Source organism: Oryza brachyantha, chromosome 7 (genome assembly GCF_000231095.2).
Source record: "Oryza brachyantha chromosome 7, ObraRS2, whole genome shotgun sequence".
In the NCBI taxonomy this organism is placed as follows: Eukaryota; Viridiplantae; Streptophyta; class Magnoliopsida; order Poales; family Poaceae; genus Oryza; species Oryza brachyantha.
This window is the reverse complement of record NC_023169.2, coordinates 4825826-4897914: the sequence shown is the minus strand read 5'-3', so window position 1 is coordinate 4897914 and position 72089 is coordinate 4825826. Positions and strand designations below refer to the sequence as shown.

General features: G+C 43.3%; 4 protein-coding genes and 1 pseudogene across 4 annotated transcripts; 3 read left to right on the top strand and 2 right to left on the bottom strand.

The window, feature by feature from the left end:
• Positions 1–32726: 32726 nt before the first annotated feature.
• Positions 32727–33698, top strand: LOC102715039 (non-specific lipid-transfer protein C6-like). Its single transcript, XM_006658371.3, has 3 exons — positions 32727–33078; positions 33155–33223; positions 33616–33698. The coding sequence occupies exons 1-3, from the start codon at positions 32727–32729 to the stop codon at positions 33696–33698; spliced, it is 504 nt and encodes a 167-aa protein (XP_006658434.2).
• A 3734-nt stretch (positions 33699–37432) lies between these two features.
• LOC121054913 lies at positions 37433–38010 on the bottom strand (annotated as a pseudogene).
• A 1831-nt stretch (positions 38011–39841) lies between these two features.
• LOC102699321 (pentatricopeptide repeat-containing protein At4g18520, chloroplastic) lies at positions 39842–41565 on the top strand. The gene has a single exon (XM_040526154.1). The coding sequence runs from the start codon at positions 39921–39923 to the stop codon at positions 41229–41231; it is 1311 nt and encodes a 436-aa protein (XP_040382088.1). The 5' UTR covers positions 39842–39920; the 3' UTR covers positions 41232–41565.
• A 258-nt stretch (positions 41566–41823) lies between these two features.
• Positions 41824–48030, bottom strand: LOC102714755 (transmembrane protein 184A-like). Its single transcript, XM_006658370.3, has 6 exons — positions 47736–48030; positions 46648–46721; positions 43338–43487; positions 42918–43203; positions 42496–42729; positions 41824–42360 (listed from the first exon to the last, which is right to left on the bottom strand). Exons 1-6 carry the CDS (start codon positions 47892–47894, stop codon positions 42052–42054), a joined length of 1212 nt encoding a protein of 403 aa, XP_006658433.2. The 5' UTR covers positions 47895–48030; the 3' UTR covers positions 41824–42051.
• Positions 48031–52084: 4054 nt separating this feature from the next.
• Positions 52085–53551, top strand: LOC102722873 (benzyl alcohol O-benzoyltransferase-like). Its single transcript, XM_006657521.2, has 2 exons — positions 52085–52519; positions 52631–53551. The coding sequence occupies exons 1-2, from the start codon at positions 52097–52099 to the stop codon at positions 53549–53551; spliced, it is 1344 nt and encodes a 447-aa protein (XP_006657584.2). The 5' UTR covers positions 52085–52096.
• Positions 53552–72089: the final 18538 nt, after the last annotated feature.

Here is a 72089-nt window from a genome sequence, read left to right as displayed (position 1 = left end):
CTCACATGCACATATAATAATGATGAATAATTGTGTTAAAACTCTGGTACAAATTCGACTTTTATTTGCGAGATACAAATCATAAATTTCAATCGATAACACTAATTTCTGGTTCAAATTTTCTTATTTTTATATTAAAAAGATGACGTTGAAGTTTGACAAGATTTTTTTTACTGTCCATCATTATCCTATCTTATATGTAATATTTTTTCGTGATATTTTGTATTATTTTTTACCTGTAACTTACAAGAGTTTTCACCTATTAGATTTGGACCATATATTTTCTGACATTGGCATATGTTTGTGGCTCTGTATGTATATCCCGTGGATAAGATAGGATGGGGGACGACCTGTTAGGGCACGTTGCCACGTCACTGATGCGTGAGCTGAGCGTCTATCCTGATCGATCGTCCTAGTACAATTGTTTGGAATTGAGATAATGTGGCATGCTTATTTACTATAATAATATATATGGGTTTTATATCTGTTACTTAATATAATACTTATATTTATATTTATTAGTATCTATATAAACATAAACATAGATAGCGGTATAACAGACAAATTAATCTAAGGCCTTGTTCAGTTTGTAATTCTTTTCAAAAACATCGTATCGGATATACATACACATATTTGAAGTATTAAAATAGTCTAATTATAAAATAAATTATAGATTCTGTTAAGAAACTGCGTGACGAAATCTTTTGAGCCTAATTAATCTGTCATTAACACATGTAGGTTACTATAGCACTTATGGCTAGTCACGTCCTAGTTAAGCTCAAAAGATTTATCTTACGATTTTCCCCATAACTATATAATTAGTTTTAATATTCATGTATATTTAATGTTTCATTTAGGTGTTTAAAAATTAGATCTAATGTTTTTGAAAAATTTTTTTGGAACTACACATGGCTTAATTAGCTCTATTACAACTCACACATGTGAACGTCAGACGTAACCAATCCTGTAGAGCTGGTGCCTTGTTGGTGTGGATGTACGTACCTAGTACGATTAGGATAGGGATCGAGTCAGAACATCTATCCGGATATAAAAGTCGGACAAAAGTTGTAAGTACACGTAGGTCTTCGAATTCATCGGTAAGATACCGAATACACCGAGAAAGATTTATACGTCGCTCCTTTTCTAACACATGATTATGAGAATGTAGAAATATATTACATATATATATATATATCCTATTGATTTTGTCCTAAAATTAAAAACAAAGCAAAGTTTCAAACTGTTGTTTGGTTCACGCAGATAAGATTACAGAAATTTGGAGTCATCGAAATAGGAATTTAATAGAAATGGATATTATCCTTTTGGTTTAAAGACTAAGAATCTTTGTCTATAGGATTAAACTCCTACAAATTTTAATGATGATGAATAACTCTCCTCCAAATATCATATTTACAAACAAAAAATAGTTTGTGAATAGAACTTTTATATACATATTCTTAACGATCTAAAAGACAAGGCTAGCTAGAAAATAAATTTCGATAAACCCTCTAAATTAATTTTAAATTTAAGAATAAAAATTTAAATTTTTGCTTATAAGCATAATCACAATTGAAAAGATGGGTGCATAATCACTTTTTGGTCGTAACTTACACAAGTTTTCACTAATTAGATTCAGACCATATTTTCAGATATTGGCACACGTATGTGTCTCTATGTACTATACCGTGGATAAGTTGACGTGGGGGACGACGTGTTAGGGCACGTTGCCACGTCACTAATTCGTGGGCTGGGAGTCTATCCTGATCGATCGTACTAGTACAATTATTTGGCATTGAGATCATGTGCATGCCGTGCTTATTTACATCTCCAATATGCTACTCCTATTTTATGTCATAATATATTTTGATCCTATACAGATTTATTTATAAATTAATGCACATGTTTTATACTATATGTGTTTATATTTATAAGCATATGTATAAATCTAGAAGCACAGTAAACTTTTCTGTAATGTGAAACGGACACCCTCGTCTCTTTCTTCTGTTTATACTTATAAGCCAAAATTTAATTTTAATCTTGAATTAAGGTTGATTTTGGGTTTTTTTCATTGTATTTATATTTCAGCCTTAGCTTTTAGCTCGCTAAGAACATGTATATAAATTTTTATTTATAAATTATTTTTAGCTTGCAAATATGGCAATCACCCTGGGAGGTAATACACAAATTAACTCATATATGTCAACAGTTGTTGTAATACCTAGTCACGAAGGATAGAGATAATCTATGTAGGGTTGAAAACGGTAAAAAAATCCTTATGCATAGATCCATGTTTCATTTCATCAGGATTATCTAGATCTATTTAGTATCTATCTCGATATTGTTAGACATAATCTTGAATTGTATCGTTTGGTCCGATCTTCTATGATTATTCTTAGTAATCTAGGCTAGATATTTTATAGATCTTGGTCATTTGTCAGTCGTTTATAGCCGATGATCTTTGCCGATCTACATGCTTAATTACATATTTACATCAATAGAGTAGCCGATTGCCTTACTGCATTGTTTTTAAGCCAACCTGCTTGATTTATTTAGATTGGTAGTTGTTTATGTTGCATCAGCTTATGAGGATTACATGATAATTGATTTTGGCCGATCGTAACAAATATTTCATTGCTTATTTAACTACTCGAGTATATTTCTATCGTATTTCTAGTCGATCCAAGCTTTCAATGGCCGATTGCTTAGTCTATCGGCTAAGTGCTGCTACATCAACATTATCAGTTACCTATCAGCTTGATGATCAATCGGCTTGTTTTATTCTTCATCTTGTCAGGTGTAGGATCAAACTGACTGGCACACCTGCGTAATCTAAGAATTTAGGTCCTGCACTGAAGCATTCTGAGAAATGACTCTGTGAGGACGTCCCAAAGCCTAGGTGGTGCAACGCTCCGAGGCATGTCAGCGCAAAATATCTAGATGGATGGGGTCTCAAATAAAACCCAAATAGTTACGGTAACCATCCGACCTCATTGCAGACCACGACATATCTTGAAGAGGGCAATACAAAGGCTCTAAGCCATCGGATATGAAATAGAAGATACAACCGTTGGAATAGCCACACCAGTCATCTACGTCATATGCCCGTCAACTACTCGATGGTGGCAACCAAAAGCGTACCCCAGAGACTCGATCTCAACAATGGCATATTCCCCGGTTATCTCAACCATTTCAAACCCATCCTCATGTGGGACTAGTCGCCCAGGAATGCAACATAGTCTCACATAAATCATCTCAAGCATGATATCCAAATAATAAGTAGTTCTAAGCATTAAGCATAAATAGTCTTAATAAGGTTCTAAGTAGTACTTGGCGATAAGCGATATATATTGGTTCATGCGGTAAGCGTGCTACCTGTTACGCCCAGAAATTTACACCAAATTTCTGAACAATAGCATGTATTGAATCTCGGTCCAGGAATCAGCCCGAGTACACACTACGACAAATTAATACACAGTTCCACGACTTAAAAACAAATAAAAACAATAATCTATCGAAATACAGCGGGAAAAAGAAAAACAAGACTAAACCATCTAATCTTCAGCTTCAGCTGGCGATGATGGCTCCACACCACAGGCATTCTCGACGGTGGACTGAACTTCACTTCAACCTTGGGAACAACCTTCTTCTGACTTCTAACTCAAGCTCTGGCACTTGCTCTGGTGGGGGAAAAATTAAGCAAGGCTGAGTACAAACCACCGTACTCAACAAGTAACACCCAAGGGAGGAGAATAATGAATGCAATAGGGTATCAAAGATAGGCTAAGGTTGACTTGCATAAAGCGGCAGTAATTTAGCACAACAGTAAATAAAATAGACTGAAATAAAAGTAAAGTAAACATTTAAAATAATCATCCGCTGTTCAACGTTACACCACGTTGAACAGGCCCAAACCACTGTCCAGCGTTACACCACACTGCAACAGGGTCACTCTGTCCAACGTTAAACCACGTTGCGACAGACCCAAACCACTACCAACGTTACACCACGTTGCGCAGGGTCAAACCAGTTCCAAGATTAAACAAATTATAAAAGGTTTAACTAATCCCAGTGAATCTGTCAGTTCGTCCATTAACCGCAGGCACGGCTATTCGAATAGTTTTACTCTGTAGAGGTGTACAACTTTACCCACAAGACATGGCTTCCAAGCATGTTACCATGCCCCAACGTATCACCACGATACCTCAGTATGGAAAACATGATAAGACCTTTCACCTAACCCTCCCTAGACAATCGCACCGCACTTCAGGTTTCACACCCTCCTTTACACCAAGTCAGGCAGTCCCCTCTTGTGCCTTGGTGAATCCGGAAGCAGCAGAGGCTTTCGTTACACCACGATTGCCCATCCATACTCCATCACGCTCACCCTTGCCTTGGTACGTCGAATAGAGACAAGCTAGATTACGAGTCTCACCGTTGCCCATTCTAGCTTGTGGTTAGTACGTGTAAGACTTCTAGGGTTTCCTGAGAACCGGTCCTTAACTGCCATGGGCACGACTCTCAAAACCATGCTCCCACAGCCTACCATAAGCAATATTTTAGTTATATTAATCCACATTGGGAAATTAAATCATGATCATAACCATTAAAGATCTATCAAGTCTAACAGTTAATTAAATAAGTGATAACAGGTGAGCTAGTTGGACTAAGCATGGCTAAGCATTACCTAAGCCTACTTCTAGTCAAATTAACCCTGGGATGAAAATAATAATGAGTGGGAATCAACAGATATATTGGTAATTGCCCAATAGATAAATAAAATAAATAGATTTACATAAAACGATGCATGTTTGAATGTAAAGCAGGGATTTTATAATCATGGGATCAATATATTCAAAGGAGGGTGCCACTTGCCTTGCTTAGACCTACGAGGAACTTCTGCGACGACTTCGAGAACCAACGGTGCTGCGATGGGGTCAAAACCTACGACAAACAAGACAAAACAAACAAAAACAGACTATAAAACTACTGAAACGGAGAAAAAAAACTATTTTTAATGGATTCTTGACATTTTTCCGGATTTAATGAAATTTGAGTGGACCTAAATGGAGACTAGATGAATTAGCTATGAATTTTAGAAGATTATCTGTGTTTTTGAACTAAACAGAAAACCTTAACGATTTATTGCGCAATAATTGGAGAAGATGATGCCAGCACAGAGGAGAGAGGATGTCGGCTGACAGCTGGGACCCACATGGCGGTGTGAGAGAGAGGGAGACGGGAGGCTGACACGTTGGCCCGGCGCGTGAGAGAGAAAGGGAGTGAGCTGGCGGGCGGGTCCACGAGGCAGTGAGGAGAGGGAGTATGACGGGTGGGGCCCGCGGAGAGAGAGGGAGCTGGCGCCTGATAGATGGGCCCCATTGGCTGGTGGCACAAGATAGAGGAGAGGGAGGGGAGATCGGCTCAGCCGAAACAGAGAGAGGGGGCGGCGACAGCGCGGGCGACGACCAGGGAACAACGGCGACGGCTGCGCGGCGGCAGCGGATGGCAGCGACGGCCGACGGCGACCGGCGAGGGGCGGCGCCAAGAAGCGACGCGGCTAGGCGGCGGCCGAGGAAGAGAGGAGGCGCTGCGGCGATGGTGGCGGCGACACAGCGACGTGCGACGGTGCTGCTGGCCATGTGGCTGCGCGGCGATGACCCAAGAGGGGGCGGCGGCGACGGCGCAAGAGCAGCGGCCTGGGTGAGGCGGTGCGCGGGGAAGAAGGCCGGCTCGGCTGGGCCGGCTTGGAGGGGCGGAGGATGGGCCGGCTCGGCTGGGCCGGCTCGGGAAGGAAGAGGGGAAAAAGAAAAAGGAAAAAGGAAAAGGAGTGAGGAGGAAAATTGGACTTCGGCCCAATTTGAGGAGGAAGGGAAAAATAAAGGAAAAGGAGGGAAAAAGGAAAGCCCCACTTTTGCCGAATTTTAGATTAATTTGTTTGGCAAAATTTTATACTCTGTAATTTAAGATTAAATCCTGTTAATCGATTTGGAACCACGATTTAATTAAATTAATTTTCTTTAGAGGGATTTTTCCTAAGTTAATTAAGCCAATTATTATTTAGGGATTTCTTCTACGAATTTAGGCTTGGGATAAACTCAGGGCGTGACACTACCCAAAAGTCCATAGGCAAACCGGCTAGGATAAATCCCTAGTTAGAACCATTCTAGAAATCTGCAACATCACAAGCTGCATCAAATTACTCATCCAAACAGTCATTACCCGCAGCAGGGTATAAGCCAAAAAAAGTGAAAGAAAGCAAAAAATCAGTACATTAATCAAATTAATGTACTGGCAAGTCGGTGACAACCCTAGCATGCTACATGTTGGCCATATTTAAGGATAAGCTGTGTATAGATTATTTTGCGTAAATGCCAATTTTAGTTCACATCATATTTCGCAACGGAATTTTATAACAATAGTATAGAGTAAGTAAAACTGGTATTGCAAATGAATAAATAACACACATCTACCCCTCAAGGTAGATCATCACCACTTACCATCATCTCGTCACCATTCACCAAACTTACCCAAGTTCACCAACAAAACATACCAACCATTTTCCAAGCTCACAAGAGTTTATCAAAATCACAAACTATACTCATGACACTTCATCATGCCGCTCATGACGGTGAGCACGGCTAATCGATTAGTTTTAGACTCTACATAGTTTGTACAACTTTTAAGCCCACATGATATGGATCGCTCTAGTTTGTCCGATACCCGTCGGTATCACCACATTCTACACATTGAGTGTGATCTAGAGGTCATAACGAAACTGTTACATTGTTTATTGTCAGGCCTTGCACCAGCACGATGTGTGTTTACCCACGCTACTAGCAAAGTAGCGCCACTAGGTAGCGAGCCCACGCTTTAACCTAACGCCGTAAGGAACCCTACCCGGAATCCCTCACGAGGCACAACACCGTTGTATTGGACAGACTGCCCGCTCAAATCATCACATACCACAAGTCATTAATCAATTTCAACATATCACAAAGCATAGTAAGTTCCGATAAGTTACCAAAACCCGGTAACCCATACTCTTCGGCCTACCAAGATGCAATGTTAAACTCTAAACAACTTAATAGGTTAAGGCCAGCTCATACTTAGCACATGTGGTTTGTACTGTTTTCATTAGTTGGTGACATAGAGTGAGGTCCTTAATCGACCCGGGCGAACGCTCCCTCTGTCGTTGTACAACTACCACCATATGTACACTACTCACCGCCCAAGTCTAAAAACAAGTTATCTTCATTTTCTGTTCACAATACTCACACATTTAAAATTCTGTCCAGCAGCATCAAAATAACCTCTTTCACATATAACATTTACCAAAATGAGTAATTTGCAAGACGATAACCGAATATAAGCATAGCATAATCCCAAAGAACACAATAATTGTATTCAAAAGCACCCTATGGTGACAACCAGCAAGTATTCAATATTTCAAGGTGGATTATGCATCAATTAGGTCATATCTACCATTGCCACATTTATAGAATTTCTTTTTTTACAAAATTAATACTAGCTAACGTATGCATGTTTGCAATAGAATCATTTAGCCCAATAAAACATAGGATCAAAGTGGGCAAAGGAGGGGTTGACTTGCCTTCGTCTGCAAACAACTAAACCTGATCGTCAACAAACTCACCCTCTTCTTCTTCGACGTATTCTTCCTCTATGCAAAATACGCGTATACGATAAATACAAAAATGTATAAAAACCAAAAATGCATGAAAATGAATGAGACTTATGTAGTGAGTGTGTGCTGGTCTCAGGTGGTCTCTAGTGAAGGAATTTTTGTTTTGTCACTTTGTTTTACAGAGATATGTATTTAATAATTAAAAAGGTTTAAAAAGGCTAAGTATTATTAAGAAACATTTTCGCACAGAAGTGAACAAAATGCCTTTTACAAAGTTACAGAGCATGATTTTAGAAAGTCAAAAAAAGTGGTTTCACAATTTTTAGAGGTATATTCAATTTGTTATGAATTTAACAAGTTCTAGGCAACATTTACGGATAAACAAAAATAAAGGAAAAATTTGTACAGAAAGTACCCAGTTTTATATTTTTGTAAAATATTTCACAGTTTCACGGATCTAACAAAACTGGTTTTACAATTTTTGGAGTTAAAATGAATTTTCTACAAAATTTTGAAGTTCTAGTCATTCTCAGCTTTTAAAATAAAAACAGAAATCGGTTTTCAAAATTAATTCCAGTCAGGCCCACATGTCTGTGAAAGGATTTTTTTTAGTGAAAGGCGTTTTTGCAGAGAGAGCCTCGGAAGATAGGGAAATCAACCCGCACTAATATATGCCTAGGCAGTTTTCGGATAGAACCCTAGCTTTAGTCGAATTCTCCCAAGTATGTCTCTGGTCGGGCTCAAACAAGGGGCAGCCATCGGTGAGTTGGATTTTCAGCTCACCGGCGACGATCGGTGCCCCAAATCGATTCGAGCACAAAAGAGAAAATGTAGAGGGGGTCCTTGCGCATTCGTGAGGGTTGGTGGTGAGGGAAATGGTGGTTCGTAGCCCGTGGAACATGAGCAACAACAGTGGTATGTCTTGGTATGCCCATGCATGTGCTTGCAATGGCTTGGTTAGTGCATGCAAGGACTCGGTTAGTGCAAAAGAGTTAGTGCAAGAGCTATCTCAAGGTATTAGGGTGCTCACCAAGCGGAGAAACGGAGGAAACGAGGTCCACGGGAGCGGCGAAGATGGTGGCCGGCGGCGAGGTCGGTGACGCCCACCACATGTTCGATAGATTGCTTCTAGGGCAAAAGAAGCACGGATGAGCTCGGCGTGATACGTAGATCACATTTCATAGGATGGAAGAGAGAGGGACTCACTGGGGATGAAGAACGACGACGCCTAAGTTGCCCGTGCCGAGAAAGACGGCCGAGCTCCGGGCATTCTGGGCATGGGATGCGTTTGCGCGGAATTGGAACGCGATGTGGGGAGGATGCCCTTGCTACTAGCACGCTGGCTTGAGAAATAAGCAAGAGTGGAGTGGGGGGTGAGAGAGAGAGGGGTGGCTGGTGCTATGATGGGGTTTCTTGGGCTCCCATTGGGCATGGAGGGCGGTGGAGGCTGTGAGGAGAGAGTAGGAGGCTACCATGTGGGTCCTAGGGGGTGTGGAGCCCACTTGCAAGTGAAAGAAATTCGAAAACTGGCTTGGAGGCTAAGTCAAGTAGAGTTGGTTGTAAAAGATCTTTGGAGAGGATTTAAGGGAGATTCTGTGCAGCAAGAAACCTGGTCAAGTGATCCTCTTGGTCGGGGATGATGTGGAGAGTAAAAGTGCTGAAGTGGTTTCGGTTAGAAGTCTCTGGTTTAGGCAATGAACATGGGTTGACAGCATGGTTAGCAGCCGTTGACAGTGCAGTTAGCAGCTAATTCGATTTTTGGAGGGAGACACTACTAGAAAAATAATTTATCGGCATGAAAAAAATCGTAGCATCAATGCTAAAATTACCACAATCTTAAAATCGTTGCTAGCCGCCGTGGCAAGAAATAGCCACTCCATCCTTTACCAACTCATCTACGTATCAATCATGTTTAAAAATGCATATTATTCTATTTGAGCTTTCCTATCTGAGATTTGAATAATGAATTTGAGTATTTAAAAGATATCAAATGAAAAATTTAAGTTGTAGAGCTCTAAATTTCATACAAAATGTATCCTAATCTGTGTCCATATGAAAAGAATAATTTAAATTATGAGATTATAATTTTTTTGTTGCAACGAATTTGTTAATCGTGGCAATAGAAAATAGTGAAAACTACCATGTACTATACGAATTGCCACATAAATTAAAATTGTGGCGATAGAACATGTTTTTTGCAATAGTAATGTTTTTTGTGGTGATAGCTCATTTCTTATCACAACAAAATACCGAATAAAACAACGATTGTAAATCGTTGCAATAAAATTAGTTATTTGCCATAGAAAAATTATTATTGCGATAGTATAATATGTTGCCACGAATTATTTTTCGTTGTAATAAATTGGTGGCAATAAGTTATTTTTCTAGTAGTGAGAGAAGAAATAGTTAGAGAGCGATCCAGGGTGTGCCACTCCTCGTGGTGTTAGAAGGAAGTTAGTAGAAGACTTTGGCTAAAAAAAACTTCAAAAAGAGGTTTTGAAATAAATTTTACGGAGAGCAAGTTTGAATCTAATAAGCAGTTTTTCACGATTTTGGAGAGATTAAAATAGATCAAAGAGATAGCAAACCTTAATGAAAAATTTTGAAAATTTGAGGGTTGATTTCTGACATATCAAGGTATTTTTCAAAATTTTGGTAGAATTTTTGGATGCATACAATTACCAAATTAATTGTTTTTGTGACTCTAGGTTATTATTGCATGTGATGATGAGATGATTAAGATCCAAAAACAATTAAAATCACTCCCAACCACATGATGCATTTAGATTAAATTTAGTTCTCGGGTTTACAGGCTTAGGTATGTTACAAACCTACACCCCTTCAATAAAATCTCAACCCCGAGATTTGATAGGATGTAGGAGAAGAAACTAGGAAAATCGGCTCTAAGGCGGTCTTCCCTTTCCCATGTTGCTTTTTCGGGAGTGTGGTTGCTCCACTAGATTCTGAGCATCTTGATTGAGTGGCTTCGCGTGTGTCGCTCGGCTTTCTCAAGAATGAGGATTGGATACTCTTGGTAGGAGAGGTCAGGTTGGAGATTGATGTCTTCTAATGGAGTGAGCTCCATAGGAACTCGAAGGCACTTCTTGTTGCGAAACATGGAACACATCGTGTACATCTGAGAGTTGAGATGGCAGCTGCAACTTATAGGCAACTTGACCCCTCTTGGCAAGAACTTGATATGGACCAATGTATCGAGGTGCCAATTTTCCATGCACTTGAAAACGGCGAGTGCCCCGCAACGGCGAGACCTTTAGATAGACATAGTCACCAACCTCAAAGCTCAATTCGTGACGGGGACGGTCGGAATAGCTCTTTTGGCGTGACTGTACCTCCTTTAGCCAGTTTCTGATGAGAGCGACGTTTTGCTCAGCTTCCTTGATAACGACAGGACCAAAGAGTTGTCTTTCTCCCACTTCTGACCAGAAGAGTGGGGTTCTACACTTTCTTCCATACAAAGCCTCAAAGGGTGACATTTGGAGACTAGTTTGGTAATTGTTGTATGAGAATTCGGCAAACGACAGACACTTCTCCCAATTGGTGTTGTAATTGAGGACACAAGATTTGAGCATATCTTCCAAGATCTGATTGGTGCGCTCAGTCTGACCTCCAGTCTGTGGGTGAAATGCTGTGCTAAAGAACAACCGAGTACCAAGAAGCTCATGAAGATTCTCCCAAAACCGGGAAGTGAACTGGGGACCACGGTCTGATACAATGGCCTTTGGTACCCATGCAAGCGAACGATGTGAGTCAAATAGAGCTCTGCCAGCTTTGCACCATTGTAGGAGACATTCACCGGAATGAAATGGGCAACCTTGGTCAAGCGGTCAACGATCACCAATATGGAATCATGCCCATTAGAACTCTTAGGAAGACCTGTTATGAAATCCATTCCATCGAACTTCCACTCAAGAATTTGCAAGGGTTGAAGCTGAAAGTGCATCTAGCCCCTAAACGAAGTTTTGGATGATTAATGACAATACTAGACAAGCATGTGTGCACTAATGAGTTGTGATTGCAGAGAAGTTTAAGGGATCAATTCGATTGAAGAAATACGCGACTAACTTGATGCTTATGTGACCCGGAGCAATGGTTCTACGAAGACGAAGGGGATCGAAGAAGATTTTATTCTTTTGTTTTTGAGTCGTAGGAACTCCGTACTATTAAGAAGGGTCACCAGAAGCTAAGCATGCATCCAAGAGTGATTAAGGTTGAGTCTAAGTCGAGCAGAGGCTCGCTGCTTTTTTTCGCAAGCAGCAGGGACCGGACGATCCGGACTCCTGGCCGGACAGTCCGGTGGCAGGACGGTCCGGACCTTGGTCCGGCCCCTACTCGGAGTGAGTAAGTTAAGTGTCGGCCGGACAGTCTGGCCCCCTAACCGGACAGTCCGGTTAGGTTACTTTTCTAACGGCTATGTGACGTCTGCGAGCCTATAAAGGGGCACTTGAGATCTAGCCGTTGGTGAGGCTTCCCATTTGAGTTCTCTGGTTGCTAGGGCAAGTTTAGCACCTCTCAAGCCTCCCCACTAACCTAAAACACTTTCGAGAGAGATTAATCGATGGATCATGTCTTAGGGAGAGAGTTTAGGTTAGTGAGTGATAGAGTGTTCATTCTCAAACGTTGATGGATGCATGTGGAGTCAAGGTGGCCTATTACTCTTGGAGATTGATCTCCTAGACGGATAGGCGTCGCCCGCGAGCCTCCGATTCGTGTGGATCACCCGGGAGCAAGTTGTGAAGGTTGGTACCTAACCTCCGCAAGGGAATAGGTAAGATTGATAGTGGATTCTTGTGCTTTCTCATAGAAGGCTGCAGGGTAGAGCGAATTACAATCTAGGGCTGGGCAAGCCGCTTGATCTTGACCTTGGTGGTCGATCGAAGGGGTTGCTTGTCCCTAGGTGTGAATTCGGAGACCCGTGTTGGCCTTGTGGAAGGAAGCCAAGAGAGGGAAATGATCGAGAGAGATCCCGCTCGTAGGAGCGCCTTAACGGAAAGTAGGATCAAAAGATCCGAACTTCGGGATAAATCTCTCGTGCCATCGTTCTTGTGATTTACGTGTTCTGTTTGTTCCTGCGATCTTTCTACGTTTATTTTCCACATACGATCACATCACGTTCCCAGCAATATCACCGGAAAAGCAGACTGCCAAGTCTGCATTTTTCACTGACCGGACGGTCCGGTGTTCTAACCAGGACGGTTTGGCCAGAGCTCTCGGCCCAACTCGAGAGTCTCGACCGGACGGTCCGGCCCTAATCACCCTCCCTTTAGGCTGTCTCTCTAGGACTTCAATTGGTGTCAGAGTCTATTCTTCTAAAAAGGCTTAAAACCTTGAAGTGATCCATGATGGGAGACAAGACTAGCGACGTTTCCAACAACCACCACGAAGATGGAGCTACTATTGAGTTAGACTACTCTAAACTCAACACTTCTTCTTCTAACATTTCTATCTCTTCCGGCCGTGCACCTTACTTTGATGGTACTCACTATGGGGCATGGAAACACAAATTAAGACTTCATCTAATCTCTTTGCATCCAAGTGTTTGGAAAGTTGTGTGCACAGGTGTGAAGGATATGCCGGAAGATGAAGAAGATCTCACTCCGGCACAAGAGCTCCTCATCTACCGCAATGCTCAAGCGACAAGCGTGATTCTCAACTCCTTGAGCCCGGAGGAATTCAACAAGGTTGAACAACTTGATGAAGCCAAGGAGATTTGAGACACACTCCGCATTGCTCATGAAGGATCAAGAGGAGTTCGAGAATCCAAGATTGAACTTCCTGAAGGGAAGCTTGGGAGGTTCGTGATGGAGGATGACGAAAAACCTCAAGAGATGTATGACCGGATGATGGTCATTGTGAACAAGATCCATGGCCGTGGAAGTGAAGACATGACGGATCATGTGGTGGTGAAGCACTTACTCCGGACCATCTCACCAAGGAACCCTACCTTGGTGACCTTGATCCGTGAGTGAAGCGGTTTCAAGAGAATGACTCCAAGTGACGTGCTCTCAAGGATCATCTCGCATGAACTCTTGGAGGAAGAAGCCAAGGAAGTCAAGAAATATGCCACAAATGTCGCCCAAATCAAGAACAAGAAGGTTGCATTCAAGGCAAAGAAGAGTAGCTCCAAGCCTCAAGAAGAGAGCTCAAGTGACTCGGAGAGTGAGGATGAAGAACTCACTCTCTTGGTCCACAAATTCAAGAAATTCCTTCGCAAGAAGAACTATGGGAGAAAGGATGAGGATCGATACAAGAGGCAATCCAAGAAAGCATGCTATGAGTGCAAGGAGTTTGGGCACTTTATAGCGGATTGCCCCAAGGAGGGCATGGGCAAGACCAAGTACTTCAAGAGAAGGCCCGGGAGAGCTCACATTGGTGAAGAGTGGTTCTCAAGCGACAATAAGAGCGATAAGGAGCAGGAGCCCAAGTCAAGTGACTCCAAAAGAAAAGGCGTCGCCACCGTGGCTATATCTTCGTCAAGCACGAAGCGGCTCTTCCCCAACTTGAGCGACGACGACAATGACCATACTCTGTTGTGCCTCATGGCAAAAGGGCACAAGGTATATCTTGCTCCTAAGCATCATGATGATTCTAGTGATGACGATGATGTAGACCATGATGATGATGATGCTATGCTTAGAAATTTTAGCAAGCCCGCTCTCATTCATATTGCTAAAATCATGAAAGTGCTAGAGAAAAAGGAAGGCTCTCTTGAGAGACAAGATGATCTCCTTATTCAAGAGAGGATGAAAAATGACTCTCTTGAAAAGATCCTTGCCGAAAAAGCTGAAAAGTTGGTTGATTTGTCTAAGGAGCTCACGCTAGCAAATCAAACCATAACCAATCTTAAGGATGTCAATGAAATTCTTGAGGAGACTATTGTGTCCATGAATATGAGGCACAATGGTTTTGAGAATGAAATTGACAATATTAAGCACAACCTCTCCAACTTTAAGGACAACACAATAGTCAATACCATTCTTGATTGTGAGAAATGCAAAATGTTGTTGAGACTAACAATGTATCTCTTAAGGAGTTGAAGAAAAAGAATGAGTGGTTGGAGACAGTTTGGATGCATTCGAACTTACCAATCAAAGGATGCTCTCTTCAAGACAATCACCTCTTATAACAACAAGGATAAGAGGGGTCTTGGCTACTCCCTCGACTCAAATGCAAGCCCAAAAAGAGTAATGATCCATGGTAAACCATGTGTTGCATTTGTGAAGGAAGGGGAGTCAATTGCTGAAGAGGACGCAAAAATCAGCCTTGAGGACAGACAGTCCGAACAGGGTTGGACAGTCCTGCCTGAGCCCTCTGTTAAGCAGAGAAGGCAGGCCGGACGGTCCGGTCCGCCCCCTCTATTCAACCGAGAGGGAAGACCAGATAATCCAGTTTGGGTCGGTCAGTCCGGTCAGACTTCTCGGACTGGCAGAAAGGTCCAGCCGGACGGTCCGGTCCTAAGGACCAGACGGTCCGACCTGAGCTGTCTGCCTGGCAAAGAGTACCAGCCAGACAGTCTGGTCCTAAGGGCCAGACAGTTCGACCCCAGCAGGGCAGAAAGGCTGACTCTAAGCTCTCCTCAATTCATGAGGATCCTGCTCGAATCAGGCTCATCTATGGCTCTCATGTGATCATGAAGAACAACCGTGGACGTGTGGTTGGTGTCTTCATTGGATCAAATCAAGAGAAGCGAAGGCCAAGCATATGGATCCCAAAGGAGTTGATCACTATTGTTAAGGGACCCAAACTTAAACATGTTTGGGTACCTAAATTGCATGCTTGACCTGTTTCTTGTAGGCATACTCCTCCGGTGGCTCAAGTTGGGTGATCGACAGCGTATGCACTAATCATATGACCGGAGAAAGGAGTATGTTTACCTCACTCGACGAGAATGGAGGAAATTGTGACGACGTTATCTTTGGAGATGACAACAAAGGAAAGGTAATGGGCCTAGGTAAAATTGCTATCTCCAAAGACAACTCTCTCTCAAATGTCCTTCTCGTTGAGTCCCTTAGTTACAATCTACTCTCGGTTTCTTAATTGTGTAAGCTTGGATTTAATTGCCTCTTCACCGATATAGATGTTACCGTCTTTAGGAGAGATGACAAATCGGAGGTGTTTAAGGGAAGATTAAAGGGGGATCTCTATCTTGTCGACTTTGACAATGATAGAGTTAACTCTGAATCTTGCTTGATCACCAAATCAACTCTTGGATGGCTTTGGCATCAACGCCTTGGTCACTCCGGGATGAGAAATTTGTCAAATCTTCTAAAGGGGAGCACATTCTTGGCTTATCTAATGTCATTTTTGAGAAAGACCGAGTTTGTAGCGCTTTTTATGCGGGGAAGCAAGTTGGAACCTTCCACCCCACAAAGAACATCATGACGACTACAAGACCGTTGGAGTTATTGCATATGGACCTCTTCAGACCAATAGCTTATCTAAGCTTGGGAGGTAACAAACACGGTCTAGTAATTGTTGATGACTTTTCTCGCTTCACTTGGGTTTTCTTTCTCTATGACAAGAGCGAAACTCAAGAAATCTTCAAGAAATTTGTCAAGAGAGCACAAAATGAGTTTGAAGTGAAGATAAAAAGAGTTCAGAGTGATAATGGAGAAGAATTCAAGAATACCCAACTTGAAGGGTTTCTTGATGAAGAGGGGATCAAGCACGAGTTCTCCGCTCCATATAATCCCCCTCAAAATGGGATAGTGGAGAGGAAGAACCGGACACTTATTGAGATGGCTCGGACAATGCTTGATGAGTACAAGACTCCGGACGTCTTTTGGGCCGAAGCCGTCAACACCGCGTGCCACTCCCTCAACCGTCTATACCTTCACAAGCTCCTCAAGGAAACTGCATACGAACTTCTAATCGGTAAAAAGCCAAACGTATCCTACTTTCATGTATTTGGTTGCATGTCCTTCATTCTTAGCAAAAGGCCTAGATCATCCATATTTGCATCCAAAGTAGATGAAGGGTTCTTATTAGGATACGAAGCAAACGCACGTGTCTACCGAGTCTTCAACAAAACCACCGATATTGTTTAGGTCTCAAGGGATGTGACGTTTGATGAAACTAATAGCTCTCAAGTAGAGCAAGTTGAAGTGAATGATGCAGGAATTGAAATTTCACGGGAGGATATAGACAACAAGGTGTGAGGACGTCCCAAAGCCTAGGTGGTGCGATGCTCCGAGACATGTCAGCGCGAAATATCTGGATGGATGGGGTCTCAAATTAAACCCAAATAATTACGGTAACCATCCAACCTCATCGCAGACCCCGACATGTCTTGAAGAGGGCACTGCAAAGGCTTTAAGCCATCGGATATGAAAAAGAAGACATAACCATTGGAATAGCCACGCCAGTCATCTACGTCATACGCCCGTCAACCACTCGATGGTGGCAACCAAAAGCGTACCCCAGAGACTCGATCTCAACAAAGGCATATTCCCCGGTTATCTCAACCATTTCAAACCCATCCTCATGTGGGACTAGTTGCCCAGGAATGCAACATAGTCTCACATAACTCATCTCAAGCACGATATCCGAATCATAAGTGGTTCTAAGCATAACGCATAAATAGTCTTAATAAGTTCTAAGTAGTACTTGGCGACAAGCCATACATATTCGTTCATGCGGTAAGCGTGCTACCCAAAAGCCCGTAGGCAAACCGGCTAGGGTAAATCCCTAGTTAGAACCATCCTGGAAATCACAAGCTGCATCAAACTCCTCATCCAAACAGTCAATACCTGCAGCAGGGTCTGACTTGCCTTCGTCCGCAAACACCTGAACCTGGTCTTCAACAAACTCACCCTCTTCTTCTTCGACGTATTCTTCCTCTATTCAAAATACGCGTATACGATAAATACAAAAATGCATAAAAACCAAAAATGCATGAAAATGCATGACACTTATGCCGTGAGTGTGTGCTGGTCTCAGGTGGCCTCTAGTGAAGAAATTTTTATTTTATCACTTTGTTTTACAGAGATATGCATTTAATAATTAAAAAGGTTTAAAAAGGGCTAAGTTTTATTAAGCAACATTTTTGTACAGAAGTGAAGAAAATTACTTTTACAAAGTTACAGAGCATGATTTTAGAAAATTAACAGAAGTGGTTTCACAATTTTTAGAGCTATTTTCAATTTGTTATGGATTTAACAAGCTCTAGGAGACATTTAGGGAAAAACAAAAATAAAGGAAAAGTTTGTACAAAAAGTACCAAGTTTTATATTATTCTAAAATAGTTCACAGTTCCACGGATCTAACAAAACTGGTTTCACAATTTTCGAAGTTAAAATGAATTTTCTACAAAATTTTGAAGTTCTGCTCATTCTCAGCAAAAAAAACAGAAATCATTTTTCAAAATTTAATTTCAGCCGGGCCCACATGTCAGTGAATGGCGTTTTCTGAAGTGAGGGGTATTTTGCAGAAAGGCCCTCGTAAGATAGGAAATCAACCCGCACTCCCTTGCTACAGTAATATGTGTCTAGGCAGTTTTCGGATAGGACCCTAGCTTTAGTCGAATTCTCCGAAGGAGGTCCCTCGTCGGCTCAAACAAGGGGCAGCCATGGGTGAGTTGGATTTTCAGCTCGTCGGCGACGATCGGTGGCCCGAATCAATTCGAGCGCAAAAGAGAAAATGTAGAGGGGGTCCTTGTGCATCCGCGAGTGGTGGTGGTGAGGGAAATGGTGGTCCGTAACCCATGGAACACGAGCAACAGCGACGACATGTCTAGGTATGGCCATGCATGTGCTTGTAGTGGCTTGGTTAGTGCATGCAAGGGCTCGGTTAGTGCAAAATAGTTAGTGCCAGAGATGTCTCAAGGTACTAGGGTGCTCACCAAGCGAAGAAACGGATGAAATGATGTCCACGGGAGCGGTGAAGACGTTGGCCGGCGGCGAGGTCGGTGACGCCCACCACGTGTTCGATAGATTGCTTCTTGGGCAAAACAGGCACGAATGAGCTCGGCGTGATACATAGATCACGTTCCATAGGAAGAAAGTGAGAGGGACTCACCGGGGATGGAGAACGACGACGCCTAAGTTGCCGGTGCCGAGAAAGACGGCCGAGCTCCGGGCAATCTGGGCATGATATTCGTTTGCTCGGGCTTGGAACGCGATGTGGGGATGATGCCCTTGCTACTGGTGCGCTGGCTTGTGAAATAAGCAAGAGTGAAGTGGGGGGGAGTGAGAGAGAGGGGTGGCTAGTGAAATCATGGGGTTTCTTGGGCTCCCATTGGGCATGGAGGGCGGTGGAGGCTGTGAGGAGAGATTGGGAGGCTGCCATGTGGGTCCTAGGAGTGTGGAGCCCACTTGCAAGTGAAAGAGATTTGAAATCTGGTTTGGAGGCTAAGTCATGGAAGGTTGTCTGCCATGGATCTTTGGAGGGGATTGAAGGGAGATTTTGTGCAGCAACAAGCGTGTACTAGTGGTCCTCTTGGTCGGGGGTGATGTGGAGAGTGAAAGGGCTGAAGTGGTTTTGGTTAGAAGTCTTTGGTTTAGGCTTAATAAAGGGATGAACATGGGTTGACAGCATGATTAGCAGCCGTTGACAGTGCAGTTAGTAGCTGATTCGATTTTTGGAGGGAGAGAAGAAAGGGTTAAAGAGTGATCTATGGTGTGCCACTCCTCGTAGTGTTAGAGGAAAGTTAGTAGAAGACTTTGGATGAAACCAAACTTTTAAAAGAGGTTTTTAAATAAATTTTTCGAAGAGAGCAAGTTTGAATCTACTAACAGTTTTTCAGGTTTTTGGAGAGATTAAAATAAATCAAAGAGTTATCAAACCTTAATTAAAAATTATGAAAATTTGTGGGTTGGTTTCTGACATATCAAGGTATTTTTCAGAATTTTTGAAGAATTTTTGGATGCACATAAATACCAAATTAATTATTTTTGTGACTCTAGGTCTATTATTGCATGTGATGATGAGATGATTAAGATCCAAAAACAATTAAAATCACTCCCAACCACATGATGCATTTAAGTTAAATTTAGTTCTCGGGTTTACGGGCTTGGGTATGTTACAACAAGGCGTGAACCACGGCTGCTAATTCCAAGTCATGGGTCGGATAATTGAGTTCATGAGGGCGCAACTGACGTAAAGCGTAGGCCACAACCTTTCCTTCTTGCATCAATACATACCTGAGGCCATTGTGAGATGCGTCACAATAGACATCAAAATTCTTGTGGATATCAGGCATTATAAGCACTGGGGCCATTGTGAGCCTTTTCTTTAACTCTTGGAAACTTGCATCGCATGCCTCTGACCATACAAACTTTTTCTCCTTCTTGAGAAGTTGGGTCAGTGGTCTAGCAATCTTAGAGAAATTCTCAATAAACCGATGGTACTCCATGAAAACTTTGTTCATCAAGTTCATAAAAGTGGCCGGAGCATTGGTTAGGCCGAAAGAAACCACGGTGTATTCAAACAAACCATAGCGGGTTCTAAAAGCTGTTTTTGGAATATCCTCCGGTCTGATCTTGAGTTGAAAATATCCAGACCTCAAATCAGTCTTGGAGAACACTTGTGCACTAGTCATTTGATCAAACAGGTCATCAATGCGGGGAAGTGGAAACTTGTTCTTGATTGTCACCTCATTTAGTGGACGGTAGTCAACACACAGTCGAACCGTACCATCACTTTTTGGAGCGAAAAGAACAGGACAACCCCAAGGAGAGATGCCGTGTCGAATGAAACCCTTCTCCAGTTGCTCATCAATTTGCTTCTTGAGCTCAACCAATTCATCACTGGTCATACGGTAGGGTTGCTTAGCGACAGGTGCCGCACCAGGAACAAGATCAATAACGAACTCAATGTCACGATTGGGTGGCATTCCTGGTAGCTCATCAGGGAAGACATAAGGATATTCACACACCATAGGTATTGATTCAAGCTCAGGTTTGATGAGAGAGTTGATACATGGTTGTTTTGAGGTGGTGGCTTTATTGGAAGTGAAGGTGGCTGTTTTCCCATCGGTGTTGACAAAAGAGATGGTTATGGAAGCATAGTTGATATTCCCCTTATGTTTGGAAAGCCAATCCATGCCTAGGATGACGTCTAATCCTAAGGAAATCATTTGGATTAGGTCGGCTGTGAACTCTATCTCATCAATGAGAATAGTCACATCCTTGCATATTGTTCTGGTTTTGAAGGTTGATGTCATGCCCGGAGTTTTATCCCAAGCCTAAAAATGTAAAAGAAATTCGTAAACAACAATTGGCTTAATTAACTCAGGAAAAATCCCTCTAAAGGAATTAATTTAATTAAATCGAGGCTCGCAAATCGACTAACTGGATTTAAATTCAAATTGCAGAAGTACAAAATTTGGCCAAACAAATTAATTTAAAACTCGGCAAAAATGGGGTTTTCCTTTTTCCCTCCTTTTTCCTTTCTTTTTCCTTTCCTTGTCAAATTGGGCCGAAGTCCAATTTTCCTCCCTCCCTTTTCTTTTTTCCTTTTTTCTTTTTCTCTCTCCTCCTCGGGCCCACGTGTCAGTCTCTCCCTTCCCCTCTCTCTCACCGACAGGTGGTCCCCACCTGTCAACCGTCACCTCTCTCCTCGCTGACATCAGCAGCCCCATTAATTGCGCAATAATTGATTTAGGACTTTCCTGTTTAGCTAAAAAACCCAAAAAACTTCTAAAATTCATAAGTAATTCATCTAGTCTCCGTTTAGGTCCATTCAAATTTCATTAAATCCAGAAAAATGCCAAGAATCCATTAAAAATAGTTTCTTTCTCTGTTTCAGTAGTTTTTTAGCCTGTTTTGTTTGTTTTGCCTTGTTTGTCGTAGGTTTTAACCCCGTCGCAGCGCCGTTCGTTCTCGAAGTCGTCGCCGAAGTTTCTCGTGGGTCTAAGCAAGGCAAGTGGCACCCTTCTTTGATCATATTGAACCTATGATTGTAAAATCCCCCGCTTTTACATTCAAACATGCATTGTTTTATGCAAATCTATTTACTTTATTTATCTATTGGGCAATTACCTTTATACCCGTTGATCCCTATTTATTATTGTCATCTCAGGGTTAATTTGACTAGATTTAGGGTTAGTCAATGCTTAGCCATGCTTAGTTCAACTAGCTCACCAATTCTTATTTAATTATTGATTAGACTTTGATACACCTTTAATGGTTGTTATCATTATTAATTTCCCGTTGAGGATTAATACAACTAAAATATTGCTTATGGTGGGCTGTGGGTGCATGGTTTTGAAAGTCGTGCCCATGACAATTAAGGACCGGCTCTCAGGAAAGCCGAAAGTCTTACACGTACTAACCACAAGCCAGAATGGGCAACGGTGAGACTCGTAATCTAGCTTGTTCCTATTCGACGTACGGCAAGGGTAGGCGTGATGGAGTATGGACGGGTAATCGTGGTGTAACGAAAGCCTCTGCTGCTTCCGGATCTACCAAGGCACAAGAGGGGACTGCCCGACTTGGTGTAAAGGAGGGGGTGAAACCTGAAGTGTGGTACGATTGTCTAGGGAGGGTTAGGTGAAAGGTCTTATCATGGTTTCCGTACTGAGGTATCGTGGTGATACGTTGGGGCATGGTAACATGCTTGGCAGCCATGTCTTGGAATTGGTTTGACCCTGTGCAACGTGGTGTAACGTTGGCAGTGGTTTGGGTCTGTCGCAACGTGGTTTAACGTTGGGCAGAGGGTTGACCCTGTCGCTACGTGGTGTAACGTTCGACAGTGGTTTGGGCCTGTTGCAACGTGGTGTAACGTTGGACAGTAGATGTTTATTTTAAATGCTTACTTTACTTTTATTTCAGTCTATTTTATCTACTGTTTTGCTAAATTACTGCAGCTTTGTGCAATTTAACCTTAGCCTATCCTTGTTACCCTATTGCATTCATTATTCTCCTCTCTTGGGTGTTACTTGTTGAGTACGGTGGTTTGTACTCAGCCTTGCTTAATTTTTCCCCCACCAGAGCAAGTGCCAGAGCCTGTGTCAGAAGAAGGTTGTTCCGAAGGTTGAAGTAAGGTTAAGTCCGTCGTCAAGAATGCCTGTAGTGTGGAGCCGTCTTCGCTAGCTGAAGCTGAAGATTAGATGGTCTAGTCTTGTTTTCCTTTTCCGCTGCATTTCGATAGATAATTGTTTTTATTTGTTTTTAAGTCGTGGAACTGTGTAGTAATTTGTCATAGTGTGTACTCGGGCTGATTCTTGGACCGAGATTTAATGCATGCTATTGTTCAGAGATTTGGTGTCAATTTCTGGGCGTGACAGTTGATCCAGGAGATTGGATTATCATGGGGGTGTCTAAAAGGGTGGTGGGTATGCTGTTTTGCTTTACTACTTTGGTGGATATAAAGGAATGAGATGCACCAGAATCAAATAACACCAAAGCAGGAACTGAGTGAACAAGAAAGGTACCTAGCACCACATCGAGCGCGTCAACAGCCTCGTCTGCGGTTGCGTGGTTGAGACGACCGCGCCCAAAGTTCTGAGCCGGCTTGGGAGCAGCTCGACCCCCATGTGGAGCAGCAGCAGGGGCGCCACGGGGCTGCGGTGCTGTGGGGCACGGAGGAGGAGCACTGGTACGACGCGGCTAAGGATAGTTGTTGGAGTAGTGTCCCAACTTCCCGTAGTTGAAGCAGTTAACATTTGCAGCATGGTTGTAGCCTCCGGGCTGCGGTGCACCACGGTTGGCCTGTGGTGGCATAGCAACAGGCGGACGTGGAGCAGCGTACTGGGGACGCTGCGATGGAACAGAAGTAGGACGTGCAGCTGGAGCAGGCTGCCAAGTGCGTGGGCGACTCGGACGGCTGACAGTAGCCCTGCGCGCCATGAACTTGCGCTTGCGGTCCACGGCTACTTCCTTCTCACTTGCCTCCCAACGGAGGGCCTTGTCAACAAGGGTCTTCATACTGTCGATCTCATGAGTAGAGAGACTGTGCTTCAGCTCAGGGCTAAGGCGATCATGGCAAAGTTGCACCTTCCTCGCCTCAGTAGTGCCTAGCTCATCAGTCGCATACCGTGCAGGGTAGTTGAAGCGACTGAGGAACTCCATGAAAGGCAAGTCCCCCTAGGTGAGATTGAGAAACTCCTTCCTCTTGGCCTTCATAAGCCCTTCTGGGACGTGAGCAGCGCGGAAGCCCTACTTGAACATGTTCCAGGTGATGGCGGTGTCCTAGGGAAGTGTAGACTTGTAAGTCTCCCACCAGGCAGCTGCAGCGCCCTGAAGGTAGTAGGCGGCGTAGGTCGCCTTCTCCTCATCATCACAACGGACGAGGTTAAGCTTGTTCTCGATATCTCGGAGCCAGTCGTCTGCGTCGAGATGATTAGCAGCAGCAGATAACACAGGTGGTTGTGTCCGCTACACTTCCGCCAGCTTAGACTGTGGCTGACGGTTGTTCTGGATGAGAGCATTGCCCAAGGCCTCTTGAGTCACGACCAAGCGGTCGAAGAGTTGATTCTGCGCCGTGAGAATCTAAGCCAAAGCAGGATCCATCTCGTCGGTTGGACGATTACCACTCGATCCTGAATTTCGAGGGGGAGATGGTGGAGGCTACAAGTTGTTGTGGTTGTTGTTTTGGTTTCCTGCTGAGTCTGCCATTATATTGCTCCTAGAGCAGGTAACGGGCATTCTGCACACAAAACACGAAAGTGGAAAAAGTTATTTTGATTGATAGACTTGGCATGATTTAAGCTGAAAGGAAGGACAGAAATATAAAAGTAGTGCTTAAAGGAATTGCATTAAGTTAACCCAATCCAAAAGTACGGAAAGGTGTAGGCACTTAAAAGCAAGTATTTAAGCACTAATTTAACTTTGATAACAACAAATCATCACAGTTAGAATTTCTTGACAGCAAGCATGGATACTCGAAAATGGTTCATAAACACGCTTATTATGCGCCATCCATTCCATTAAAGGTTCCATACAAAAGAGCTTACATAAATAGCCACCAAAACACGTTTACAAAATGCGTACACATCCAAAATGTGGCTAAGGGGAGTACATCAGAGGTCATCATACATCTCATGCTACTGAACTATTTAAGTCATCTAGCTAGAACAAGCCTAGGTGCTGTCAGAAGGTTCTAGAGAACCCGAAGAGCTAGAAGTCATCTCCGCACCATTATCAAGAGGCGGAGGTGTATGCATCACCAAACGATAACAGCTCACGCGGTGATATCGGATGTGGTTTGGTCCCTCAACAAGAAGGCCGGAAGGGGGTGGAAGATCAGCTACGACCCGGTGACTACCACCATGCCCTTTGACCATAGGGGACGGTGTAATCAACTGGTAGTATCCTGATGGAGGGGGCAACTCCTCCTCAGCTGGTAGCATAGCGTCTTCACCATACACGACCTCGGGTGGGATGCCCCAAATCCCAGCTCGAGGTTCCACCTCACGATCGAGAATAGTGATGCGCCGCCTCGCCCGATGGAGCTCATGCATCATATCCTCGATGATCCTCTCCTGGGACCTAACGAAGTAGCCCAAATGGAGGAGAGGGGACAGTGGTTCACCTTGAAGAGATTCTAGACCAGGGTAGGTGGCAAATCGACCAGCACCTGGCCTAGAGGGAACAAAGTGGTAATCCACAGCGCACTCCGGGCTCGTGTCATGGAGGAAGCCGGTAGCAGTGTAGGCAGCATCATTCATGGCTCCCACAGCAGTCGACCCAGTGCCATACACCATCGTGTGATGTCTGTCGTTGTCCCTCGATGGAAGGACTAGCTCAACCTGATATCTCCTTTGAGAGGCGCTATAGTTTCGCGTGAAGATAGTGTACTGGGGTTGCCGAGTATAGCCGGCGTGCTGCATCATTTCCCAGAGTGTTTGCTGCATGGTGCCTGTCATAAAGCCTCTGGAATAGTAAGAGGGTTCCAAGGAAGCTATCTACAAGGTTAGGAAAAGATTATCTAGATTAGAAACCTTAAGTGAAAGGGAGGAACAAGAAAACATAGTTTTTTCAGGTTCAGGACAGGAGCAAACCATAGCAACAATAGGGGTAAAAAGCCTATTTAGGTGGTTGCTAAAAAGAAAATTTTTGCACAACTAAGTTTCTGCACAGGTTATCTACCCCTCTCAAAATTTTAGGAATTTTTGAGCAAGTTTTAAGACCTACAAGAAATTTTAAGCTAAAGGGTGCAGTTCTGTTTATCCCGGGGTTCAGTGGGTGGCTCGAATTTTTAGACCATGAAAAGCTGAAGATAAAATAACACAAAAATTCAAGCAACAACCTATAGGGGTCTTCTAACAACTGGCCAAGACTCACAATTTTCCCACCTACGGTCTATCCTACACAAAAAGATGAAGACTGCTGACTCCAGCTCCTGGCAGATAATCGTTAGTTGCTAAATAATTCACTAAGCCATGTTTTAGTTGCCCAAAAATTATGAAAATTTTTCTACATGAAGCTAAGTTGATACTAAGCTAATCTGGTTCAGGGGTGAGTACTGTTGAAAGCAACAGAAAGCAAACAAAATCCTAGATACCCGTCCTGCCCCATTCTACCCATGCTAAGCCAAGACGGTTTTTATTTCGGTATTTAAATTTTTTAGCGAGGGTTCATTGCTGAACCTGAGACAACCATCCAGCATCTCATCCTAGAAGTTCTAGCAAAATTTTATTTGCTCAAGTCATTCAAAAACCTATGCTTAAATAATTAACCTAAGCATTTTTGGTAAAAACAAACGTCTCTCATGGGAGGGTTTTGCATAAGCTTTTAATTTCAGTTTCTAATTTAGTTGGCACTCGTTTTAAGTTGATTATATTGAATGAGAGCTATATTTGCAGATGGCAACATATATATGAGATTTTCGTAGCCTATAGAGTCAAGAGGAGAGAAAACCGTTTTTCAAAATAAAGTATCACCTAGAAGGAGTAGGAATTCTAGAAATAGGGTTTTCACAAATAATTTTTCCAAGAAATAGGAATTCTACGACTATTCTTTCCAGAGATTTCCTACAGTCGGTCACGGCTCTGATACCAAAAAGTTGTGAGGACGTTCCAAAGCCTAGGTGCTGCAACGCTCTGAGGAATGTCAGCGTGAAATATCTGGATGGGTGGTGTCTCAAATAAAACCCAAATAGTTACGGTAACCATCCGACCTCATCGCAGACCCTGACATGTCTTGAAGAGGGCACTGCAAAGGCTCTAAGCCATCGGATATGAAATAGAAGACACAACCGTTGGAATAGCCACACCAGTCATCTACGTCATACGCCCGTCAACCACTCGATGGTGGCAACCAAAAGCGTACCCTGAGACTCGATCTCAACAAAGGCATATTCCCCGGTTATCTTAACCATTTCAAACCCATCCTCATGTGGGACTAGTCGTCCAGGAATGCAACATAGTCTCACATAAATCATCTCAAGCATGATATCCAAATAATAAGTGGTTATAAGCATAAAGCATAAATAGTCTTAATAAGGTTCTAATTAGTACTTAGTGACAAGCCATACATATTGGTTCATGTGGTAAGCGTGCTACCCAAAAGCTCCTAGGTAAACCGGCTAGGGTAAATCCCTAGTTAGAACCATCCTGGAAATCTGTAACATCACAAGCTGCATCAAATTTCTCATCCAAACAGTCATTACCTGTAACAGGGTCTGAGCCAAAAACAAGTGAAAGAAAGCAAGAAATCAGTACATTAATCAAATTAATGTACTGACAAGTCAGTGACAACCCTCGCATGCTACATGTTGGCCATATTAAAGGATAAGCTGTGTATAGGTTATTTTGCATAAATGCCAATTTTAGTTTACAACATATTTCGCAACGGAATTTTATAACAATAGTATAGAGTAAGTAAAACTGGTAATGTAAATGAATAAATAACACACATCTACCCCTCAAGGTAGATCATCACCACTTACCATCATCTCGTCACCATTCACTGAACTTTACCCAAGTTCACCAACAAAACATTCCAACCATTTTCCAAGTTCACAAGAGTTTATCAAAATCACAAACTATACTCATAACACTTCGCTATGCCGCTCATGACCGTGAGCACGGCTAATCGATTAGTTTTAGACTCTGCAGAGTTTGTACAACTTTTAAACCCACATGATATGGATCGCTCTAGTTTGTCCGATACACGTCGATATCACCACACTCTACACATTGAGTGTGATCTAGAGGTCATAACAAAATCGTTATATTGTTTATTGTCTAGCCTTGCACCAGCATGATGTATGTTTTACCCACGCTACTAGCAAAGTAGTACCACTAGGTAGCGGGCCAACGCTTTAACCTAGTGCCGTAAGGAACCCTACCTGGAATCCATGAGGCACGCCACCGTTGTATTGGACAGACTGCCCGCTCAAATCATCACATAGCACAAGTCATTAATCAATTTCAACATATCACAAACCATAGGAAGTTCCGATAAGTTACCAAAACCCGGTAACACATACCCTTCGGCCTACCAAGATGCAAGGCTAAACTCTAATAACTTAATAGGTTAAGGCCAGCCCATACTTAGCACATGTGGTTTGTATTGTTTTTGTTAGTTGATGACATAGAGTGAGGTCCTTAATCGACCCGGGCGAACGCTCCCCCTATCGGTGTACAACTACCACCATATGTACACCACTCGCCGCCCAAGTCTAAAGGCAAGTTATCTCTATTTTCTGTTCACAATACTCACACATTAAAATTCTGTCCAGCAGCATCAGAATAACCTCTTTCACATATAACATTTACCAAAATGAGTAATTTGCAAGGCGATAACCGAATATAAGCATATAGCGGCAATATAAGCATAGCATAATCCCAAAGAATACAATAATTGTATTCAAAAGCACCCTATGATGAAAACCAGCAAGGATTCAATATTTCAAGGTGGATTATGCATCAATTAGGTCATATCTATCATTCCCACATTTATAAAATTTCTTTTTTACAAAATTAATACTAGCTAACGTATGCATATTTGCAATATAATCATTTAGCCTAATAAAACATAGGATCAAAGTGGTCAAAGGAGGGGTTGACTTGCCTTCGTCTGCAAACACCTGAACCTGTTTGTCAACAAACTCACCCTCTTCTTCTTCGACGTATTCTTCCTCTATACAAAATACGCGTATACGATAAATATAAAAATGCATAAAAACCAAAAATGCATGAGACTTATGCAGTGAGTGTGTGCTAGTCTAAGGTGGTCTCTAGTGAAGGAATTTTTGTTTTGTCACATTGTTTTACAGAGATGCATTTAATAATTAAAAAGGTTTAAAAAGGGCTAAGTATTATTCAGCAACATTTTTGCACATAAGTGAACAAAATACCTTTTACAAAGTTACATAGCATGATTTTAGAAAGTCAACAAAAGTGGTTTCACAATTTTTAGAGCTATATTCAATTTATTATGAATTTAACATGTTCTAGGCAACATTTAGGGAAAAACAAAAATAAAGGAAAATTTTGTACAGAAAGTGCCCAGTTTTATATTTTTGTAAAATAGTTCGCAGTTTAACGGATCTAAAAAATCTGGTTTCAAAATTTTAGGTGTTAAAATGAATTTTCTACAAATTTTTGAAGTTCTTTTTATTCTCGGCTTTTAGAATAAAAACAGAAATCGGTTTTCAAAATTAATTCCAGTCGGGCCCACATGTCAGTGAAAGTCTTTTTTTCAGTGAAAGGCATTTTTGCAGAGAAACCCTCAGGAGATGGGGAAATCAACCCGCACTTCCATGCTACAGTAATATGTGTCCAGCCAGTTTTCGGATAGGACGCTAGCTTTAGTAGAATTCTCACAAGGAGGTCCTTGGTCGGGCTCAAACAACGGGCAACCATGGGTGAGTTGAATTTTTAGCTCGCCGATGACGATCGGTGGCCCGAATTGATTCGAGCGCAAAAGAGAAAATGTAGAGGGGGTTCTTGCGCATCCATGAGTGGTGGTGGCGAGGGAAATGGTGGTCCGTAGCCCGTGGGACATGAGCAACAACAGTGGTATGTCTTGGTATGCCCATGCATGTGCTTGCAATGGCTTGGTTAGTGCATGTAAGGGCTCGGTTAGTGCAAAAGAGTTAGTGCAAAAGCTATCTCAAGGTATTAGGGTGCTCACCAAGCGAAGAAACAGAGGAAACGAGGTCCACGAAGACGGTGGCCGGCGGCGAGGTCGGTGACGCCCACCACGTGTTCGATAGATCGCTTCTAGGGCAAAAGAGGCACGGACGAGCTCGGCGTGATACGTAGATCACTTTCCATAGGATGGAAGAGAAAGGGACTCACCGGGGATGGAGAACGACTATGCTTAAGTTGCTGGTGCCGGGAAAGACGGCCGAGCTCTGGGCATTCTGCGCATGGGATGCGTTTGCTCGGACTTGGAACGTGATGTGGTGAGAATGCCCTTGCTACTGGCGCGCTGGCTTGAGAAATAAGCAATAGTGGAGTGGGAGGGTGAGAGAGAGAGGGGTGGCTGGTGCTATGATGGAGTTTCTTGGGCTCCTATTGGGCATGGAGGGTGGTGGAGGCTGTGAGGAGAGAGTGGGAGGCTGCCATGTAGATCCTAGGGGGTGTGGAGCCCACTTGCAAGTGAAAGAAATTCTAAAACTAGCTTGGAGGCTGTCAAGTAGTGTTGGCTGCAAAGGATCTTTGGAGAGGATTTAATGGAGATTTTGTGCAGCAAGAAACCTGGGCAAGTGATCCTCTTCGTCGGGGATGATGTGGAGTGTAAAAGTGCTGAATTGGTTTCGGTTAGAAGTCTCTGGTTTAAGCTTGATGAAGGATGAACATGGGTTGACAGCATGGTTTGCAGTCGTTGACAGTGCAGTTAGCAGCTGATTCGATTTTTCGAGGGAGAGAAGAAATAGTTAGAGAGCGATCCAGGGTGTGCCACTCCTCGTGGTGTTAGAAGGAAGTTAGTAGAAAACTTTGGCTGAAACAAAACTTCAAAACGAGGTTTTGAAATAAATTTTACAGAGACAACAAGTTTGAGTCTACTAAACAGTTTTACAGGATTTTGGATAGATTAAAATAGATCAAAGAGATAGCAAACCTTAATAAATGATTTTGAAAATTTGAGGGTTGATTTCTAATATATCAAGGTATTTTTCAAAATTTTGGTAGAATTTTTGGATGCATACAATCACCAAATTAATTGTTTTTGTAACTCTAGGCCTATTATTGCATGTGATGCTGAGATGATTAAGATCCAAAAACAATTAAAATCACTCCCAACCACATGATGCATTTAGATTAAATTTGATTCTCAGGTTTACAGGCTTGGGTATGTTACAGACTCTCAGGCCTTCGTGTGTGACACATTGGATCACATTTTTGATGTCAATAATTATAAGTAAAAATTGCTTTAAGGGTCGATAGTGTCGGGGTCCTGCTCCCTCGAAAACATAGAGTTGGCCCTGTGACCGGATGGAGAGGAAGCGGTTGTGGTGGTGTAGGCATGAAGGTATCCCTATTGGCGCATGAGGTAGTCGAGCAATGGTGAGAGGGAGGTCGTTGGCGCCTAGATCCAACGTCGTTGCGGCCGATCCATCAGCCCAACGGCTTGATCCGTTGCCTCAATGATGGCTCCTAGCTACCAGGGTTGAGCAGGGGAGCGAGCAATGATGTGAGGGGCTAGTCGATGGTGGGATCCAATGCGATGTGATCAGATCCATTAGTCATATGGATAGAGTGTGGCCTCCCCGTTCAAACCTAACCCTCCCTTCTAGTTTCTCGGTCCTGTTGTCGATGATTAAGACCTTGGAGACATTGTTGCTATTTTAAAATGAAAAATCAACTAACATTGGTGACGCCTATGGGCACACCACATCTTGTTTAAGGAGATGCCATGAAGCCCCTTCTCTCCGGATGAAAACCTATAGTGATCGTGACGGTGACATTTTAGATGTTGAGACTTTGAAGGTGTCATGACTGAATGTGGTTGTGGCGTTGTCTTCATGTATTCATGTATTGGATTTAATGGTAAATAGAGGTGACAAGATTTGGACAGATGACTATTCTATGCATTAACTTTTTTTCTAGTGTTATTTTCTTTTTTAGTTCAACGCTAGTCACTAGGTGTGATAAAAGCAAAACTCGATCGACCAAGAATCAAGTTCGGATATCTATTTTATTGTTTTGAGCAATACAAGGAGTACACACAACTTATAAGCCGTTGGGGAGACAAATATACATATCTAAGGTGATATTTATTCTAATTAGTTTTCTTGTTTCAATTAAGTTGTTAGTTTGTATTATGCAGTTATTTTATTCTACAAACTTTGCAATAATTGACTATAGCATTTCTGAAGCAAAAGAAAGCTAGATCTGCCTTTGGGGAATTAGGCACCGAGCTTTGGTCTACTAGAGCCCAATCTGGCGTCGCTTTCTGGCGGTTCCTCAGATCGTGTGATCCTGTCCAGAACCGGCTTATCCCCATGAGCCATGGTTGCCAGTACTCTATGACGTCACGAGAGCTATCAGTGATCTCTGGGTGTCCGGTGTCCCATTCGTGTTCGATGTGATCTCTGGTGAGCGACGAACAATGAGAAATGAGAATATTGGCTAAGAAAAGTATATTTCAATGTAGACGTACAAATGGCCATATGGGCCACCCAGTCCGACATCTCTTTAGGCTACGTGAATAAGTTTATTTTTTCTCCATCTTCTTTGAGTTGTGTCTTGTATGAATAGAATAATTCTATATTACATACCTCTCTTAGGATAAGCCTTAAATTAAGTCTAATTTAGGTCCTTTATAATTTTTTTTTATCACTACTAATTGAACCAGACCGTGTTGGGCCGGCCACTCGTGTCAAGACATCAGCCTAGGCACGACCAACTATCAGGCCAGGCCACGGGCCGATCCCTATCATGTCATGTTGTGCTTGGGCACGGCCACGGGCCTTATGGCCATCCATAGGTAGACGCATGAGTCCAAGTCTAGTGCCGGTTGCAGACGTTGCATGCATGGACACGTACACCTGCTGCGTTTATTGCTGCACCGATCGGACCAAACTGTTTCGTAATCCAACGGTCCTCTCCCTTGCAAATAAGATCAACCAGCCTACTTTCCCAATGATCCTGCAACGTCGTCGTCGCGCGAAACGTACACTACACTTACGCGGATCGATGCATATGCCAACCCACCACCACGCCGCCGCCATGGCCGTGCCAAAGCTCGCCACCATCTTCGTCGTCTTCTTCCTCCTCCTGGCCGTCGCCGCGGCGGCGGAGACAACGGCGACGGCGACGGCGACGTGCGTGCCGACGATGCAGCGGATGCTGTCGTGCCTGGACTTCATCGAGCACCGCACCGACGCGGTCCCGGCGCCGTGCTGCGCGCAGCTCAACGCCACCGTCGCCGAGCAGCCGTGCTGCCTGATGCACGTCCTCCGCGGCAACGTCGCGCGGCTCGTCGGCCCGGGCTTCGACACCGTGCGCGCCATGGTCAACGTCACCAACGCCTGCCTCGGCGACGCCTCCGCCCTCATCTCCGTCTCCCGTTCTTGCGCAGGTACATAATTAATTTGATCAGCCAATGTAATTAGAGGTTTGTGACTCTGTACTCTGCGTGATTTGATTGCATTCAGGCAAGCCGCTACCGCCGCTGACGCCGGAATATCCCTTCACCGCCGGACTACCGCCGCCGCAGATGTCCGGTGAGCAACTTTTTTTTTTCTTTTTGGTTGCAAGTTTGGCATCGGTCGATCGAGTAGTTTAGATTAAACCGGATGTTTTTAATTTGCATCATTAATGTTTTGTTGCAGTAGATTGGGTTGTGATGAAATTAAATATTTTCTTTGTCGCATATTATAAGAATTATAACCTTATCTAGTTTAAAATGTGTTAATAAATTTAGACATATATGTAAAATATATATATTAATATATGGATGAATTTAGATAAACTTATAAAATCTTATAATATAGAACAAATGGGTAATTCCACAACATAAATAAATTAGAAACAAATTTAATTTACGTTTTGCATTTAAATATAAATATAATTTAAACTGTATGGGTTCTCACATGTGTTTGTACTGTACGTGCAGGAGCAACGCGGTTGATGGGCGCGTCGAACACGTCGCCGGTTTTTGCACTCGTCGCTCTCACCGTCGCCATGCTACGGATTTAGAACACCCACAAGGGTTAATAGACAAGAAGAGAGCTACTAGCTTTAGTAAATAGAACACCCACAAGGGTTAATAGACAAGAAGAGGGCTACTAGCTTTACTTTACTAGTATATTTATTCTCTTTATAATATATTACTTTCGACTTATAACAAATACAGTCTAACTAAAATTACATGCTTATGATAGAGGTAGTATTTTTCTGTAGTTTAGGACAAATTTGAAATTCTTTCGTGGAATATATATAATGCTGTGTCATTTAAACGTTCATCATGTTCGCTGAGCAATGTTCGCTAATCCACAAGTAGCCAACGAAAACCACCGCGAGTGACAGCCTCCCAATGTACGCCTTTGCAAGAAGTTTTTCGCTTTGCACTCTAAACCGTGGCGGGACAGAGAATATTTGTACATTAATGCTTTTACACGGACGTCCGATTTTAGGTGAAAAATCGGATGATAGTATCTCCTTTGTTCCTTTTCGTATATGAGTACGTCACTTCTCTTTTATGGATAAGCATATGAGCGGAGCTACAACAAAATAGAGAGGTGTCTCTCACTTATGTTTAGTATTTTGAACTAAGTTTAGACTGCTACGGATGTTTGAGATTAGATTGAGAGGGGCACATATGTTATATAAGTTGAAAATACATCAACTCTAACTAAAAAGTTTTCTGAACTAAGTGCATGGGAACCCTCAGGCACACTCTAGCTCCGCCCCTAGATAAGCACAAAGTATATGCATAGGTTGTTACGCTCTCACTTTTCTGCTCTACCAACTATACATCCTACATTAGTAAATTTTTAAATATATTTTTCACCTAAGCTATCTTTCCAATATACAATCTTCTTATATCATTGCGTCTGTTATAGTTAATATTTTACAACAAGATCTCATAACTATATTCCTATGAAAATATTATTTTCTAGTTTTATTGCAATAAATCTTTTTAGTGTTGCCTACAACATTGTTTAAATAGTTTAATAAGTACTTTATGATATTTGTGATATTTCACTATGTTATTTTGAAATGTTACACTGTTTTCTTGGCGTTGTTTTATACCTTTATTTTTTTATTTCTTATAAACATATTGATATTTGTCGAGAAACGAGCTTTCATATGTGAAAGCTAAATAATTCAATCCATTATCCAATTATTTTTTAATATTTTAATATATTGAAATACTTTTTTGACATAGTGCTGAAATATTTTCCAACGGTGAAACATTGAAGATCGATGATTCATCCTCAAAAACTAAATGTGTTATACCCCTCCACCGAGAAATGTTTCATAGTGTGATTTAACTCTGTTTCATCAATTTAATAGTTGAAACATGTTTCAGTGAGCAATGAATATATTTTAATTTATACGTGATAAAATACCACCCATTTTTTTTTGCAAACAATCTTTTATCTGATTTGTAGGTGGTCCGTAGTTTTCACGAGTAGCACTATAAGTAAAACTAAGGGCTCAATTATTTTAGAGGAATTTTAATTTTGTAAAAATAGGAAAAACACAAAAAAAAGCATATACCCGCTCTATCGGAATTTAATTTTCCGTCTAAGAGGACACTTATAGAACAAATATTGGACGGTCCACCGACCTCGTGTGCATGCATGCGAGACCCACTGCTACTTCCGTTTGTAAGACTTTTCAGCCTTATCTAAGTTTATCTATTAATAAATATTATATATATATATATTCATTAGCATCCACATGAATACAACTAAAAAGTCTGTCTTATACCGTGAAGCAGAGTGAACAGTAAAGAGTAATATTAGAACTATATTGGTCACCAGGTGGCAGTTGGCGTTGTATGTTGCTTATGCTTCACACTAATGACCCATGCGACTACTTTTGGGAAACATTCAACTAAAATATTTATACTTTTATTAACATTTTTTATCAAATTCTTTGACATGAGATTTTACCCTTCGCCCTTGACATCTTTTTTATTTCAGAAATATTCAACTAAATATTAAACTATTAATCTTCTATATAAAAAAACTAATAAGCCAAGATTCAAACTTTTCAACGACAAAATTTACATTCCCTTGGACAACTAAACGAGGGGTAGGTTTACTGGTATATACCACGCAATCTCATGCATTATGGTCACCCAAAACAGGTGAAACCACACGTGTTCGCGCTGGGTCGGATTTGAAAATTGCCCAGCGTTGTTGGGCCTTTTGGTTCTGGGGCTTATATTTAGAGGAAGTTCAATAGTATAGCTGATTACTAGCTTTAATTTATATATAGTCAATTTAATAATCAATTTATACAATAATAATTTATAAAACATATACTACCATGTCCCACCTATCATACACATATTTTGTCTTAGAGTTTATGCTACAGCTGGTTACAAACGTGTAGCCCACTGTTATTCTCTCTGCTCTTTGATTCTCTTAAAATATATTTATAGCTAATTTATAATCTGCTATTGTACCAGCTCTTACGCTTCCTAGCTAGGCCTTTCCTAGCTTACGCATTTTCAGCCTGTTGATTAACTATTGTTGGAAAAAAGAATGATAAATTTCATCAGTTTTTTAACGTTATTGAAAACCACACGTCTTATTCAAAAACTTATATAATTATTAAATTTTTCCTTATAATTTAGTTTATTGCTAAAAAAATTTTAAGAGTGACTTATAATTTTACATATTTGTATAATTTTTAAATAAGAGAAATGGTCAAACATATATTTAAAATTTAATAACATCAAATAAAAAAATCAAATGAAATAGATGAAAACTTTCATACATAGAACTTTGAATACAAAAACTATATATATACACTTTGTGGTTAAAGTATTTTCGTACCAAATTATAAGTGAATGAATTTGAATCAAATTATAAAAAACCTGCTGAAAACAAACCTTCCTGCTCCTAGGTCCTAACTCGCCAACCACTCTTATTTGGCCATTGTAGCCCTTGCTGTTTCAAACACGTATTTACTCTAAATTTGCCAACGTACGTACCCACTCCTAAATCAGAGAGCCTCAATGACCCCAAAAAGAAACGTCCAAGAGTTCAGTCCAGGAAAGGAAATATGGGAATATGCAAAAAAGTGAATATTGATGTAACCGAGTTTTAAATTACTCCCTTCGATATTCTTCATTTGAGTCCGTTGATTTTTGAACCGTTTGATCATTCGACATATCCAAAAAATTATATATTATAAATTATTTTGCTATAATTTTATTTATTATTAAAGTAATTTTAAAAATAACTTATAATTTTACATATTTAAAAAAATTTAAATACGATAAATAATTAAACATATATTCAAAAACTAACGATACCAAATAAACAATCCGGAGGGAAAACTCGGAGCTCCCTCCTTAACAAGATCTTCGCTGGATTTTTATCTTAAAAATATTCTGTGAAAGGGTATGTAGTCTACTGATTATAGTGGTTTAAGTACCCAAGGCCATAGATTCAAATCTGCATAGAAGTATGAATTTTAAAATATGTATTTAAGAGGCTAAGTCTCCTACTTAAGCTAAGTTCCCAAATTAAATAAAATGGCTGCATATATCCAGTTGGATATAGAGGCCGACTAAAATATCCGTCTCTAAAAAAAATCTTGAAAATATCCCCCAGCTAGATAGCAACTTTCATCAATTCTTAGCATATTGCCGTATAATTTTGTGCATGATTTTATTACTCAGCCGTAACGTAACGTAATACTTTCACTGTTTCACACAAGTAATATAAATTCGTAACTCACATCACTCCCTAGTGTTCGCCGTCGGCCTCGCCGTCGCCGGCAGGATGTCGGAGGCCAACCCGACGACGACGTCGAGCTCTCGGTCCGCCGCGTCCAGCGGCGATCCCTGCCCGCCGGCTGCCTCGAACGCGACCTGGCAGCGCTCCGGCGCGCCCGTCACCTCCGCCAGCAGCGTCTGCGCTTCCCGCAGCTCCCTCGCCCCGCCGCGCGCCGCGTACCTCCCGGCGCGCCCCAGGCGGCGCACGGCGGCCGTGTACTCCGCGGCGCAGGCCGCCAGGCCGTCCCGCCGCGCGGGCACCGTCTCGGCGCCCTGCAGCCTGGCGATCTTGGCGGCCGTCGACGCGGCGGCCTCACGGGCGGCCCGGATCGCTATCGCGGCGAGGCCGCGCTCGTCGGCGGTGGCGCTCGCCCTGTCCGCCCGGAGCGTCCTGAGGCAGTAGCCGTAGCTCGGCCGGTCGCCGGCGGCGTAGAGCTCGCACTTCTCCTGCAGCAGCGTGGTGGACGGCAAGGCCATGGCCGTGCACGCGCGAGCGACGAGGAGGAGGAAGAAGGAGGCGGCGGAGAGAGCTTGGAGAGCGGCGGCCATGGCACAATCGTTCATACTAGTTCGCTTTCGATCTTGGTGAGGGTTTGCATGCAGTTGATCGAATATAAAAGATGCGAGTTGTGTCGAGGTTCAGTGCTTTGATAGCTTGATGCCGAGGTTCATTAATCAGGGCAAGTTCAGTTGCAACGTACGATTAAAAGCTTAAACGTTTCTATGCGTTTATCTTGCCTGGAAGTTAATACTTTTCATTTGTAATTCCTCACTCATCAAATGAACAAAGAAAATTAATTTCGGTAATATATTATCTCAATTTAATATTATTTCACGTTCAGTCCCCCTCTAAATTTGATCAATCTATGTTCAAGTTACATTAGCTGGTTAATTACTAGATCGATGGTATCCGTGTACTAGTATTTATGTAGTAATTTGAGCTACGTCACTGCTACCGAAATGATTTTTCTGGACGTCGTCCCCTTTTGTTTCCAAACAGGCTGTAAGTGGCACCGCCATCCTCATCTCCATGTTCCTGACGATGGCCATCCTCGAGCCCTTCCTGCAGTCTGCACCTCGGTCCACTGTGGCCGCTGCCCCATTGGGATGGGGGTATCGCCACTAGGAGGGATTCTCTCACGCCTCCGCCTACTCCTCCACCACAGTGGCATCGGCGGCGCTGGCGATGTCTCCTTATTGGGTGGCTCGGATCTCAAGGCAGCTAGGAAGCTTGACGGTCATGCGTACCCCGAGGTATGGCCATCGGCTCACTACTCTCGCACACTCTCATTCTTCCCGTATGTTTCTTTAATGATTTCGTTATATTGTTTGGTACCAACCAAATATCACCTAGTACCATTTAAGTATTAACTGGTATCAGTGCAGTATCATATTTGGTACCGTTAAGGTATCACATTTGGTACCTCGTATGAATGAAATGAGATGGCATAGTGTAACAGCTCCCTAGTTTTATAACTAGACAAAAAAGTAATATTATCTGTCCTCTCTTGGTTTCATTATGAACTGCCACATCAGATGAATCAACATTCAAGCTAGCTTACCTAGCAATTATATGTTTAATTGATGGTATGTCGTTGTGTGTAATTTATGTCGAAAGCATAATCCTATATAAGATACCACTAAGAGTTGAGGGAAAATTGTATTTTGACCTCATTACAGTTGACCAAGTTTGATCGGTACCTCCTAACCATAAAACTAGGCATAAAACATTTTTTAAAGAGCATTTTTTTTATTCTTGAGGAGGTACACGAGGTATCACTGTTTTGTTTTCTATGTACTATGAGGTATCAAATTTTATATAGAAAACAGTGGTACCTCTTGGTACATTATCAAGAATGGTAAAATTGCTCTTTTTTAAATTATTGATACTGGTACAAATTATATATCTAGGGCTGCGTTCGCCACCCTACATAAGGTATCTAACTCCTCTCGTTTTTCGCGCGTACGCTTCCCGAACTGTTAAAAGATGTATGTTTTGTAAAAATTTTCTATAGAAAAGTTGTTTAAAAAAATCATATTAATCTATTTTATATTTTTTAATAATTAATAATTAATTAATCATGTACTAATCTATTACCACGTTTTCCGTATCGAGATAAGTTATTTTACCTCCTCCCAAACGAACAGGGCCTAGGTGGTTTTGTTTAACGTGGAGTCTATTTGGCAGCTACAGTTTGATCTGGTTTTTTTACCTGAAGTGTCTCACGCTGTGCTTTCATGACATTTGCATTTTAAAAACTAAAAAAATATGACACACACATATCACTTATATGAAAAATGAAGATATAGCACTCTATTTTTCTTGTATTTTATGGAGCCCACTGTATTTTACTTTGATGCCAGACCATGTAAAGGCTCATGGCCGGAGCCCGGATGCGCCGAGAGGAACCGGACATCTTTAACCGGGGAGGTCGGGTCGTAACGTAACACGCCGCCCGATGGCGCGTTGCTCCGTCGCCAAGCCGTTCAGCGCCACCGCCACCTCCATCACGGCGGCTCCGCGCCTCTCACCCCGCCACCGCCGTCGTGTCGCCGCCGTCGGGGCCGCGCTGCAGCTGCCAGCCCTGCGGAAACCACCACCACCACCGCCCCTTCATCCGCGTCCGAATCTCCCGGTCCCCACCACCACCTCCCACGACGACGACGACGGCCCCGCCACGCGCCACAGTGACAGAGGCAAGAGGCCAGTGACGGCATGGAGGGAATCTCCGTCCTTGTCCGGCGCTGGCGATGTGCTCCGCCTGCTGGACGCGCTCCGGCTCCCGCCCGACGAGGACGTCTACGTCTCCCTCCTCAGGGACTGCGCCGACGCCGCCGAGGTCGCCTCCGTGCACGCGCACATTGCCGGAAGCCTCGCCGTCTCCGGCCTCCCTTTGCCTCTTGCCAACCGGCTGGTGCTCGCTTATGCAGCGTGCGGCGACACCGGGACTGCGCGCCAGGTGTTCGACGAAATGCCCGTGAAGAACGGCATCACCTGGGCGACCATGGTGTCGGCCTACTCCGATGGATGCTTCCATCATGACGCGTTACGGCTGTTCGCCCAGATGTGTCACCAAGTGCAGGGGCTCACTGGCGATCACTACACCCATGCCATTGTGGCAGTGCTCCGTTCATGTGCTCGGGTGGACGAATTGGACTTCGGTGAGCAGGTTCATGCCTTTCTTGTCAAGAAAAATGGAGTTTGTGGTGATGTTGGAAGCTCGCTACTGCAGCTGTACTGCCACTGTAGGCAACAAAGTAGTGCAAGGCATGTTCTTCAGATGATGAGGAGCTCATCCGAAGAACCTGTACCTGAGGCAGCTTGGACTAGCTTGATCAAAGCATCCCACCATGACGGCTGTCTGGATGATGCCATTGATATCTTCAGGGACATGGCCTCCTCTGGCATTCTCAGGAGCAGCTTCTCCCTGTCAAGCATCCTTGCAGTGTGCGCGGAGGCGAAGGGCAAAGGGTGCTACGGGCAGCAGGTGCATGCTGATGCCATCAAGCGTGGCCTGGACATGAACCAGTTCGTCGGGTCAGGGTTGCTCCACATGTACGCGAAGCAAGGGCAGCTTGAAGATGCAGCCAGGGCATTCGATGCTATTGGTGGCACGCCTGACGCGGTGTGCTGGAGTGCCATGGCCATGGCATATGCTCGCGGTGGAATGTACAGAGAGGCCACCAGGGTGGTGTATCAGATGAAAGCTTCTGGAATGGATCCTTCGGAACTGATGATGAATGAGGTTAAGCTGGCCTGCTTCAGATGAGCTACCGAAGAATGGTTTCCTTTGTTTTGTATTGTATGATGCGCGTAGAAAGGAAGTAATTTATAGACTTAAGAGTTGTGCCCATATCTTTGTAGAAGATGTAAACATCCAGTAATGGATTCATGAAGGACTTAACGTAGTCAGCTTGGTGTGTCTGTGAGAATATAATGCTCTATACCGTAACGTGTGATGTAATATCTGAAGGTTCCCTGCAAAAGAAGGATCATCTCCAAAGTTGAAATGGTCCATCTCTGAAGATGAAATCTCTGCCTGTTTGAGACATTGCTTTGCAGCGATGATGACCTTGGCAGTGGTAGCTGTCATGAAGCCTAACCATTTTGATCCTGAATTCCTGATTGCTATCGCATGTGCATTGGCCTCGTTTGGGTGCTGGGATGGTAATATTTTGCTTTGTCCGATAATCAGTAATTTCTTAATTGCAGCTGCTGGTTTAATCTTGTTTCTACTGCGCTAATCCTGTCATGGGGGCAAAAGCACTTCAAGAATGAGGAAATTACTTAATGCATTAATCTGCCTCTTGTCAGGTCAGGCAACCCACTCTGACATAACAGGGGAACATCGATACACAACATTTGAGAAGACAACTGCTTCATCAGCAACAGCAAAACTGAAACATGTTACTACATTCTCTTCTCCCTATATTACAAACTTACTTGACGCCATCAATTAATCTATCAGTTTAGCTCATTTGAACAGGAAAAAATTGGCAGAAACAATACAATGACGCCTTTACAGTGTAATCTACGAACAACCCGTAAGCTCTACCCATTTACATCTGACGAATATACATCACACAAGGTCATTGGTTCCTTGCATCAGGAATGGAAGGGACCTCGGAAGGGTAATTGGACAACTCTACATCAACCAAGCTTGAGAGGTCGTACTGTTCTGCAGGGGTAACCATTTGTTCACTGCCATGGGAGGGCATGGTTTTACCTCCCTCATGTGTTAGGATTATTGATGCCAACGGAGCTTTTGAGTCTATTACAGAGACCTCTGCCAGCTGTATGTCCTGTCCTGTTGACACAACACTGCCAGAGCTATATTTTGTTGGTTCATCCTCTTCCTCGTTACTGTAGAGCACATATTCATGATACGTTGGTGCAAACTGCAAGGAGAAAGGAACCTTCATGATTAAGAACAAGATGAAAGCACTTCATGCAAATAGAGTAACTGTGACTTGAGGACTCTTCATCACGTGAAGAGCAGAGTAGGGGATGTGAGACTGTGATATCTTGTTTACCTGGTGGACAGTATCATGATAGAAGTCATTGAATTTCAGAGCATGAAGAAGGCTTCCCCTGAATCCACCAAATGGACGGGCATTGGAACCAGCATACTCCTTGTATGAGAAGGCAAAACGATGCCCAATAGCTGCTATGAGCATCTCAACACAAAGCACAAAATTTTGGAGATAGGCAGCTTTTTCAGCATTTTTTATGAATCCAGATTTCGCAGCAAGGAAAACCAGGACACCCTGTCAGAAAAGCTTCAAATTGTTAATAAACTTCTGCTCATCAAGTAAAAAGAGGGTTCTATGATGGAAATAACTTTGTTTCAATAAACGCAATTCTACATAGGATTTTGATCTGTCCTGTGATTCCGAGAAAAGATACAGAGAAACAAAAAAAGAAAAAAAACATAATCCTAATAACTCCACTTTACCTGCCAGTAGGTAAGGAACACCACTGATTTGATAATGATAAATTTTGGTACAGGATTATATGGCTGGAGCAGATCTCTACATGCTGCATAGAACAATGCTAGAGCAAACAGTGCCATCGAGTATGAAATTGTATAGATGATTGTTATGTATAGATAGGATTGGTTGACACTGAAATTTCCATCTTCATATTTTCCTTTGGCATAAAGAATGAAGGTTATAACTACCAATATTGGCTTGAGGATCACAAACTGTAGACAACCTTGTTTGCATCTCCGTATAAATCGCCTGTAGCAAACATGGTAAACTCAATCATTGGAACTTACACAGTTATACTAATAAAATTCATTAGATAGTGGTCATGTGCAATTTCAAACATGAAAGTGTAGAATTTATCTAGAAAAATCAGTGGTATTACTCACCCATCTAAAGGAATAGCTGAAAAACAGCAAGTCATCATGAACCATGACGGTTTCAAATATCGGCCACTCAAACTTACTACCACGGCGCCGGGACCTCCTACCCATGCCAAGCAGAGTGAAAAGAAATTGTAGATGACCCATGCATCATAGCTGAAACACAATTCAACAAAAATTAGTACAGCAGTTTAATGTTGAAATTTGCTTACAGTGTCTAAAAACCATAGCAATAACAAAATAAAACAGGGAGGATTACTAATTTTACTGCCACAATAAACACGATACCAGATAAATCACCTCATATTGTGAGTGTATTGGTGTTTCTATCATTTGCAGATTTGATGCTAATTAAACCAACATACAAATTTAATGGAAGTTCAAGAAAATATAGAGAAGCTTCTGAAAATTGCGCTGTCCATGCTTTTTCGGGAATTTTTCAAATACTACATCTAATTAATAAGTGAAACCTTTGTGGTCTTATGGATGAATCAACAAGAAGATTAACCAATGAAATTCTGCAAAAGTGCTTGTTACGAATCCCAGCGTACGATCTGATAGGATAGCGATGAGTAATCGGCGGCCTGGCAGCCCGCCGTTCTGTGGCTGACGACAAGAACAATCAGACGGAGACGAGAGAATAGAGAAATTGGAGATGAGATTGGTAGATTAATTCTGCTTGATTCAATTATAATCCAGTGCGAAGCAATCCACCACAAAACGTTCACCATCGATAGTGAGGTTCAGGCCATAGCAACGACTCGGGCTCGCCAATCAGTCGCCGTTGGCGAGCACGACGCGAAGATCCTGGCGCACTGGAACAATCGGGCAGCTAAGGTGGCGTGCCAATTGTGTATTGATGAAGTTGTGCGTCGATCCCGAGTCCACTAAGGCGACCACTCGTTGGCCCCCAATGGTCACCGGCAGGCGCATGGTGTTCGTGCCGTTGACGCCGGCGATCGCATTCAGGAAGACACGTGGTTCCATTGCTGTATCGTCCAGGGTGTCCGGTGCTTCGTCGTCGGTGGCGGACTCGTCGTACTCGATGTAGAACAGCCAAACACACTTGTGGCCGCGGACGAACTTCTCGTCGCAGTTATAGCAGAGCCCCTGGCGACGACGTTCAGCCAATTCAACCGGCGACAACCGACGAAATTGGCGCGGGTGCGCCTCGGTCGTGCCATCTCCCCCTACTATTGACGTGGTCGTTGGAGATGGAGGCGTTGGGTTCATGCGGAAGGGTTGGCGCGAGGCCTGACAGCCACCGCTGCCCACCTTGAGTGCCTTGCGCTCGTAGGCTCGAGCCAAGCTCATTGCTTCTTGTAGATCAGCCGGCTAGTGAAGCTCGACGTCGATCGCCAAGTCGTCTCGGAGTCCCGCCGTGAAGAGCCGAATTTGCTGTTGATCGGAGAGAGCCTCGGACGTCCAGCTAGCTAGCGCCAAAAATCTAGTTTGGTATGCCGCCACCGTAGACGATTGTGATAGCCGCTTGAGCTCGCCAAGTGAGTTACGATGAATTGGCGGACCGAATTGGCCATGGTAGAGGTCTTTGGATTCCTCCCACGTCGGCGCTCTCTTGTGCATCTCCGGTGAGATGGTAGGTCGCCAACCAAACACGATCTGTGACCGGCGTCTTCTGACCGCGAAAAAATTGTTCGCAGTGATTGAACCAGTTCAATGGGTCCTCCTTGCCGTCATATTTTGGGAACTCCAATTTGTAAAAACGAGGAACACCGGCTGTGCTACCCGCCTCGTGTGGTGGCTGCTGGCCCATTGCCATGGGCGTCCCCAGTATACCACCGCCGCCCAGACGAGGTGCGCTTGGGGGTGGCGTTGCCGACAATGATGCCTGAAGCTGTTCCAGTGAAATTATGTGTGATGTAGCCACTGCTAAAGTTCGGCTGAGATCAGCCAAGTCATGCTTCGAAGCTAACAGCGAGATGCCGGCGAGAACTTGCGACATCTGATCTTGCAACTTGGCTATCAGATCAGTAGGCTCGAGAAGGGGCTGCACGTTTGAGGAAGCATCTTCTGGCGCCATGAGCTCTGATACCAAGTTGTTATGAGCCCCAGCGTACGATCTGATAGGATAGCGATGAGTAATCGGCGGCCTTGGCTTCGGCAGCCTCGCAGCCTGCCGTTCCGTGGCTGACGACAAGAACAATCAGAAGGAGATGAGAGAATAGAGAAATTGGTGATGAGATTGGTAGATTAATTCTGCTTGATTCAATTATGATCTATGGTTGCCCCTTAAATAGGCTTACACACGTGAACTAGAGATAATTAAACTAACAATCCTAACAAACCTAATCTAACTAATTTAATTACTAATCTACTTGTGTCCGGCTGGGACTGCCCCAGCCGATCCGGACTCTGCAACTGAGCCCAACTCCTTCTTGCGTCGGCTATACACAATGCCGACCATGACAGTGCTACACAAGATAAATAATGTACCATAAAGTAACAGTCATTTATGTCCAAAAATAATTAAAGTAACTGTTCAATCCTTCTAAAACCGTAGCATAAGTGACACGTATATGCTCATGACTGTGTAGAGTATGTAAAATATGCTGAGGTGCTTTAATCTTTGTTACAGCAATCTGTTAATCCTTTTTTAATAAGGTTTATGTAGTTTTGATTCCCACAAAACTAAATAATGTCCATATTCATGTACGAAACACCAAGATACAACAAAGCTAAGCAACAACCAGATAAATGTATTTAGAAAATTAGGTTTGATCCGGTATAAAATGAACAGTAATGGACAACAAAGTTGGTTAAGAAAAATGAAAAAAAGTGATGAGTGATTGTATTTCATCATTTCATGCATAACACAGGCTAAGCATAATAATCCAACAAGTGTTGTTACTGAATGTCTGAATAAATGCTGGATCACCAACTGGAATGAACTAGTAATAGAAATAATATTTGATGCAAAATAACATACTGCACTTCATTAAGCAAAATAACATATGCACAAAATAACTTTACGCAGCAACTGCGTTAGGATTAAAAACAGTAATCTGCCCTGAAACTTCAGCAAAAAAAGGCGGGGTGTTGATATCAGTAAAATGTCTAAAATATAGTGCCTTTCCAACTTTGTAACATGGAAAGCTTTTTGTCAATAGCGAGCAATGCTGGCACCTAATGGTTTGTATTTTTTGTTATCTTTTTTATATTAATCATTGTGATCCATGAAACTACATGCAGTGTATGAAGTGTCAAGATATAAATAAGCAAGTATCTGCACCTATATCAAGTATATTGGCACAACGTACAGCATTCTAAAGTAAGGGTTGTTAACATTTAAACTTACATTTCGCGGATGGAGTTGAAGTAGATTGCACTACCAGGTAGTACAAGGGAAAGAAATGACATCACAGCATAAACCTGCACAATAATGTATTCACCCATTGTTACTGAGATAAAATGGTTGAGAACATGCATAAATACAGTGTAAAAAACTGAACAGCTAAACTCCACACTAATAAGAGAATATTGAGAAGCAAACTTTCTAATGCAAGTATTTATCTTAGATTCCATGGGCCACATGTCCAAATCATACAGGATTCAAAGTGTGATAGAAGCATCACTAGAAAATAATGCATATTCTGGGCATTATAAGAAGTATATGCAGTTCCACTACCAGTATTAAAATGCATATATGTGAAACAGAAAGTATTGCATTTATTGCACAGAATTCAGCTATGCTATAACTGCAGACTGTATATTACCTAACAATTCGTAATTTCATTAACTACAAACACATTGTTCGTAAAATTCGCTTTGAGATTAACAATAAACGAGTATTTGTTTTCTTTCAGATCCACAACCATCAGAAATCACCCACACTGATCAAACTGACCAACAGACAAACAACTTCAATCACAGCTGGACCCATGAGGCCTTGACTGAATTATGGAATCAGAAACCCATACAGGCAACTTGTATGCCAAATGTCATAACTTAGCTGCACAGATGATTACTCACTAATAATACTCCCATTCAACTCATAGATTCACAATCACTCGCACTCTCACAGAACAATTGGGCCAAACGAACATATTCAGAAGCGGGCAACAGGTAGAGGCACAACCACCACGACGCGATCAGCGATCCTCGCAACCCTCCACCAGATCAGATTAACTGTAGAATTTTACTAAACCACAACGCAGCAAGCAGTATCTCCGCCTCACACGCCACCGCGAGATTGCCCAGGAATCCAGACGCGCACCCCTCAAATCAAAGGTACCACAAGCTAAACCCGCAATAAAATCAAAAAAAAAAACGGCGCCTAAGAACGCTGGAGCTGAGTGGCTGCTGCATGGGGAACGGAACGACAGGAGGGGGATCGGGATTCGGGCGGAGGCTGGATTGGGAGGTCAGGGAGCGTGACCAACCTACCGGGACCATGAGGATGATGCGGAGGATGAAGCGCTGGTGGGTGGGCTCGGCGTAGTGGAGGAGGTGGCGGTAGACGAGCCGCAGCGTCACCAGCGTCGCCGCCGCGGCGCACGCCAGCGCCGTGGCCGTGTACGCGGCCGTCGCCGCCCACCCATCCATCGCTCCCTCCCTACCTAGCGACCCAGGTCCCGCCTCCGCCTTGCGCCGAGGGTGGTGGAAATCCTAGGGGCAACGGCCCGGTGGCCGCCGGCGCGGCGCCGACGAGGAGGAGAGGGGGGCGGGTGGATTCCGTTGGGAAATCCCGAGGGGTGGTGGGGCCCGCGGCGGGTCGGGAGGGAGGAGGCGCGGAAGGGTTGTTTCCAGGTAATGGAAGCGTGTGGAATGGAAATCGAATGGTACGATTGGGGTCGGAGTTTGACTTGCGCTCTTTTGCCTAGATAATTTCTCGAATTTTACATATCTGTTTTAGGAGTTTTTTTAGGAGGTATCACTGTTTTATATGTAAAATTTAATACCTTCTAGAATCTAAGATACCAAGAGGTACCAAATTTTACATAGAAAATAGTGGTACCTCTTGGTACCTTCTCAAGAATGGTAAAATTGTTCATGTTTTAATGGTTAAACGGCATTACTCTATTTCGTTATAAGACTTTTTGATATTGGATAGATATATACGTATGCTAATAAATATATATACATAAATAGATAGATAAATCTAGATAAACTTTGAAAGGAACAGACAAAGTGTTAACTTTTTAAAAGCTTTGTATATGAAAGGTGATCATTTTCTATTTATAAAATAGATTTTTTTAACTTTATAGAAAGTGTGGAATACCTATACTAGGGGTATCCGTAGACTATACATATACATATGGTAGGAGGTACCGAATATGAAACCAATTATATCTGTACTAGATCGGTTAGGTGTTAGATAATATCCGGATTGCATGCCGCCTACACCAAACCAAACCATATCCATATATTTTAGTCTTATTAGATTAGGACTCTATTACATATGTAAGCCATATTTCTCACTATATAAGGGGGACAGGGGCACCCTTCGTGGGGGACGACACTTGATATTCAGATCAGCTATTCTCTAGTTAATCTGTACACATTCGAATCAAATAGGAGTAGGGTATTATCTCGTATACCGATAGCCTGAACCTGGTAACCCTGTGTCTTCATCTTAACCATCGATCTTTACACCTTGCCAGTCCCATATATATATTGATCATCGACAGGAAGTAATTCTACTGTTTTTATTATCAAATAGCCCTCTCTATGAACTTATCGTAGTATAAACATTTTACCTTTTTGTCATACTAAGATCTATAACCAATTATTACAAATGATACATGATGAATGACTATATACTAGCAATGGTCACAGAGGACCGGTTCACATCTAGTATTCTATGGACAACTCTTTCAACTAAATGATCGACCCATGTCCATCCCTGCCGTAAAGTATAAATTTATTTTAGTTGATTAAAAAACTAAAATTATCATATTTGTAACAAAGATCTCATCTATGATTGGTCGTATTATGCATAATCGTGGTTTCTCTCAATGAGTTGCAAAATTGTTGGTAATCATTTTCTTTCTTAAAGTAGAAAATCAACATATCTGAACATAGAGGCCGATCCTTTCTCGATTAAATCAACATATCTGAACAGGGCAGGGGGAGGGGCAGGGTGCGCCTTTTGGCCACGAAGCGAAAGCCTACAACTAAGAAGAAAAACTAAACAAACGGGTTAGCGACTTCCGTTAAAGTTTGAACGACTTTTATTCAGTGAATTTTTAATCTGATTTTTCTAAAATTTCAATTGTACGTCCAGCTACTCGAATTCGACACGACTAAAAACGAAAACACGATGACTGAAAACGAAAACACGATGATTTATTACGTTAGAGCAAAACTTAGGATGTGACATAATCAATAGTGGTGCAGAGACAAAAGAGGGAGAGAACCAGCGAGGCACCACGAGAAGCAGCAATCACTGAGGCATGAATAGATCCAGCGGCCAGCGAGGGCACCAACGAATCTAGTGGCCTGCATGGCGACAACCAGGGGAAGAAAGCAAATGGAGGCAAAAAAACCACGTGCATGGCGACTTTTTTCAGGAGAAACCACGTGCTCACATGGTCACACGCCGTGGACTAGACTTATCCATAATTTTCTCTAGATAAAAAGACTCTTCCATAGTTATTAATTAATTAATCCAACGATTTGCAGTTCTCGATTAGGTTAGGACAGTCCACATGTACATGATATGTATAATATCCTTGATGCTCCGAGACAACCTTTATGACTTCCACGGACAAAACAAAAAAGGTGAGGTGATTAAAAGTTTGACCAATCTTAATTTAAAATATTAAACACTTACAAAAACTCGATCCGTCCTAGGAAAGGCAATGGATCGGGTTTGGTACGGGTAGAGAAACTACCCGCCCATCAACTTGAAGGCTGTGGGTAGAATTCCCTACCTGTACCAATGTCCATTGGTAAAATCTAATACCCGTACCCGTCGGATACTGGGCGAGTACCGGGTACCTGTCGGGTCTATCATTTCACATGTCAAAAGCACATCAAAATAATCATTCCAACATATACAACAGACTAAATATACTGCTTATAATACAATATTGCATCACACACGAAAAGTTCAGCAAATACAATATATTGCTCATAATAAAATATTCCAATAAATACAACAAACTAATCATAGCGATAGTAACAATACATGACACATTATCTGATGTTCAGATTCAACCATTCAATATTGCATCACACATCAAAAGTTTGACATAGGTTATATCAAAGTTTTTTCTAAAAGTGAGTACATCATAAATATTATTACATGAATAACATAATAAGTTTTTGGACAAAATTCAATATGTGGCATGTTCGGGTACCCGACGGGTTACCCGCAGGTGCGAAAAAAATACACGTACCTGTACCCGCGTCGATTCGGGTCGGGTACTACCCACGGGTAAAAAATCATATCGTACCCGTCCCCATCGGGTACCTGGTACCCGTACCCAAATTGCCATCCCTAATCCGTCCGATAGAATTTTTAGAGGTGCAACCTTCTATCCTCAAGCATTTTAGATATTTACACGGATATTAAAAAATACTATCTCTATTCAATAATATAATGACATATGGATCATGAATCTACAAAAGCTTATGTTGAGATTCATCGTATCCTCGTAATCCTTATATCTGGATGGAAATCGCATTCCTTATATGCTTCTATTCCTCGTTATTATTCGAGTTTCAATTCAGACCACCCTTAAATATATCTTTTCACTGGAATATATAAATTTATTATTGCTACCGTTTAAACATCTTTTCTAGCCATACATAACCTCCCATTTGCCAAATATATGAACCGTACACAAATGAAACCACCGATTTAGACAAGCTGATGTGTACTGCAAATTGCTTGGGTGGTTCAAACCATTTACCCGGTCTAAAGTGGTAGGTTTAGCGGTGGTATAAAATAAAACTCAGTAATAAAATATGAACCAATGTTAATGATATGTCATCGTTAGAAAATATATAGATTAGTTAATTTATAATATGAATATGCACTAATAGTTCTATATTTGCTGTAAATTCATAATATACAGATGGACCTACTTGTATACCATGTTTTCGAAATTTTATTCCAATAATGAAATTTTTGATAGTTTCTAGCATTCTGGTAACATCAATATATGTATTTTTCTTATCAATTTTTAATTCTGCTTTGAAGAATAAGGCCGTGTTCGGCACTGAGAGATAAGGTTAATTACCCGGTGCGAAAAACATAGTAATAGTTTAGTATATAATTAATTAATTATTAATTATATAAACATAAACTAGATTAATATGATTTTTTAAAGCAAATTTCCAATAGAAAATTTTCGTAAAAAATATACCGGTTAACAGTTTGGGAAAAGTGCGTACGAAAAATAAGGAAATTTGGATAAGTAGCCAAACAGGGCGCAAGTATGGTTGTAGAAATGATTTCTACTACTTCCGTTCCAAAATCCATAACATGATCACTTTTACCACTATAACTTAACTTATCCCAAAATAAATTCATATCTGAATGACCATTGTACTGGAGTTTGTGAATGTAAGTAATATTTGTATTTGAAAATAAACAAAATATTGACTAGTTGCATTGAGATTTGATAAAATCGAGAATGTTATAGTCTCTTTTCTTACATTGCTATATGCGTGATGAGCATAGAATAAAATTATTTTGGACAGTTCTCATCCCTAAAATTTTAGCATCTTTATATAAAGCACACACGGCAGACAGAAAACCAAGCAAGAACATATACTACGTTGCAAGCAACCCATCCATGGCGCTGTCGTTCCCCGTGAGGCGGCGCGCGCCGGAGCTCATTGCCCCCGCCGCGCCGACGCCCCGCGAGACGAAGCGCCTCTCCGACTTGGACGATCAGGAGACACTGCGGTGGCAGGTCCCCACCGTCTTCGTCTACCGTGCCGGGCGAGCTGACCCCGTGGACACCATTCGCCGGGCGCTCGCCGCGGCGCTGGTGCCGTACTACCCGTTCGCTGGGCGGCTCAGGGAGGTTGAAGACCGTAAGCTCGTCGTCGACTGCACCGGCGAGGGCGTTCTGTTCATCGAGGCCGATGCTGACCTCCTCGTTGCCGACCTCGAGGCCGCCGGGCTAAGGGCGCCGTTCCCGTGCATGGATCAGCTTCTCTTCGACGTGGAGGGCTCTGCCGGCGTGCTCGGCACGCCATTGCTGCTGATCCAGGTAAGCAAGCTTCACCGTATCAGCTCATCCATGCAGCGACAGTGGTGGCAGGCATGCCGCAGCATGCCCGCGTGCGTTGACTTGACCTCGATCTTGTGAAACCATGGCCAGGTGACCCGTCTCCTATGCGGAGGATTCGTCCTCGGGATACGCCTCAACCACGTCATGTGTGACGCGTCGGGTATCGTGCAGTTCATGGACGCCGTCGCCGACCTCGCACGCGGTGGCTGTGAACCGGCCGTCTCGTCGGTGTGGTGCCGTGAGCTCCTCGATGCGCGCAAGCCTCCCAAGCCGGAGTTCCGGCTCCCCGAGTACGACGACGTCGCCGTGACCCCGGCGCCGGCAGTGGCCCTCGGAGACATGCTCATGCGCACCTTCTCTTTCAGCGCCGCCGATGTCGCCGCGCTCAAGGGTGCTCTCCCGCCGCACCTCCGTGGCCGCGGCAACCGCGCGACGACCTTTGAGGTGCTTGCGGCGTTCATCTGGCGCGCACGCTCCAAGGCGCTCGAGATCCCCGCCGGCGAGGACGCCCGGTTGGCGATCATCGTCAGCATCAAGAAGAACGGCGAGCTTCGCCTGCCCCGTGGCTACTACGGGAACGCAGGCGTGCCGTTGTCGGTGACGACGCCCGCCGAGGCCCTGCGCCGCAGCTCGCTCGGCGACGTCGTCGAGCTGTTGCGTGAGGCGAAGAAGACGATGACCACCGAGTACGTCCGGTCAGTGGCAGACACGCTGGTGCTGCGTGGGCGGCCGCCTCTGGCCATGGCGAACCTGTTGTTGCTCTCCGACGTCCGGCTCGTCGGCTTCCACCGTGTGGACTTTGGGTGGGGCGAGCCGGTGTATGGCGGGCCGTCGCACGCGTGGTTCGGGGTGAGCTACATGATCGCCGTCAAGAACAGCACAGGGGAGCATGCTGTGGCCGTGCCAGTCGTGCTGCCCAGGGCGGCCATGGAGCGGTTCACGTCGGAGATGGAAACGCTGCGAAATTCTCAGCGTGCACACTTCCGGAGTTTACAAACTAGCCGTATTTAGTTGTTGCACCCAAATATCCTTGGGGCTTGCCTGCATCGACCGGTCAAATCCAAAGTTCTAGTTGTCACTGATATGCCCTATAGGTAATAATAAAGATGATTGTATCATATATTGTATTTATATATTATTATGCATAGCTATATTTACATAAGTATTGTTTTGTCACTGATATGCTCTATAGGTAATCATAGGAATGGTTGTACCACATACTATATTTATATATTTATATATTTATCACGTATTGTTCTTTGGAATAAATAACTAATTATTGATTAATGAATATGTGATTTGTTTATGAGACTTTTTAGATGTGGTACCACCTGAGCGGCAGGACACCGCGTGCTAGGCCTCTCAGGCTCTCAGCTCTACGTGCTGCTCTATGTCAGTAGAGCTGCTCTATACACCCTGAGTTTCTATTCTAAGTCTAAATCACTAAAGAAATTATCTTATAATAATTGGCTTAATTAACTCAGGAAAAATCCATCAAAAGAATTAATTTAATTAAATTTAACTTCACCAGAATATTCTAAAATATCTTGGAACAGAGAAATTATTAACAAAATTTGAATTTGAATTGCAGAGGATAAAATTTTTCTCTATAAATCAAATTAAAATTTGACAAGGTGAGCTTTTTCCTCCTTTTTCTTTTTCCCTTTTACTTTCTTTCTTTCATTCTTTCTTTTGATTTGGGCCGCAACCCAAATCTCTCTCTCCCTGGCCTACTCTCCCTCTTCTTTCTCTCCCTCTGGGCCGGCCTGCCGCTCTCGGCCCAGCTCCCCCTCTCCTTCCCGTGTGCTCCCACACCTCCTCCGCGCGCCGCTGCTGAATCTGCCACCGCCAACTGCTGCCGAGTCATGCATGGCATGGACACCAACAACCCCCGCCATATAACCCCCTCGGAGACGCCGCCGCCACCTTCCTCCCGTTTGCTGTGCACCGTCGGTGCCGATCTCGCCGCTCGCCACCGATCGTCATCGCCGATTGCCATCACCGTCCCTGCCTCCTCATCGCCGACTCGCCGTTGCCCTCGACGCCATCTCCTTTATTGTCGTCTAGGCATCGCGCCACCATCACCGCCACCTCCTCCGGCCGAGTCGTGCCGTCGTGCCGCTCCTACCCTTCCCCTGTTTTCTCTCCCTGGTCGGTGGGGCCCACCGCAAGCCAGCATCCTCTCTCCCTCTCAGCAGGCCCACAAGGGCCCACAAGCCAGTGTCCCCGCCGCCTCCCTCTCACTCTTCCCCCTCGGGCCCATGGGTCAGCCAGCGGGCCTCCCCCTCTCTCCTTTGGGCTGAGGACCACCTGTCAGTCCTCTCCTCTCACTGTCAGGTGGCTCCCACCTGTTGGCGTCGACCCTTCCCTATGCTGACGTCATCCGCCTCATTTATTGCACATTAAATCTATGTAGGACTTTTCTGTTTAGTTAACAATTGCAGAAAACTTCTAAAATTCATAACTAATTCATCTAGTCTCTGTTTAGTCCATTAAAATTTCATTATATCCATAAAAATGCCTAGAATCCATAAAAATATAATATTGTGCTGTTTGAGAAGAGTTTAAGTCTGTTTTATTTATTTTTGTGCTTTGTCGTTTAGATTCAGAGCCCGTCGACGCGCCGATTTACTTCGAAGTCATCGCAGAGGTATCTCAAGGGACATAACAAGGCAAGTGGCATTCATCTTGATCATATTTCTCCTATTTCTTTTATAAAGTTCTCGCTTTATTTATTCAGACTTGCAATATTTATTCAAGTTATTTATTGTATTTATTTCCTGGGCTTGACCTATTATGATGTCATTATTTATCTAATTTATTTTATACCGGGGTAATTAATGTAGAGTTAGGCCTAGGCCATGCTTAGCTTTGCTTAGAACAAGTAGCACACAACCGAGGAGGCTATTGAGTTCTGTGTCGATTACATGTCTGATGTTGATCCTATCGGAGTTCCAGTGTCTCGTCATAAGGGAAGGTTGTTAGGTGTTGACACAATAGGCAGAAAATGAATTGTTCCCTATCAAGCTTTGTATGCGCATGATCATTTTGTTGTTCTGTAACATATGGATGAAGTGACCCCATACTTTAATGAGCATTTAGTGAAAATCCAACAGGAGAATATGGGTCGATCAGATATGTGGATCAATAGAGAACATAGTACCCACTTCAATAAATGGTTCAAGAATTGTATCACACGATCGATCGATGGTGAAAGTGAGATAGTACAAAGGTCGGCAAGGGGCACATGTTGGGTTGGGATGTGGACACATGAGAAGGGTACGATATCAATGGTTACACATTTTACTCCGTCGGACAAGATGAGAAAAGCACAATGCAAAACAGTGGACTCTGTATAGATGCATATTATGATCAAGCTGGATTGAATACATACTATGGCCGCATTGAGCAAATATGAGAACTGAACTACATTAACTTGAAAATCATTTTGTTTCATTTCAGTTGGGTGAATATCCGCATTGGTGTCAAAGTAGACAAGGAAAGATTCACGTTAGTCGATCTGGCCAAGGTTGGATACGCTGATGAACCATTCGTCCTAGCAAAGCAGGTTGAACGAATTTTCTACATAAAAGACCCCGCAAACAAGGAGCTTCATGTGGTTAGGGATGGCAAGCGAAAAATTGTTGGGGTTGACAACGTCGTTGATGAAGAAGAATACAACAAGAACCTTCATGTCAAACCTCAGATAAACCTTGACGATGATCCCCTAGATGATGTTGCATATGCTTGTTCAGACCATTCAGAAGGCATGTCCTTGTAAATGAACTCTTTGTGTAATGTAATTTGCAAATCGATATAAGTAATGATGTGTGTTGTATCGATCGGTGCCTTAATGATATGATTTTTACAAATTAATACAATTTTAAACTATATGTGAGAAAGCCATTTGTCAATTATATGAATTTTACAAATTAATACCAATTTTTATTTGGGAAGTATTTTAATGACGCGTATTTTTTGGCCGACCTCATCTCTGACAGGCGTAGAAGTAAAGCCCGTTAGAGATGTAGTCATCTTTGACGGGCTTTAGTACAATGCCCGTTTCTGATGATTGTCATTCGTATCGGGCTTGATAGTACACTGCGTCACTAATAACATTCATAAGTGACGGGCTTTACTAATTCACCTGATAGAGATGTGTTAACCTAGGGTTATCCCCAGATCTAGATCTGTTTTTCTTCATGCACTCGCTCTCTCTCTCGACCATGCTGCCGCTAGTACCACCGAGCCCTACCCAAGCACGCCACTGTCCCCGAAGTTGCCGGTGATTTGAGCCATAGGCTGGCTCCACCCTCGCCATCCCCGAGCCTAATGTCGCTCCCTGAGATGACTCCATCCCCAAGGAGCCCGCCATCCAAGACCACCGATACCTCGAGGCCATCGTCCCCGAGCCTGTGTCACCCCGACCACGCTATCGCTGACTGTCACCGCCGTCCTCGAGCCCCGAGGGTGCCGAGCCCTGAGCCCGTGTCGCCCCGACCGCGTCCACCAGCCGTCCTGAGCATGCCGACGTCTAAGTTCGCATCTTCAGCCATAAAATGATTTAAATGTGTTAGCACGGTTAGATGTTTAAATGTGATGATTTGATGATTCCATGAATTGTGTTAGCATGATTTGATGTTTAAATGTAATGATTTGTTGGTACTTAATTTGATGCATATATGTGACTTGTATGTGACTTTGATGATTCAATTTTTTTATATAGCATAGTATGCATATATGTTTTAGCTAGATATTTGAGAGGTGCTTTTTTTTTATGTATGTGATGAATTGCACTTTTTTAGCTAGATAAAGAATTTTATATGTCACTTGTGCATGGATTTTCCTATATACATTTACATATGTGAGAGTGCAAATATATATGTGATTTGATGATGTGGTGATCAATCGAGGTTTTTGGTCCGGGTTTAGCTAATTTTTTCTAGTCTCCTGAGATGTGTAACACATTTGGTCACCGCCATCATGCGGTTTGACGGGCACGTCTTAGGCTGAAGTTGACTATCATGCTAAGCCCGAACAAAAAAATCTTAAGTTCAAGACATAAAAATTTTCATTAGATTGCATTGTACTCTTGATTTAATTCATCCTAACTTTACCGCAGGTGGACCTAATTGCTTAGAGACCATCCTCCCAATCTACATGCTCACAAAGACGCGACAATGACATCCTCACTAAAGCGTTGGGAATCGAAGAACACCGTGGACGGACAAGGGGCATTGGTGCCACCGTTCCATGGAAGTTCGTGTTTCCCGAATACGTGTGACAGTACAAGAAGCACAAGTTTTCAAATGCACATAAAGATGCACGCCTTAAGGAACAACTTCAGGAGGAGATTAGAAACAAGCTCAGAGAAGAGTTTGATGAGAAGATCTTACAAGTGGAGGCTCAGGTGGAGGCACGCTTAAGGGAAATCGAGCCCACTCCCGCTCCCATACTAGGAATGAGCCCCACGCAGAGCCGTAGCAGGTACGCATCAACTGAGGCGGTGGTAGAACAACCACCTCCCCCCAAGACGGTGGACCACATAACGGTGAAACCAACACAAAATTCTTACGTTGTCTTAGCACTACAATGCATTATAACATATTCTAAGAACACGTACGAATCTATTGTAGGAATCCACATCATGCACTCATGTCATTAAGGTGAAACAAGCATTCACAATTCCTATCGCAGACGGTCGTGCGTTCAAGCCTACACTGGAGACCCGAGTGCATGGAGGGCAGCTCCTAGCTGCGCATGCCAAAGTTCAAGTGGATTTAGTGAAGTCTGATTGGGTTGGCTTCTCTCTCCCGCACCCACCAAATAACGAGATTCTGACCCTTTGATCTGCACGTGGGAGCTTCATTCAATGGCCAAAGGACAACATTCAAATCAATATAACTCCTAGGCCAGCTCCATGTACTCGTCCATGTATCTGCCCCTGCCACTGTTGAAGATACTCAATTGTACTATGATACTGATTTTGGTGCCGACAGTATGGAGGTTGATAGTGTGGCACACCTCCCCCTGCGTGCCAAGAAGCTCAAGCGGGCGAAATATTCTCCACCCCAAGTTGATACATGCAAAAAATCATTTGGAAGGGGGAAGGGAAGGGACAAGGTGCAAGAGACACCTCTGGCTCCAAAGAAGCATGTCGTTGGTCCGGGACGATGTGTTAGCGAAGATGGGCGCTGCATACAAGGAGTTGCACGGGTACTACATGGAGAAATCCAACGCAAGGAGGAAAAATAGATAGACCTCCATGACAGGACAACACGATAGACAACCATTCCTCGGGCTTGGAGCATTCATCGCCGTAGACTTTAGAGATTTGTGGGACCTCTACAAGGTGTGGTCGATCGACACCAACCACCTTAAGTGCTACTCATTGTAAGTATTGTTACGTATGAGTTATGGTAACAATTATCTATATATTACGCTTACCCGGATTGTTGTCCTGCTTGTAGGTTAACTTGGAAGCATGTCCCTCGTCATGCACCCGATGTTGCCATGCTCGATCAGCTGTCGTCAATGAGACACCAATGAAGAATGATTGAGCCAACATGGTAGAATATATCAAGAACTGTTTATGGTCCCGTCAAGACAATGACTTCATTATGTGTGCCTACAATCAACAGTAAGCGTGAACCCTACCTAGAATCAAATGGATGACGCGTATAGCGTTAATACTTAACATGCAATTTATTAATGGCGCATAGCGTTAATACTTAACATATACGATTGGTTGGCGATCGAAGGTGCCTTGAATGACGCCTGGGACAAATACGTGGCAAAAGGCGGAAGCCATAAGGAATGACATCCCACACTCGGTCACAAGAAAGACTTCCCAATACGTCAACACGTTGGTGGCCAATGTGGGTTCCACGTCTGCCGTAACATGAGGAGCATCGTAGACAAGGTGGCATTGCTCGAACTTGAGATGTGTGCTTCGGTTGATTATTATATACATAGGATGACAACTTTATAAGCATGTAGACTAACTTGGCGCCTCACATGTAGGATAAACTTTCAAAGATGCTGGATAACAACTTTGATATCATTCGAGAGGGGATAGCACGGTTCATAGTTGATAATATCTTGTCACCTGTAGGAATGTTTAGAGTTAAGTGATAGCTAGCTCGTCTCTGATTGCTTGACAGTTTGCAATGCTTGCGGTAAACATTTGATGGTGTAAATATTCTTTGTAGTACAATTCTGAACAATGTTCTGTATATATTTGCATTTGCATTTCTAGTTAATTACATATAAAGTTGTTTCAATTTATAACTCAACTTTGCAGGTTTTGATGCATGTTGGCGATTTGGATGGCAGAAATGAATGTGAATGAAATATATATGTGAATTAATTGGTCTGTGCATGTATAAATATAATATATGCATGTAATATTTTGTGACTTTCCTTTGCTTTTATGGAATATATAAATGGACTCAATCTATGTATATGTGAATGTCTATATGTAATGGATGCTGGAAATGGGGTTGCTGGAAATGGGACTATACATATATGCTTATGTCATTTTCGCAGCGGGCACCACTAGCAAAGGCCTAAGTCTAGCCAAAAAACAAATTTTATTTTTTTCGCTAACATACTAATCATTGACTGGCACTGTCGATGATTTGGGTGTCGGCAATATATATGAAGTGGCTAGCGAGGGGTAAAGATCGATGGTTAGGATGAAGACACATGGTTACCCAGGTTCAGGCTCTCGACTAGCGACATAATACCCTACTCTTGCTTGACGATTGTATTGGATTGTGGATAGATCAACTAGAAGATAGCCAATCTGAATATGCCGTATGTCTGGCTGTCTCCATGAGGGGAGCCCCTACCCCCCTATATAGTGGGGAATATGGCTTACAAATAGAGTCATAATCTGATAAGAATAAGATCTATCCTAATTCAGTTACAACTCGGATCCGGTACGTGCGGCATGCAATCCGATAGTTACCAAACTCCAGTTGATACCATACAGATATAATCTCCTTCCTATTCAGTACCCCTACGACTGTATGTATACATGTAGTCTACGGATACCCCTAGTACAGGTATTCCACAGAAGCCCCCTATCATCAGGCGTTTCTTCGTACAGTATGCTTGACATTATCCGAGTGCTTCCTGGGCGCTCCCCGAGTGCTTCCCGAGTGATCTCGAGTACTTCCTGAGTGATTGTAGAGGCTATGGATGGCTTCGAATGGAAGAAAGGAATAGGTGATGCACCTATTAGATGTAGCCCCCGACTGTATGCTTAAATGCGTAACAATTAAACATAGACTGTATGCTTAAATGCGTAACAATTAAACATAGAGTCTTTTCGAGACTGTATAAAAAAGGCTTAGGTGCATCTCGGCTTAGGTGCATCTCCGGTGTAGCCCCAACTCTAAGCTTAAATGCGTAACAATCAAACATAGAGTGTTCTATGGACTGTTAGCCAATAGATGTTTTTCGATGTTTTCGAGTTTTCCGACTCAAGCAACACTGTTCTGAGTACTTCCGAACCCGAGTGGTACCCAGCTCTAGTTGCTCTCTCCAAGCGATTTAAACCCGAGTGGTTTGGAGATGTTTTTTGTGTCGTGTCGCCCCAGACATGTAATTTATAATTACACTGTGCCTGTAGGGTAGGTTATGTAGTACTGCATAACCGTTACAGCCGAGCAGTTAGTACCGAGTATATTCGGGTTTACTCAATGTTTAGGCACAGGCTGAAAACCGCAATTAAGTGCCATGGGCGATATCAAATAGTGCCTATGTAAAAACAGTTATAGCCCCATTATATGGGCGCACCGTTGATTATCGATATGTGAGAAATCATAAATTTTATGTCACCGTTTGGGCGAACCATAAACTCGCAACGTTCTCGTTGACATGGTATCAGCTATGCCTGCACCAAGTTTTACGCATCAGTCCGCTAGGCCCACGGGGGGACATAGTAACACTTAGTCGATTTTGGAGATTTGGAGCCGTTGAACTGTTTTAGTTCATTAATTTTGGAGATTTGGTGCGATAGAGCACTCGTGGCGCAATGGCCGATATCGAGGCCAGACTTAAAGTAGTCGAGGCTACTCGGGACCGGTTTGCTTCTGCATCCTTTGGTGATCTTTGGGTCGTTCGAGACTATAGTGACTAGCTTTAGCTCCACGTTAGCCAATGAGAGACTTAAAGAGGTACCCAGGCGTGTGACTGAGGAGGTGAAGGACATGGCGATGAAAGCGGCTTGCCAAGCCTTCGCCACAATGAAGTCCCTTTATCCCCGGGTAGTCTTTTTAGCCCCCATCAAAGGTTTTGCAACCGATTGCGATTCGAAGAAAGTGTTGGCGCTAACGGAAGAGGCTAAAGCCAGTGCCGACTCCATAGTTCGAGTCAAGCCCTTGACCTGCAAAATAGGAAATATAGCCATTAGTAGTAACCTGCCTTTTGTAAGACCTTTATTTGTCTGTAATGTAAATTGTTTTGCTATTGTTTTAAGTCTTTATTCTGATTTAGATCTCGCAATCTGAAATGAGCTGTGTAAACTTGTGTTGTGTACCCATCCCAATAGCCCTCAAGTAGATTTAGCTAGCGCGGAGTGTAGCGTATTACTCGGTTTGGTACGGTAAGTAGGGCGTAGCCGCAAAGTTTGTTTAGCTTTATTTAGATATTGGTCTCGTGATCGAAAAAGAGCTTTTAAACAATAGACTTTTAAAGGAACCACATGACATGATACGTTGTAGTCGCCCGACTGGCTTGCTGAGGGTAAAAACCACGCGGCGTGGGCTGTCGAAGGATGGAGAAAGAGGAAACTTTTACAGAAAATGTACTAAGTATGAAAATGACTTAGCTGCTCGATATTCCATAAGTCACCACTTGATGGCGATGATGATGGTCGACATACGGATGCGATCACAATTTGGTGGTGACGATCCTGATGTCGAAGAGAGACGTGGTCGACATGGTAAATAGATTACCACTCAGCGACGATAAATTTGATGCATCCAACACGGTGGCGGTGCAAGCATTCGGGTGTGGTGATGGGATCACCACTTGGCGTCGATGAAGTTGATGCATCCGGCGGTGACGAAGTTGATGAAGAACCTACAGCCTTCTGTTGGAAACTAGGGTCTTCGATGACCACTCGTTTCGTCTTGACCACTCGACGGACTTCAATCATGCTTGGTGTTAATTTGTTTGCTAGTAGTCTTTTACTGTTGTATGTTTCTTAGTTGTGAGATGAGTTGGCTTCGCGGCGTGTGCCCATCCTGACAGCCCCCGGGCGGACTTAGCCAGCGTGGAGCGTAGCATTGTTTACACGGTACGGTACAGTAAGTAGGGTGTAGCCACAAAGTCGTATAACCACATCCAGACGTCGATCCAGTGAACAGATGAAGAGCTCATGAGCAGTAGATTTGATTTTCCTAATTCTTGTCGTTCGAGTTGTCGTGCCGGTTGGAACGAGATGCAGAGACTGCATCTGCCGATGCGGCATAGGAGTTAGCCATGTCAAAGAGATTCTTGACGGTAGTTGGCTCTTTGCGAGTGAATTTCACAATGAATGGCTCATCTGTCATGCCTTTGCAAAAGGCGGCGATGATTACGTCATCCTTGACCTCGGGGATAGAATTGCGAACCTCAGAGAACCGTTTGATATAAGCCCGAATAGATTCGTTCTTCTTCTGTTGGACCTGGTATAGGTCGTATTTGGGCCGTGGCCTATCGTAAGTGCCCTGGAAGTTGGCTATGAACCGATTACGGAGTTTTGCCCAGGAGTCAATAGACTGTTTGGGGAGCCCCAACAAGCAGTGTCCAGTCGAATCATCTAAAGCGACCGGTAGATAGTTGGCCATTGCCTTAGTGTCGCCGCCGGCTGCTCGGATAGCCATGCTGTACACCGTTAGCCATGCCTTGGGATCGTTAGAGCCGTCATACTTCTTGATGCCAGTTGGCTTGAAACCAATTGGCCAAGTGAGCTGACTCAAGTTTTTAGTGAAGGTCGATACACAGTCAGTCACGTCGGTGTCAGAGCTCTCGGGTGACCGAAGCCTAGACCCCCGACTATAGCTGCAATATTCGCGGTCCTGACAACGACCGTCCTTGCGAGCTTGGCGTTGGCGTTTGATCTTTTGGCGGTGGTTGAAGCTATCTTCCTGGTAGACACGCTTCTTCTCAGCCTTAAGGTCATGGCGTTGTTTATCCAGTCGACAGATTTCGTCATTGAGGCAGCGTTGCTTGCTGGCTATGTCTTTCCTCTACTCAGGGTCGGGAGATGCTCGGCGCGATCTGTTATCAGTCGGTGGCCAAGATCCGGATGGTCGTTTGGAAACGTTCGATATAGATCGGGGTGACCTAGACAACTGAGCCTCCGACCGTACCAGTGGTGTTCCCCAGTTGCACTGCAACGAGTGTTGGATTGCAGCTCTTGTTACCATTGCCTTGATCTTGTTGATGGTTTCAACCACCGGTGGATTTTGTTGAGGTAGCTGCTAAATGACGTCGCTAAGTAGATAGCACCAGGTCCCGCTGCTCGTCAGTGATGTTTTCCCAAGTGACGAGGAGTATGTTGTCCGTGTTGATGTCCTTCGCGGCCATCGCTCTTGTCTGGGCTTGGTGAACGCTTGACTGGCTTGTGGTTGAATTGGGTTCTTGACATGGTCCCACCGGGCGTGCCAAAAATGTGTTGACGCTGAAAATAACAATCAACGGTCACATACGTAGGCTAGGGAATCAACCTTAAACCACTGCAGTGCAGGACCTAATTCTTAGAAATACTAGGCGTGCCAGTCAGTTTGATCCTGTAACTGACAAGATATAGCATAGAAAACAGTTAACCCCATAATCGCTATCGGCCGAACAGCCGATATGGTCCCAGGACCCTAGCTTATAGACTAGATGATCGGCTTTACAAGAATTTCATGATAGTAAGCATAAACATGCCCAATCGGCTGGATCGGAAGCAGGATGAACACTAAATAGACCAACTAGCTAATTAATCTCAAAAGATCGGACCCAACGGAGATAGTCTTAAGATTAACCAGCCGATCGGACTGCTTCAGCACTTATCGCATGTAAAATTAACTGTCGATACATGATTAAGTGCGGAATTAGACATAAACTAACCTGCCATACTAATTACCAGCATGAAATAACAATAACTAACAGCATGCGTTCTCATACTAGATCTAGAAGATCGAACCTAATCGAGACAATACAGATCTAAGCATAACCACACATAAGATCAATTAATTATTATAACCTGTGAATAATCAGATAACAGACCAGCGTGATGTATCAACCAATTCATTAAACTCAGTCGATCAGACATCCTTCTATGAGCAGATCACACCAAATATACATAGATCAGACCTAACCGAGACAGTATGTAATCTAATGCGATATAATCATAGAAGTATGAAGATCAACGAGCGTAATAAACCAGTCAACAGATTACTGAGGATAATGCAGGCTAAAACTCCAGCGATAAGCCCTCGCAAGTATTCGATCTAATCTGACAACACGGATCTAACTAACCCGATTGATCGGAACAAACCAAGATAGAATCAGCCTAACCAGAACCGTGCCCGCAGATCAAACAAAGAAACTCACGAGGACTTGATCGAGAACTAAAACCACTTCAAGCTAGAATAGATTAAAGCAATAATAGAACTCAGCCCGCCGATCAACTAGGCAGGAGATCGGACTTAACCGAGATAGTTCTTTTCTAGCTGATCGACGGGTTTTGACGAGCAGGAACTTACATTGCGAAGCTGACAAAGCCCGCGCTGAGAGCTCAAGCAAGTCGAAGGTTTGAGGCGATGCGCCAAATTGGATTGATCTGAAAATATCTTACAAGGACCTCGGGTACTTATATTTATAGTCCCGGATTTTAACTAACCTAACTAGATAATAATCCATTACTAACTAACTTACAGAGTTCGGACTCTAATTAGATATAAGAATCCCAACCGAAATATAAGAGAAAACCTAATTAACCTACATGGACACGCAATTAAAACCGAATCTATCTCTAAGCTGTGACCCCAATCGGACTCCACCTCTTGTCCGATTCAGACTCTATCGGCTGCAACTCTGATGTTTCCAGATTCCTGCCGCCAGCTGATTCGCCCCTTCTTGTCCGATTCGGTCTTTAACCGTGTTTTGATGCATAACGACTATTTGCCAAAATCTGGCGTTAACAGTCATTGAGGTAGGATTGCTTGCTGGCTATGTCTTTCCTCGACTCAGGGTCGGGAGATGCTTGGCGCGATCTGTTATCAATCGGTGGCCAAGATCCGGACGGTCGTTTGGACACGTTCGATCTAGATCGGGGTGACCTAGACGACTGAAACTCCGACCGTACCGGTGGTGTTCCCGAGTTGCGCTGCAACGAGTGTTGGATTGTAGCTGTTGTTACCATTGCCTTGATCTTGTTCATGGTTTCAACCACCGGTAGATCTTGTTGAGGTAGCTGCTAAATGGCGTCGCTAAGTAGATAGCACCAGGTCCCGCTGCTCGTCAGCGATGTTTTCCCATGTGACGGGGAGTATGTTGTCCACGCTGACGTCCTTCGTGGCCATCGCTCTTGTCTGGGCTTGGTGAACGCTTGACTGGCTCGTGGTTGAATTGGGTTCTTGACATGGTCCCACCGGGCGTGCCAAAAATGTGTTGACGCTGAAAATAACAATCAACGGTCACACACGTAGGCCTGGGAATCAACCTTAAACCACTCCAGTGCAGGACCTAATTCTTAGAAATACTGGGCGTGCCAGTCAGTTTGATCCTATAACTGACAAGATATAAGAAAACAGTTAACCCCGAAATCGCTATCGGCCAAACAGACGATACGGTCCTAGGACCCTAGCTGATAGATTAGACGATCGGCTTTATAGGAATTTCATGATAGAAAGCATAAACATGCCCAATCGGCTGGATCGGAAGCAGGATAAACACTAAATAGACCAACCAGCTAATTAATCTCAAAAGATCAGACCCAACCGAGATAGTCTTAAGATTAATCAGTCGATCGGACTGCTTCAGCACTTATCGCACGTAAAATTAACTGCCGATACAAGATTAAGTGCGAAATTAGACATAAACTAACCTGCCATACTAATTACCAACATGAAATAACAATAACTAACAGCATGCGTTCTCATACTAGATCTAGAAGATCGAACCTAATCAAGATAGTACAGATCTAAGCATAACCACACATAAGATCAATTAATTATTATAACCTGTGAATAATCATAAAAAAAGACCAGCGTGATCTGTCAACCAATTCATTAAACTCAGTCGATCAGACAACCTTCTATGAGCAGATCACACCAAATATAGATAGATCAGACCTAACCAAGACAGTATGTAATCTAATGCGATATAATCATAGAAGTATGAAGATCAACGAGCGTAATAAACCAGTCAACAGATTACTGAGGATAATGCGGGCTAAAACTCCAGCGATAAGCCCTTGCAAGTATTCAATCTAATCTGACAACACGGATCTAATCAACCCGATTGATCGGACCAAACCAAGACAGAATCAGGCTAACCAGAACCGTGCCCGCAGATCAAACAGAAAAACTCGCGAGGACTTGATCGAGAACTAAAACCACTTCAAGCTAAAATAGATTAAAGCAATAATAGAACTCAGCCCACCGATCAACTAGGCAGGAGATCGGACTTAACCGAGATAGTCCTTTTCTAGCTGATCGACGGGTTTTGACGAGCAGGAACTTACATTGCGAAGCTGACAAAGCCCGCGCTGAGAGCTCAAGCAAGTCAAAGGTTTGAGGTGATGCGCCAAATTGGATTGATATGAAAATATCTTACAAGGACCTCGGGTACTTATATTTATAGCCCCGGATATTAACTAACCTAACCAGATAATAATCCGTTACTAACTAACTTACAGAGTTCGGACTCTAATTAGATATAAGAATCCCAACCGAAATCTAAGATAAAACCTAATTAACCTACATGGACACGCAATTAAAACCGAATCTATCTCTAAGCTGTGACCCCAATTGGACTCCACCTCATGTCCGATTCAGACTCTATCGGCTGCAACTCTGCTGCTTCCAGATTCCTGCCTCTAGCTGATTCGCGCCTTCTTGTCCGATTCGGTCTTTAACCGTGTTTTGATCCATAATGACTATTTGCCAAAATCTAGCGTTAACAGTCATTGAGGCAGTGTTTCTTGCTGGCTATGTCTTTCCTCTTTTTGATCCATAATGACTATTTGCCAAAATCTAGCGTTAACAGTCATTGAGGCAGTGTTGCTTGCTGGCTATGTCTTTCCTCTACTCAGGGTCGAGAGATGCTCGGCGCGATCTGTTATCAGTCGGTGGCCAAGATTCGGACGGTCATTTGGAAACGTTCGATCTAGATTGGAGTGACCTTGACGACTGAGCCTCTGACCGTACCGGTGGTTTCCTGAGTTGCGCTGCAACGAGTGTTGGATCATAGCTGTTGTTACCATTGCGTTGATCTTGTTGATGGTTTCAACCACCAGTAGATCTTGTTGAGATAGCTGTTGAATAACATCGCTAAGTAGATTCACCGCCGCTTGGATGTTTTGTTGATGGGTCTTCAAGACTGCATGGCCTTCAACCTATGTGTGGAGTAGATCGCGCTGCACTTTGTACGGCTGGCTCCTTAGTTGTTCGTGAGATTGATTCTCACATTGGCGTCTGGCTTCTTCTTCAAGTTGATGCCATTCGTATTCATACTATTGTTCTTCGATTAGCTTGGCTGCTCGTTCCTTTTGGCACTTCTTCTCAGCCTCATTCGTTGTTGCCCGAGTGAGGGTGAAGACCTCTCTGGGGGGAACGAAGCCTCTTGAGCTGCTGTAGGTGTCTGATGCGGCAACTTGAGTAGTCGGCTTTGCATTGACCTCGATCCCGAGCGGCAAAGGTGCTGACTCAGGAGACTGCAGCTCGGTGTGGTGAGATCTAGATTAGATCTCATCTTGAAACAGCGCCGAGTTGTTTGGTTCAAAGCGGCACACCTCCTTCTCAAGCTCAGATGAATCTGAACATGTGTAGGAGAGCGCACCACCTTGATCGGCGAGGAATTTGATACCGCCAAACTTGAAGGTTGACCACGGGACAAACTTTGTCTTCATGATCTTCGAGTTTGGGTCCATTGATCTCGTCGAAGACCTCGGAGTAGCTTCCTTTACCTGGTGCGCCCAACTATTGACGATTTGGATGTCGCCAATATATATGGTGTGGCTAGCGAGACGTAAAGATCGATGGTTAGGATGAAGACATAGGGTTACCTAGGTTAAGGCTCTCGATTAGCGAGATAATACCCTACTCGTGCTTGGTGATTGTATTGGATTGTGGGCAGATCAACTGGAAGATAGCCGATCTGAATATGCCGTCTGTCTGGCCTCCCCATGAGGGGTGCCCCCATCCCCCTTATATAGTGGGGGATAGGAATTACATATAGAATCCTAATCTGATAAGACTAAGATCTATCCTAATTCGGTTACAACTCGGATCCGGTACATACGGCATGCAATCCGACAGTTACCAAACTCCGGTTGATACCATACAGATACAATCTCCTTTCTATTTGGTACCCCTACGACTGTATGTATACATGTAGTCTACGGATACCCCTAATACAGGTATTCCACAATGGCCATACATCACAACAACATTGCAAAAGTCCTCATCACTACATAACACATAAATGAGAAAAGTAGATTGAGTCTTTGACCCCGGCATGTGTCTTGATCATGATAAGTCGTCCTTCTGGGACCGTGTCAATGAACAAGTCCATGATACTTTCGTTCTTGATGATATCGACGATCCCAGGGAATAAGGTAGGGGTGTGGCTTGGATGAACTCCACACTCCTGGGCCAGCTTGTTAACAAGCTTGACCTTCTCCTCACGGACCAACCTAGGACGGTGTAGAGTGGCATGGGCTCGGTGCAGAACAACGACGGGCTTAGTGTGGAGCAGCGGTGGGCCCGGGGAGGGATCGGTGATGCACTGGCATGGTTGGAGAGGAGGCGGCGTGCTCAAGGAGGGCTCGATGAGGCACCAACATTGTCGAGGAGAAGGCGGCGCTGGTCGGTAGGGCGGCCTTGGGGTCGACGGGGGAGGAGGTAGCGGCGTGGAGGACCTGGCACCGTCGAGGAGTAGGCGGGGCGGCAATGTGATTGGCAGAGAGATAGTGATAGTGAGAGTGAGAGAGATACATATCTGGATTTGGGAAGTTAGTAACCCTAGGTAAACCCATCGCTATCGGGCATGTTCGTAAAGCTCGTCACGGATAAGTGTCTTCTGTGACGGACGCTAGTACTACGATGGGTATGAATCATCGGCAATGACCGCTAAACATATCTTAATCAGGCCTTATTTGGAGCCCGTCACCGATGACACTTAATTGGGTCTAAAGTTGTGCCCGTCACACATAAGTGTCATCGGTGACGGGCTATAGCTATATGCACCTCGATTATGTCTATACGAGTATATCTACGACGGTGTTAATTTAAGCCCGATCGAGATGACCTGTTATTGACAGCTCACGAAGCTCAGTCATATGAGGGGCTGTCACATATGAGAGTATCTGCACTAGCATGACTTTCCTCATCCTAGCTGAGATTATTTTTAAAAATTCTGCATTGAGATGCAGTGCCGACATGAAAAACAAAATTTCCCCGGAACAAAAGAAATACAATATATAGGACATCCTTTTCTCTGACAATGAACAGTTGGTCGACTTTTTTTCAGGAGGAAAGCAACTGTGCTGATTGTTGGAAACCATGTGACAACTAGCAAGCTCACATGGTCACACGTTCGTAGACTAGCCTCGTCCATAATTTTCTCTAAAAAAGGACTCTTCAATAGTCATTGATTAATCGAACAATTTGCAATTCTCAATTAAGACAATCAACATGTACAAAGTGTATATAAGATCCTTGATGCTCCGAGACAACCTTTATAACTTCAACGGACAAAATCATAGGCGGATCCAATGGATGGTCCACCAAAAAATAGTTAGTTCAGATAGTCAAGTAGTTATATACTGCCTTCCGTAAAAAAAAAATACTCCGTCGACACTTGACTTATCTGAGGGTATCCAACTACCTAAGGGGTGTTTAGTTAGTGAAATGAAAATTTTGCATGTCACATCAGACGTTTGACCGGATGTCGAAAGAGTTTTAAGACACGAATGAAAAAACGAATTTCACGGCTGACGTGGAAACCACGAGACGAATCTTTTGAGCCTAGTTAGTCCATCATTAGCGCATGTGGGTTACTGTAGCACTTATAGCTAATCACATACTAATTAGGCTCAAAAGATTCGTCTCACGATTTCTCACAAAACTGTGCAATTAGTTTTTCGTTTTATCTATGTTTAATACTCTATTTAGGTGTCTAAAGTTTCAATGTGCTATTTTTGAGTGAAAATTTTTGGGAACTAAACAGCCCCTTAGTTCATATAGATGGGACTTGTATAGATGAACTTTTGCTATTTTAATTTCTACAATATATAAATATATAAGGTAAGACCCATAAATCACATCTAATAGTCCTAACTCTCTCACAAATTACAAGAGAGAAGAAGAGAGAAGAGAGAGTAGAAAGATAATATATTTAATTTATATGATAGCTTAAAGTAGTTCATTCTATTTCGTTCTCTAGTACCGTAGTCCCTCTATTTCTAAATATTCGATGTCATTTATTCTTTTATACACGTTTAACTATTCGTTTTATTTATTTTTTAAAAAATATGTAAAGCTATATATATACGTAAACGTTTATTTAACAATAAACGAAATGATATAAAAATAATTAACAACTATATAAATTTTTTTAATAAGACGACTAATTAAACGTATATAAAAAATCAACCGCATTAAATATTTAGTAACGGACGAAGCAGTCCATACGATGGATCCGGGGGAATAGGGTTAGGGAAATTGGCAGAAGCAGCGACAAACGACGGGCGATGGCAATCAGCAACTTGCGGTTGCGGGTGCGGCGGTGGCCCCCAGCGGACTCTGCCGATCGGTCAGACGGCGAGGGTAGCCGAGCAGGTTAGGAAACAGACCAGGCGCACAGCTCACTGGAAGCCACTAGCTAGCTAGCCCACTACTTTTCTGATAGCCATATTTAAAAAGTTTATTTGGATCATTTACATAGAATATCAGTAGCATGTCCTTTAATTATTTGAACGTTGCAACTGATGTACCACTTGGGCGGTGTTTGCTTTAAACATTGATATTTCAGCAGTTTAGATGTCCAACAAGTACCTAAAGTTCACTCAGGTATATAACTTTCGAGTTACACGGAATAAATTAGGGGAGCTCTTCAAAGCCATGGAAGTGAATTGAAATCTCTTGTAGGACTTCTAGTTCTAGTCCTAGACTTGTAGTATTCTCTCTCTCTTTTTTTTAACAGAAGACTTGTATATTTCAGATTGTTGAACATGAAGAATTAAACAAGATGGGTGATGGCCACTCGAGTGATTGTCTAGCCATATTTATTGTGATGGATATTTTCTTTAAGGTGAATGAAGAATTAATACAATGGTCAT

Bases quoted from the DNA above. Each gene is read 5' to 3' on its own strand.
- LOC102715039 (XM_006658371.3), top strand. From the start codon at position 32,727: ATGGCCGTGCCAAAGCTCGCCACCATCTTCGTCGTCTTCTTCCTCCTC. The intron at 33,079-33,154 runs GTACATAATTAA...GATTGCATTCAG, and splicing joins CGTCTCCCGTTCTTGCGCAG to GCAAGCCGCTACCGCCGCTG. The intron at 33,224-33,615 runs GTGAGCAACTTT...CTGTACGTGCAG, and splicing joins ACCGCCGCCGCAGATGTCCG to GAGCAACGCGGTTGATGGGC.
- LOC102699321 (XM_040526154.1), top strand. From the start codon at position 39,921: ATGGCGCGTTGCTCCGTCGCCAAGCCGTTCAGCGCCACCGCCACCTCC.
- LOC102714755 (XM_006658370.3), bottom strand. From the start codon at position 47,894: ATGGATGGGTGGGCGGCGACGGCCGCGTACACGGCCACGGCGCTGGCG. The intron at 46,722-47,735 runs GTAGGTTGGTCA...ATTATTGTGCAG, and splicing joins GCATCATCCTCATGGTCCCG to GTTTATGCTGTGATGTCATT. The intron at 42,361-42,495 runs GTAAACAAGATA...TTCTCCTTGCAG, and splicing joins ATCATGATACTGTCCACCAG to TTTGCACCAACGTATCATGA.
- LOC102722873 (XM_006657521.2), top strand. From the start codon at position 52,097: ATGGCGCTGTCGTTCCCCGTGAGGCGGCGCGCGCCGGAGCTCATTGCC. The intron at 52,520-52,630 runs GTAAGCAAGCTT...AACCATGGCCAG, and splicing joins CGCCATTGCTGCTGATCCAG to GTGACCCGTCTCCTATGCGG.